At 38.8% G+C, this 72,089-nt stretch overlaps 1 long non-coding RNA gene and 1 other non-coding gene across 4 annotated transcripts; one reads left to right on the top strand and one right to left on the bottom strand.

The window, feature by feature from the left end:
- Positions 1-51,733: 51,733 nt before the first annotated feature.
- LOC132650573 (uncharacterized) lies at positions 51,734-66,609 on the top strand. Of its 3 annotated transcripts, XR_009588870.1 has the most exons (5): positions 51,734-51,748; positions 52,272-52,445; positions 59,817-60,273; positions 61,217-61,310; positions 64,895-66,609. It is a non-coding gene; the product is annotated as an uncharacterized LOC132650573 (long non-coding RNA). The 3 variants fall into 3 exon arrangements; XR_009588869.1 differs by lacking the exon at positions 51,734-51,748 and having other exon boundaries at positions 51,973-52,445; positions 64,989-66,609; XR_009588868.1 differs by lacking the exon at positions 51,734-51,748 and having other exon boundaries at positions 51,973-52,445.
- A 4,092-nt stretch (positions 66,610-70,701) lies between these two features.
- On the bottom strand, positions 70,702-70,813 carry LOC132650574 (U6 spliceosomal RNA). Its single transcript, XR_009588871.1, has one exon. It is a non-coding gene; the product is annotated as a U6 spliceosomal RNA (small nuclear RNA).
- Between the last annotated feature and the right edge of the window lie 1,276 nt (positions 70,814-72,089).

Below are 72,089 nucleotides of genomic sequence, written 5' to 3'. Positions count from 1 at the left end.
ATTAACACAATCTTTGGGTTCAGAGTGTGAGAAAATATTCTGCAGTCTTTTACAAGCTATGTCCCATGCCAAGTAATCTCATTAAGAAAAACAGCATCTTGTATATTTTCAGGTGAAAAATACAACGGGGGAAAAAAAGGAATAAAATGTCTTCTATGAAGTCAACACAAACTATCACACAATGGGTTAAATTCAGGAGGCATCTAATAGAACAATCCTGTACAAAGGGAGCACAGGGCATCTCAATAAATTTATTGACCAAGCCTATAGTGGCCTTGGGACTGTCTACTATAGCTCTATGTCTTGGGAAGAATGGGGTTGCCAGGTTCTAAAGCAATGCCTTCCCAAAGGCCTTGGACCCAGACCATTACCAGTTCTCACAAGTAATACTTTCTTTAGAGAAGTACCTCTGTTTTGCTCTCTATACATTGGGGCTAATGGAAAGCTCCCAAGTCCCTAGGCTGTTACTGGCTCTATCAAGCTTGTTGTTGGGTTTGGGAAGGAGCTATGCAATTTTCCATTCATAAGAACCTGTGGGAAATTCTTGCTTGATCAGGCTAACCCTCAACAGAACAGAGTTATTTTTTTCTTTTTCAAAGAATTGTCTCCCTGTGTATTCTTGTCCATGGGGCAGAATTATGTTTTTCTCAAGTAGAAAACTGGACCTTTATGGCACACCAGGCCTTAATGTTGGTTGTGACCCTGTAATGGCCCCTTGAGCAGATTGTTAGAGGCAAATCTTTTGATATGAAGATGGACCTCATGGCTGGTTTTAAATCAGTTTCCCTTTTGCTTTAGTTTAGAGCCATGTTTCTATATAATCCTGGTGAGGAAATGTGTATCCTAGAATCTTAATCACTAACAACCCTGGTAGCATACTACTTATCTGTGAAGTGTTTTACAGGCAGTCTTCCCTCAGCTAAATTCTAACTGATGCCACTAGTTTTTCAGCAAAGGTAAATCCTTTACATCATCAGTTCTACTCATCTATATTACAGCTTAATACTGGAGTGCTCTCTGACACAGGACATACCATTTACAACCCCAACAAAATCCAAATGGATCTTTTAAAATTGAGAGAACCAGACCTGACACCCCCAAAGGTCACCAGGAACTATGCCTAAAAAGGTCATCAGTCACCTAAAGATCGCAAGACTAGTGACTCCACCCCAAGGTCACCAGGAACTAGGCCATGGGTCAGCAATTCCAGAAACAAGGTCATGAGATTCCCTACCCAAGGAACAACCTGAGGATAACCACACGAATGGGAAGGTATCTTATCTCAGGGTAGGGCATTTGTGCTGAGCATCCCACTAACCTTGTAGTAGAACCATTCCATGGCACAGAAATTACCCAACATTCCTGAGGCCTATAGATAGCTCACTTCAAAGGGGTGCATCTGCAAAGGGAGTTTAGCACCCAGTTTTCTGTGATCTCTTGATCTCAGAGGGGATGAATGTGACCCTATCTGTAAAGGATGGTAGAGAAACAATTTTTCTGTGATCTCTGGATCTTTGGATAAGTACAAGGCAGCACAGATTTCCTAATGTCCAACTTTCAGATTTTCTACTGCATAAGTGGTGGGATCTGTTGTCTGCCTCTCTTTGTTTTTCTGCTGTGCAAGCAGTGGGATATGGATGTTTGTGTATTTTTGTTTGACTGTCTTGTCTGTTGTTGCCTGTTTTTTGTTACTGGGACTGATGAAGACATGGTACAGAATCCTTCTAACCCCCAAGACTTGATTCTTTCCCATTTCAGTGAGGCTTGAGCCATGCTCCACAGGCTGTGTTGACAGTGGCAAGGAAGTGCTAAAGAATAGATACAGTATGGGGAGCCCCAGGCTTGGCACCTTTGCAACTGTTCGCTGGTCTTTGGTCTGGAATAGCTTAGCTGCTGCTCTGGCCTCTGGTCTGGTAAAGATCAACAGGTATGTTGTTGCTCCAGTCTCTGGTCTGGTGGAACGATAGGCCGCCGTTCGAATCTCTGGTGTAGTTGGGTGGAGACTGATTTTGGGGTAGGCCACCACTAATGGAACAGGATAAAGGGCCCATAGAGAGACAGGCCACTCTTCTGAGTTTTGGTATTTTCTTCTTCTTCCATTCTCTTTGTGCGCATTGTACCAAGTACATTTTTTTTCTTGTGTTGTTCTTTTGTGGTTTTATTTGCTTGTGATGATCTCAGTGGGCCGATGACCAAACAGCTGCGCTCCATGGTGACTTTGCCTGCCCCATGCTCCCAGTGCTACAAGCTGGGGCACCTCTGGTCGGCAGTAGGAGCACACATTTCCATATGGTTGGCTGCAAATGCTCAGTTGCAGAGGGGTCTGTGTGCAGAAAATCCTGCTGGGCTGGAATTCATTGCCTCCTGCTTCCTCTCTGAGGAAAGTTGGTGACCTGAGCTTAGCTCTGGCTTGGAACAATGATTGCCAAATATGCTCTTAGCTGAAATGTATTGTGGTTATTACTATTATTATTTGGTTAGGGTCCCCTGTAGCCCAGCCTGGCCTGAAACTAGACAGCTATACGATGACCATGAATTTCTGATCCTTCTGCTCTACCTCTTATCAACTGAGCTACATCCCTAATCCCTCAAACTTCTTTTTGAGCCATAGGTGACTTCAACTAAGAAGTGGACTGAATCCAAAAGGAGAAGTCTTGGTTCCCCTGATCTCCTGGGCCTGTGTCAGTATACTGGCACTGTGCCAAGAATACCCATCTGAGCACCTTGGCACATGACTTAATAGCCTGGCTGCACTTATGAGATTGTTGCTTGAGAACCAAGCCAATTTTTTTAGATGAGGTCTCAGTCTGGCAACTAGAAGAATTTTGTTAGAAAATCTTAGAAAGCACATGTATGATTGTGGTTTGCATGGGTGGGGAACCTCTGTCAGTGTGCTTCCCAAAGTGCTAAAGGACATAAGCTAATGTAGGAGGGAGGGATAGATGAGGAATTCACCATGTCTAGGTGTCTACCCCTCCCCCCCAAGAGAAATCACCAGTTGAAGAAAAAAATTAGCTAGAATGCATTTTCTGTTCAAGGTCTAGAAGTGAGGCAGCAGGGGGCTTTTGGGCAAGCTTTCACAGAACTGCATCCATTCAAGTGCAATGTTTGTAAATTCCCACTGAGCAAGGAAGGAAGTGAAAGGGAAGGGAAGGGGGGGAGAGAAGGAACATGTTCAAACTCTCCCTGGCAAGAAAACAGAAAGGAAAAAAATTCCTGCTTAATGATGTTCTACCTTTTGTCTGTGTGTCCAAGAATTCTTAAGTCATGTTTAAGTGTGCATCCTTTCATCTTATTTACACACACACACACACACACACACATGTATATGCTCTAAAAGCTTGCTGAATAATGGTGTTTCAATGTCTTCCTCACATTTCAAATGAATTATTTTTGGGCCCTAAATCTAAACCTAATTCTTATCAATATTTAGAGGTTTTGCTTATTTTGAATGTGTGGTTTTCTTTTCTTAGTTAACAGTGTGTACACAGTCCCTTACACCAGGGTCATCATGCTTGGATCTCTAGAAAAGTAATGAAAAACAACAAACAGTACTAATAATGTTAGTGACTAAAATGAAAGTTACTGAGTGCGTTGTACAATGACCTCAGATGCTCTTTTCAGACAGGACATTTTATGATGAATATTTTTTTTTTCATGAGGAATAAAATGCCTGTTAAGCTTAGGGCTTTTTTGCAACATTCTCTTGAAAACAAGGTTTAAGATGCATCCTGAAATCATAACATCAAGTGATGTACAGAGAGGACATAATCACCTTTGCAGATATGATCTCCTAGGGATAAGTATGGCAGGATGCAAAGCCCAGGACATTTTCTGAGGATCTGACCTGTCATAAAACCTAATGAAAACATAGATTGTTCCCAGAAAATGAACATGTGTATAAAATCAACTACGTGTAAAGCAAGTACAGAGTGAGTGTCAGAAGAGGGACCAGGTTAAAAACTAATACCAAATAAGTAGCACTATTGCTGTATCTGTAATTTCTATCTTTTTTAGAAGGCAGAGACAGGAAGACCGATAACTCCTGTATTTAAGGCAGAGCGTCTATATGAACAAAAAGCAATGCTTTGCTTCTCCTGTTCCTTTTCTTTCTCTCCCTATTCCTCTTCCTTCTTTACCTTGTATATGTGAATCAAATGTTCTATCTCTGAGCAGTATTCCTAGCTTCTGTACAACAAAGGCAGATACAGGTAGTCTTTGTATATGATAAAGCCAGATGCTAAACCTCACTAAAGCAAGCTTTAAAGAAGTAACTTGTTATAGGATAAATGAAAGAGAACACAGAGAAGGCAACAGGCATAGAAGAGGCTATCTTATTAACATCAGTAACAGAAAAATATAAAAAGACTTCAGGAGAAGTTTATTACAGGCAACACAATGGCTGGCATTAACAAATAAAATGTTATATGCTCCCATCCTCTAGGTGGGAATTCTGTATTAATGTCAGATTATGAAGACTTTGTTCAAGGCATTTACTCTTTAGAAGGATATTTGTCCTTCCCCAGATAGTTACTGTTTGTGAATTAGGTACCCAATGCTATGCTAAGTCCTGAACACACAAAAATGATTCATACAAACATTATTCTTTCTCTATAAGCCTAGATTCTGGTGGGGTAATCCACCATAAACAAACGCATAGACCATGCATAGAAATGTATACATCGCTATAAATTACACTGTGAAGACTAAAGAAAAGCAAGAGGGACCTAACATCCCAGACAGGATAAAGAACATATGTATTCAAAGGGCCTGAATCGAGAACATTTTAATTCAATAGGGGAAATGAAAGAAGGTGAATTTGTTTGGAATATACTAGGCAAGAAAAAAGGAATAATAATAATAATTATTATTATAATAAAGATTAAAGAGGAAGCCAGAGGGCCTGAAAAGATGGCTTAGTGATGAAAAATATTTTTGTGGGGCTGGAGAGATGGCTCAGAGGTTAAAAGCACTAGCTGTTCTTCCATAGGTCATGAGTTCAATTCCCAACAACCACATGGTGGCTCACAACAATCTATAATGAAATCTGGTGCCCTCTTATGGTGTCCAGGTATACATGCAAACACAATATTGTATTTGTAATAAATAATAAAACTTAAAACAAAATATTCTCTGCTTTTTTTGCAGACTTCTTAGCATGTCCATGGTGGTTGACAATTTCTGTAGCTCCTGTTTCAGGGAATTTGATGCCATATGACCAACTGGGATATAAAGCAGGCACAGGTGGTACACTTATATACATGCAAGTAAAATACTCTCATCACTCATCTACAGAAAAGATAAAAATAGCCCCCTCAAAAAAAATAAAAGGTCATTGGGCATAGTGGCACACACTGGATCTCTGTGAGTTCAAGGCCATCCTGGTCTACAGACCTACTCCAGTCCAGGCAAAGCTACACAGGAAATGCTGTCTTGAAAAGCAAAACAAACAACAACAAAACAATACAAAAACAAACAAATGAAAAGGATCATAAAGCAAGTGTGGTGACACATGCCTGTAAATGGAGCATCAGGAAAGTCAGGAATGAAGGTCAACCTGGACTATAAGAAACTCTGTCTCAAAAACAAAACAGCAGCAGCAGCAATAAAACTGCACAAGAATCTGAGTGTCTGGGATGCTTTGGGACATTAAAATTTTTTAATCTTAATTCTTGGCTATATAGGAAGCTATTGAGGAGTGTAGCTGTTTGAATAAAAATGACCCCTCTAGACTCATATGTTTGAAAATCTGGTCCCCAGGTGGAGTAACTGGTTTGGAAAAAATAGGAAGTGTGATCTTGTTGAAGAGGTGTGTCACTGTGGGTGGGCTTCGAGGTTTTTAATCTCACACCATTCTCAGTTAGCTCTTTGCCTCATACTTATAGATCAGTATGAAAGTTGTCAGCCACTGTTCTCTCTGGTTCTCTGCCTGCCATTCCTGTCTGCCACCATGGTCCCTTTCATGATGGTCATGGACTGACCTTCTGAAACTCTAGGTACCCAACCAAATGTTTCTTCTATAAGCAGCCTTGGTCATGATATCTTAGCACAGTGATAGAAAAGTAGCTAAGACAAGGGGTTTGAAAACAGGAGAGAAATGCTTGGAGGTACACTTATCTCAAAGATCCTTTTGTCCTGTAAAATTAATAGTAAAATTCAGGGCTCACAGCACCCCGACCCAGAATGCAGAACCTTCTCGGGTGGGGCGGGGGAAGGGCTTTCATGAGGACCAGCGCAGGCGCAGTGCGCGCCTCCATTGTCAAGCATGATGCAAGCGCCATTGCTAGGTCTACAGACGCTGAGCTCGTCCCGGGCCTGGTGGGCGACAGCGTCGAGGGCGGCGACGGGAACCCGCTTCCCGGTCGCGGTGGCAGCGGTCATGGCAGAGCTTCATTGTGGTAGGCTGAGACCAGGAGAAGCCAGGTAAGGGTGTGGGGCGGTTGATGCCTGGGCTCCGCCTCCACCCCTGGGCTCCGCCTCCGTCCTCTCCCGGGCTCAGCCTCCGCCCCCCGGGCTCCGCCTCCCTTCTTTCCCGGGCTCCGCCTCTGCCCCCGGGCTACGACCCCGGGCTGGGCTCCTCCCCCGCCTCTGCCTCTGGGCTCCGCCTCCGCCCCCAGCAGCCATCCAGTGGGCTAGGTGGCATAGTGGCTGGGAGTTGGGGAGGGGAGAGCGTTGGCTCCCAAGGTGGAGGAGCGGCAGGTCCACGGGTGTTGGCCATCGTGGAGCGGTTGTCCCTGGCTGGCTGTGGGCGTGTGTGAGGGACCCGCAGGATGGCAGTCGCGGGGTGAGGCTAGGGCTGTGCAGTTGGAAGCTGGCGGGCTGGGCAGGTCGGAGAGCCTGCCCAGGTTCTGCCAAGAGCTTCTGTGGAGGCTGCTGGTACCTGGGACCGCGCCCTCGGGCCACAGGAGTTGGGAGGGCGGGAGCACACTGTGTGGAGTTCCTAGGGCTACACTTGTGCCCTGCATCCTGAGGAAGAGTGATACTGGGGCCAGTCGTCCGGGAAAAGAAGTGCAGGGAGTCCAGTGTTGCCTCCTGCCTGGCCTGGGGCGGTGGGGTTGGGGAGTCTGGATATCCCAGTGGAATGAACACTTGCTGCTTGGAAAGGCCACAGGATCCTTGCACCTTGAAACATTTCTAGGACTATTGTTTCAGGACTTATGTGCCGGCATTACAGAATGAAGTGACTCTTCTTAAGTAAAGACAGCCAGCCTACCACTGCAGGTGCTCTCTCTCACTTAGCTTTCAAGTGATTTGATTGTTCTCTTTATTCCACCAGAGAATTCATCTTAAGGCACAGTTTGGTATATACATTGCTGTTTATACTTTGATGGACTTGCACAACCAGGAGTATACAGGATTCATGTGGGCTTATTTTCCTATTTGTATTTCTTTAGGTTGCTATGTATAGATAATCAGCATGTAAGAACAAGGTTACTGTAGAGCTGGGAAAGCTCTTTTATTTCAAGTGTATTCCAGTTTTACACTTGCAAGGAATTTTCGCTACCAGCCCAGCTGCCCCTTGTCTCAGGAGGTGCTTAGGTTGAATTTGCATGATTTTTTTAAAAATTTTATTTTATTTTTTTATCAGTTACATTTTATTAACTCTGTATCCCAGCGGTGTCCCGCTTCCTCTTTCCCTCCCAGTCCCTCCCTCCCTCCCTCATCTCCACCGTGCCCCTTTCCAAGTCCACTGATGGGGGGGGACCTCCTCCCCATTCATCTGATCCTGTTTTATCAGGTATCTTCAGGACTGGCTGCAAAGCCCTCCTCTGTGGCCTAACAGGACTGCTCCTCCCTTCGGGGGTGGGGAGGCCAAAAAGCCAGTCATTGAGTTCCTGTTAGAAATAATCCTTGTTCCCCTCACTTTGGGAAACCAATTGGTTACTGAGCTACCACAGGCTACATCTGAGTGGAGGTTCTAGGTTATATCCATACATGGTCCTTGGTTGAATGTCAGTCTCACAAAAGACCCTGTGCCCAGACATATTTGGTCCTTGTGGAGCTCCTATCCTTTCCCCATCAGACTAACTCCCCTTCTTTCTTATGATTCCCTGTACTCTGCCAAAGGTTTGGTCATGAGTCTTTGCTTTGAAAACACTGCTAGTTAGAGTCTTTCAGATGCGCTCAGTAGACTCCTGTCATACGTTCAATGCACATCCCATCTGTCTTTCTAAACGAGGATTGATCATCTTACCCCATGTCCGCTCAATTGATTATCTTTTTTAGGTGTATAGATTTCATTATGTTTATCATATCTTATAGGTCTATATAAGTGAGTATATCCCATGTTTGTCTTTCTCCTCCTGGGATATTTCACTCAGAATGATCTTTTCTAGATCCCACCATTTGCCTGCAAATTTCATGATTTCCTCCTTTTTGATTGCTGAGTAGTATTCCATTGTGTAAAAATACCACAATTTCTGTATCCATTCCTTTGTTTATGGACATCTGGGCTGTTTCCAGGTTCTGGCTATTACAAATAAAGCTGCTATAAACATGGTTGAGCAAGTATCCCTTTTGTGTACTTGAGCAAACTTTGGGTATATACCTAGCAGTGGTATAGCTGGGTCTTGAGGAAGCACTATTCCTAATTGTCTTAGAAAGCACCAGATAGCTTTCCAGAGTGGTTGTACCAGTTTACATTCCCACCAGTAGTGGAGGAGGGTTCCCATTTCTCCACAAGCTCTCCAGCATGTGTTGTCGCTTGAGTTTTTCATCTTGGCCATTCTGATGGGTGTAAGGTGATATCTCAGGGTTGTTTTGATTTGCATTTCCCTGATGGCTAATGAGGTTGAGAATTTCTTTAAGTGTTTCTCTGCCATTCGATATTCCTCTGTCGAGAATTCTCTGTTTAGCTCTGTTCCCCATTTTTTAATTGGATTACTTTGTTTGCTGCTTTTCAGCTTCTTTAGTTCTTTATATATACTGGATATTAGCCCTCTGTCAGATAAAGGGTTAGTGAAGATTCTTTCCCAATCTGTAGGCAGTCGTTTTGTTGTAATGACGGTGTCCTTTGCTTTACAGAAGCTCTTCAGTTTCATGAGGTCGCATTTATTGATTGTTGCTCTTAGAGCCTGTGCTGTTGGTGTTCTGTTCAGGAAGTTGTCTCCTGTGCCAATGAGTTCTAGGCTGTTCTCCACTTTTTCTTCTAACAGGTTTAGAGCATCTGGTTTTATGTTGAGGTCTTTGATCCACATGGACTTTAGTTTTGTGCAGGGTGATAGATATAGATCTATTTTCATTTTTCTGCATGTGGACATCCAGTTGGACCAGCACCATTTGTTGAAGATGCTGTCTTTTTTCCATTGAATGGTTTTGGCTTCTTTGTCAAAAATCGAGTATTCATAGGTGTGTGGGTTTATTTCTGGGTCTTCTATGCAGTTCCATTGATCCTCCTTTCTGTTTTTATGCCAATACCATGCAGTTTTTATTACTATTGCTCTGTAGTACAACTTGAGATCGGGGATGGAGATACCTCCAGATGATCTGTTGTTGTACAGGATTGTTTTGGAGATTCTGGATTTTTTGTTTCTCCATATGAAGCTGAGAATCTTTTTTTCAATGTCTGTAAAGAATTGAGTTGGTATTTTGATGGGAATTTCATTGAATCTGTAGATTGCTTTTGGCACTATGGCCATTTTCACAATGTTAATCCTACCAATCCATGAGTACAGGAGATCTTTCCATCTTCTGATATCTTCTTCAATTTCTTTCTTCAGAGACTTGAAGTTTTTCTCAAACAGGTATTTCATTTGCTTGGTTAGTGTCACCCCAAGGTATTTTATGTTATTAGTGGCTATTGTGAAGGGTGTTGTTTCCCTAATTTCTTTCTCAGTCTTTTTGTCTTTGGTATACAGTAGGGCTTTTGATGTTTTAGAGTTGATTTTGTATCCTGCCACATTGCTGAAGGTGTTTATCAGCTGGAGGAGTTCTCTAGTTGAATTTTTGGGGTTGCTGGCGGAATTCTCTAGTTGAATTTTTGGGGTCGCTCATATATACTATCATATCATCTGCGAATAGTGACACTTTGACCTCTTCTTTTCCTATTTGTATCCCCTTGATCTCCTTTAGTTGTCTTATTGCTCTGTCTAGTTCTTCAAGTACTATGTTGAAGAGGTATGGAGAGAGTGGGCAGCCCTGTCTTGTCCCTGATTTCAGTGGGATTGATTTAACTTTCTCTTGATTGATTTTGATGTTGGCTATAGCTTGCTGTATATTGTCTTTACTATGTTTAGATATGTGCCTTGTATCCCTGATCTCTCCAAGACTTTAAACATGAATGGGTGTTGGACTTTGTCAAATGCTTTTTCAACATCTAAGGAGATGATCATGTGGTTTTTCTCCTTCAGTTTGTTTATGTGGTGTATTACATTGATGGATTTCCATATGTTGAACCACCCTTACATGCCTGGAATGAAGCCTACTTGGTCATGATGGATGACATCTTTGATGTGTTCTTGGATTCTGTTTGTATTTTATTGAGTATTTTTGCATCAATGTTCATAAGAGAGATAGGTCTGAAGTTCTCTTTTTTGTTGTGTCTTTGTGTGGTTTAGGTATCAGGGTGACTGTCGCTTCATAGAATGAGTTTGGTAATGTACCTTTTGTTTCTATTTTGTGAAATAGTTTGAGGAGAATTGGCGTTAGCACTTCTTTGAAGGTCTGGTAGAATTCCGCACTGAAAGCATCTGGCCCAGGGTTTTATTTTCTGGAGGGGAGACTGTGAATGACTGCTTCAATTTCTTTGGGGGATATAGGACTATTCAGTCTTTCTACCTGATCTTGACTTAATGTTGGAAAATGGAATCTATCAAGAAAATTGTCCATTTCATTTAGGTTTTCAAATTTTGTGGCATATAGGCTTTTGTAGTATGACCTAATGATTGTTTGAATTTTCTCAGTGTCTGTAGTTATGTCACCCTTTTCATCTCTGATTTTGTTGATTTGGATAGATTCTCTCTGCTTTTTAGTTAGTTTGGCTAAGGGTTTGTCTATCTTGTTGATTTTCTCAAAGAACCAGCTTTTTGTTTCATTGATTCTTTGAATAGTTTTATTTGTTTCTAATTGATTGATTTCAGCCCTGAGTTTGATTATTTCCAGCCATCTGCTCCTCTTGGGTGTATCTGCTTCTTTTTTTTTTCTAGGGTTTTCAGTTGGGCCATTAAGTTGTTTGTGTGTGATGTTATGAATTTCTTCTTGCAGGCACTTAGTGCTATAAATTTTCCCCTAAGCACTGCTTTCAATGTGTCCCATAAATTTGGGTATGTTGTGCCTTCCTTTTCATTGAATTCTAGGAAGTCTTTAATTTCTTTCTTTATTTCTTCCTTAACCCAGCTTTCATTGAGTAACAAGTTGTTCAGTTTCCATGTGCGTGTCGGCTTTTTGTTATTTCTGTTGTTGTTGAGGTCCAGCTTTAGTCCATGGTGGTCAGATAGAATACAACGGATTATTTCAATCTTTTTGTATCTGTTGAGGCTTGCTTTATGACCAACTATATGGTCTATTTTGGAGAAGGTTCCATGCGGTGCTGAAAAGAAGGTGTACTCTTTTGAGTTTGGGTGAAACGGTCTGTAGACATCTATTAGGTCCATTTGATTTAGGGTCTCTGTAAGTGTTTTTATTTCCCTATTTGTTTTCTGTCTAATTGATCTGTCCCATGGTGAGAGTGGAGTGTTGAAGTCTCCCACTATTAGGGTATTAGAATCAATGTGTAATTTAAGCTTTAATATTGTTTCATTTACGAATGTAGGTGCTCTTGTATTTATGGCATAGATATTCAAAATTGTGATGTCCTTTTGGTGGATTTTTCCTTTGATGAGAATATAGTGGCCCTCCTTATCTTTTTTTATTAACTTGGGCTGAAAGTCTATTTTATTAGATATTAGGATGACTACTCCAGCTTGTTTTCTGGAACCATTTGCTTGAAAGACATTTTTCCAGCCCTTTACTCTAAGGTAGTGTTTATCTTTGATGCATAGGTGTGTTTCTTGGATGCAGCAGAATGTTGGATCTTGTTTCCACAACCATTCTGTTAGCCTGTGTCTTTTTATTGGTGAGTTGAGTCCATTGATATTGATAGATAATAGTGACCAATGCATGTTAATTCCTTTTGTAATGGAGTCGATGATCTAACCCTGTTTCATTGCTTGTTTTCTTTTCATTTTTGTTGGGACATTATCTGTATGCCCTGTTTTCTTGGGTGAATTTGTTTTCATTGGATTGGAGTTTTCCTTCTAGTATCTTCTGTAGGGATGGTTTGCTGTGTAGATATTGTGTAAATTTAGTTTTGTCATGGAATATTTTGTTTTCTCCATCTATGTTGATTGAAAGCTTTGCAGGGTATAGTAGTCTGGGTTGATATTTGTGATCTCTTAGAGCCTCCATGATACTTGCCCAGGCCCTTCTGGCTTTCATAGTTTCTGATGAGAAGTCCAGCGTGATTCTGATAGGTCTACCTTCATATGTTACTTGGCCTTTTTCCCTTGCTGCTTTTAATATCTTTTCTTTGTTCTGTAGATTTAGTGTTTTGACTATGATGTGACATGATGTGTTTCTTTTCTGGTCTAGTCTATTTGGAGTTCTGTAGGCCTCTTGTATATTTATGGACATCTCTTTCTTTAAGTTGGGAAAATTTTCTTCTATGATTTTCCTGAAAATATTTTCTGGACCTTGGAGTCGGGAGTCTTCTTTTTCGTGAATTCCTATTATTCTTAGATTTTGTCTTTTCATAGCATCCTTGATTTCTTGGATATTTTGTGATTGGAACTTTTCTGATTTTACTTTTTCTTTGAGAGAAGTATCCATTTCTGCAAGTGTGTCTTCAGCTCCAGAGATTCTCTCTTCCATCTCTTGTATTCTGTTGGTGATGCTTACTTTTGTGGTTCCTGAATCAGGATAGGAATAGGCTTTAGGACCTGTGAATATGAATTCAGTTTTGAACCTGGCAGCAGAAGTCCTGAGATGGCTGGATTCAGAACAACAACCAAAAAGAAAAATACTTCATCTCTATACTTTTTTCTAGTTTAGTGTAACACTATTTATCGTAATTACTGCTGATAAAATGTCATGGTATTATTATATATTATTGTTATAATATATACAATATAATGCAACTCAAATTTTGATATCTAACTTAGGTAAAATTCATTCATGAAAACGCAGGCATGAAATTTCAAAAGAGCTAAACCTGCAAGAGGCTTTGAAGGAAGAAAAGTGAAAAAAAGGTGTAATGTTAATTCTTATATATAAGCAAATGAAATAATTAATTGATGTCTCCTATGTATAATCTTACAAAATTTTGGTTAATGGAATTTAAAAAATATATACAGATTAATTATACACAAACAAATCTATCTACCTATCTATCTATCATCTGTCTGTCTATCTACCTATCATCTATCTATCTATCTATCTATCTATCTATAAATATAACTATATAGTGAAATTTCTATATAGGCACAAGCTTAATTTCTCTATATTCAGTGAGTTAAGTAAGTGTTGTATTCAGCAATGGAGACTTGCAGTGAATTTATGGAGGCAAATTATAATATTGACAAAAGTGTGCATTGTTTGGGGATTCCAATGAGACTCCTTTGGCCACCACCTCAAGTAGATATAACCCAGTCTTCATTTGATGACAAGTGACATCCTGTTGGGACTCTCATATTATTTCATTTGGATCACCTTCAGCTATGTATATATTGCAGCAAGCTTCTACTGTGTTAGTTTGCTACAGTGACATTCAACTGACATTTAATTTTGGCTGTCTCTCTTCATAGTACTTTCCTTAATGTCTTCTTTCTTCCCCACTTCCAACCAAGTCTTCTTTATGAGCCCTTCTTCAATCTATAAATAACTATTTTATTACCCTATCCTAGGGAGATCTATTTACTTCTTCTCAAACACTAGTCCCTTATTCTTTGTGTATCCTACATGGTTTTATGTACTGTAGGTTGCTTATTATTCCCTTTACAAGTAATAATATCATGTAAGTAGATGCATGCCATATTTGTATTTTTGAACTTGTGTTACTATATACTCAGACTGATTTTTTCTAGTTTACCTGTAGATATGCATTTCCATTGAAATTTCATGATTTACTTTTTTAAATGACTGAGTAATATTTTGTTGTGTAAATGTCCACATTTTCTTTATCTATTCTTCTGTTGATGGATGTCAGGGTTATATCCAATTTTGGGAAGTGTTGAGTAGAGCAGTCATAAACATCTTTGTAAAAATGGAAAGATGAAAACATTTTTTGGATATATGACCAAGAGTACTATAGTTAGTTCTTGAGGCAGAACAATTCCCTTCTTGCTGAGGAAGAGCCACAGAGATGTCCTTAGTGGCTAAACATGTTTGTACTCCTACTAGTAATGTCTGAACATTCTTAGCCCTATGACTCTCTTTAGACCATATCGCAAACCACACCACATCACAAATGGTTTTCATTTCCCTGATGACTATGGACCTTGCACATATCTTTAAATGTTTCTCAGCCATTTGAATTATTTTTTTTAAGAATTCTCTTCTGATATCTTGTTCTATTTCTTTCTTCAGAGACTGAAAGTTTTTGTTTTCCATGCAAGTCTTTGACTTGCCTGGTTAGTTACACCAAGGTATTTTATGTCCTTTGTGGCTATTGTGAAGGGTGTTGTTTCCCTAATTTCTTTCTCAGCCCTTTTGTCTTTTGTATACAGGAGTGCTGCTATTTTTTGTGAGTTGATTTTGTATCTAGCCACTTGGCTGAAGGAGTTTATCAGCTGTAGGAGTTCCCTGGTAGAATTTTTGGGGTCACTCATGTATACTATCATAACAACTGCAAATAGTGACCTGACATGAATTCATGGACTGGCCCTTTGATCACCTCCACCTGAGGGGATAGCAGCCTTACCAGTCAAGAGAGGAATACAAAGAAGCCAGTCTTGATGAGACCTGATAGTCTAGGGTCAAAGTGAAGGGGAGGGGGGTCCTACCCTATCATTGGACTGGGGGAGAGTCATAGGAGAATAAGAAGGAGGGGGTAGGATTGGGAGGGGTTGGAGGAGGAGTCTACAGCTGGGAACCAAAGTGAATAAACTGTAATTAATAAAAATAAAAAAATCTTTATTTAGAATTGTAGGTGTGTTTTATTTAGATTGTAAATTTTCTTAATATCTAAATTTTCTTTTGACTTATTTATGCATTTCAATATTAGCCTTTATTTGGGTGTGTAGATAGTAAAAGTATTTTAGTTTTCTGTACACTGCTACATTTTCAGAATGATGGCAGTCCTTTGTTATGCAGAAGATTTTCAGTTTTCTGCTGTATTTCTGAAGACTGTTTATCTTTATGCCTGGGCAAGGGCTAGGAAGCTCTCCACTGCTCATAGATAAGATTTATAGAGTAAAACTCTCCATCCCAAGAAAAACATTCAACATCAACATTCAGTGCAATCTTCATCAAAATTCCAAACAAAAGACAATTTTCAGCTTCAAATAAAAGCACAAATAAACTATGACAGCTAAAACAATCCTAAAAAGAATGGCTAGAGGGATCACCCATCCAAGATTGAATTGAACTAAAAACTATAGTAGAAACAGCATGGTATTGGAAGAGATACAAACACTTTGCTCAATTATGACATTGAAGACCCAGGTAGAAATTCACATACTTATGAACACCTGATATTTTTAAAATAAGAAATCTTGAAATAAACAGTGGAATAAAGACAGCATCTTCAACACATTGTTGTGGTCAAACTGGAAGTATGCATGTAAAATAATTCAAATAGATCCCTGCTTATCACTCTGCACAAAACTCACCGAAAATAGGTTGAAGACCTCAGTAAACTCAATAAACAGAGAATGGATGAGAAATTAAGAACAGCCTTGAACTCACTCCCTGAAAAAAAAAAAGACTTTCTAAGCACAATAGCATTTGTTATAGTCTTGAGAATGTTTTTTTTTTTTTCATGTTTTGGACTGTATTGGTGAGGCTTATCACTTGATTTTTTGCTTGACTTCTTCAGTTTTTTTTTATTTCTAGTTTTTACATAGCTTAATTAATTTATTTTTAATTTTTATCAGTTACACTTTATTCACTTTGTATCCCCCCATAAACCCCTCTCTCTCCCCCTCTTAATCCCACCTTCCCTTCCTCTTCTTCACTCATGTCCTTCCCAAAGTCCACTGATAGTGGAGGTCCCCCTCTCCTTCCTTCTGATCTTAGTCTATCAGATCTCATCAGGAGTGGCTGCATTGTCATCTTCTGTGGCCTCGTAAGGCTGCTCCCCCCTCAGGAAGAAGTGATCAAAGAGCAGGCCAATCAGTTTATGTCACAGGCAGTCCCTCTTCCCATTACTGTGTAACCCACTTGAACACTGAAGTGCCATGGGCTACATCTGTGCAGGGGTTCTAGGTTATCTTCATAACCTAAAACTCATACTCCTTGGTTGGAGTATGAATCTCTGGAAAGACCCCTGTGTTCAAATTTTCTGGTTTTGTTGCTTTCCTTGAGGTTTTCCTGTCAACAACAAGAGAAACACCACTGGGGCAGGGAAGAAACAAAGAAAGAAATTAAATAATTTCTAGTTTTTAATGAAAATGATGGCACAACATACCCAAAATTATGAAGCACAATGAAAGCAGTGCTAAGAGAAAAGCTCACAGCATTTTTAAAAAATGAAGTGCCTTCATAAAGAAATTGGAGAGGTCCCATAATAGTAATTTAGCAGCACACGTGAAAGCTCTAACAGATAGAGGTAAATACACCAACATGGAGTAGATGACAGGAAATATTTAAACTTGGGGCTGAAATCAATATATTGGAAACGAGATTGATACAAAGAATCAATGAAACAAAAAACTGGTTCTTTGAGAAACTCAACAATATAAACAAACCCTTAGAAACACTAAATGAAAGGCAGAGGGAGATTATTTAGATCAACAACAGAAACAAAAAGGGTGACATAACTACAGACAATGTGGAATTAAAAAAGAAATTATTAGGTCTTACTTCAAAAGCCTGTATTCCACAAAATTCAAAAATCTAAAGTAAACAAATGATTTTCTAGATAGATTTCACCTACCGAAGATAAATCAAGATCCGAAAAAAGTTTAAACAGTCCAATAACCACTAAGAAAATAGAAGGAATCATCAAAAATCTTCCAACATAAATAAATAGATAGATGATAGATAGATAGATGATAGATAGATAGATAGATAGATAGATAAGTAAATAAATAAATAAATAAATAAATAAATAAATAAATAAATGAAGACTGCTCTGGTCTGGATGGTTTTAGTACAGAGTTCTGCCAGACATTCAAAGAAGAGCTAATGTGAACATTCTTCAAACTTTTCCACAAAATAGAAACAAAAGGAACATTGCCAAATTCATTCTATGAGGCCACAGTCACCCTGACACCTAAACCACACAAAGAAAGAGAATTCCAGACCAATTTCATGCATGAACTTTGATGCAATAAAATAAAACTGAATCCAAGAACACATCATATACATCATTCCAGAGATGCAGGGATGGATCAACATACAAAACATCATCAATGTAATCCACCATTTTAACAAAATCAAAGTAAAATATCACATGATCATCTCATTAGATGCAGAAAATGTCTTTGACCAAATACAACCACCCCATCATAATGAAAATCTTAGAGAGATCAAGGATACAAAGGCAATACTCAAACATAATTAAGGCTATATACATCAAGCTTATTGCAAGCATCAAACTAAATGAAGAAAATTTCAAAGCAATTCCACTAAAATCTGGGACAGGAGTAGGATGGCCACTCTCTCCATACCTCTTCAATATAGTACTTTAAGTTCTAGCTAGAGCAATAAGACAACAAAGGGAGATAAAGTGTATATAAATCAGCAAGGAAAAAGCCAAACTACTGCTATTGGGAGATGAAATGGTAGTGTATGTAAGTGACCAAAAACAGTCCACCAGAGAACTCCCTGAGCTGATAAACAGTTTCAGCAAAGTAGTTGGACACAGGAGTAATTTTTAAAAATCAATAGCCCTCCTGTACAAAAGAGACAAATGTGCTGAGAAAGAAATTAAGGAAACTACACCATTCATAATAGCCACAAATTCTATAATGTATCTTGATGAGACTCTAACTAAACAAGTGAAAGACCTGTATGAAAAGAACTTTGTATCTGAAGAAAGAAACTGAAGAAGATATCAGAAAAGAGAAAGATCTCCCATGCTCCTGGATCTGTAGGATTAACACAGTAAGAATGGCCACCTCACCAAAGGCAATCACCATCAACATCTCATCACAGATCTGTACAGACCTTGAAAGAACAATTCTAAATTTCATATAAAAAAAAAACTAGAATAGGTTAAACAATACTACACAGTAAAAGATCCTCTGGAGTTATCTCCATCCCTGATTTCAAGCTCTACTACAGAGCAATAGTAATAAAAACTTCATGGTACTGGCATAGAGATAGACTGGTCGATCAACTGAATTGAATCAAAGACCCAAAAATAAACCCACATACCTTTGGTCAACTGATTTTTGACAAAGAAGCCAAAACCGCACAATTAAAAAAAAATACAGCACACAGTTCTGGTTTACCAGTAAGAAAGTACACTGTATGTTTAGGGTAGATCTAGTGATTCCTTGTGTGGAGCCATAGAATGGCTGCTTGACTCCTGCCTGCTTGGAATCTATCATGCACATTGTGCCTTGCATGGTACAGTGAGTTTCCATCCCTGGACCGTAGGTGCTGTTTTGAGCTTTGTAGAGGATTGTTCAACTGTTTAGATTTGGCAGGTATCGGCATGAGACCTTGCCTCCCACTTACCTGAGAACTGTCCTCTCGCTTTTTAAAACTTCCTTGACAATATCCTGCTTTGCAATTTTCACTGAAACTAGTTCCTCCCCCTGAGTTGCCTATTCTTACTCTTTATAAGCTGTAACTTAAAGTACAATAAACTGAGACTTGATCAGAAAAAAAAATACAGCATCTTCAACAAACGATGCTGGTCTCACTGTATCTCTGAATGTAGAAAAATGCAAATAGATCATATTTATCTACCTGCAAAAAACTCAACCCAAGTAGATCAAAGGCCTCAATATAACAGCAGATACACTAAATGTGTTAGAAGAGAAAGTGGGGAAGAGTCTTGAATTCATTGGCACAGGAGAAAACTTCCTGACAAAATAACAATTGCTCAAGCCCTAAGATCAACAATTATTAACTTATTAAATTATTAAATGGGACCTCATGAAACTGAAGGAGGTCAGCTAAAAAAGACCAAGGACAAGGAATAAGTCAAAATATTGCTATTTGGGGATTCATAAAAAGTTCATGATATTGGTACTATCATGAAGCAGAATATGCCAGGCTACCCATATCATGGGAAAGCAGTCTGATGAATTAAATGTACAATTAGTAAATAATAGCACAAGCTGAAATGTTGATTGTCTTCCTCCCCAGAGATCAGCAGGAGTAGTACATCAGTACTAACCCTAACCCTAACCCTGGTCCAAGTCAAGAGTACCCAAACCCTGAAAGAAACCACTGCCTGCCCAAGTCAGTGACTTTCCTATCTTTTGAGGATCCCCTGGGTTTGGCTCATTTATTTATTTATATATTATTTCTATATTAAATTTATAAATAAATCATTTTTCTTTCACTTTCCTCCCTTCAAAGCCTCCTGGAAACACTTTTTAGTATTTAAAAAATTCATGCCCAATTTTTCATAAACCATTTATACATAAGTAACATTTCAAAAATTTTGTTTGTATTATACTGTATATATTGTATTATAGTAACAGTAATGTATAATATTACCATGAGATTATATCAAGCATATTTATGATAAACTCTATTAAAGAACAGCAGAAAAATTATAGAAGTAAAGTATTATTCCTTTTAGTTGTTACGAGATGGTTGCTGTCTCAGAAATATCTTCCTTCTTGCTGGCAGGGTGAAAATTGAGTTCATGTTCCCAGGCGCCAGAACCAACTCCTACCCTTCTTCTTCAGATGTTTCATGTTTGTCTGTTGACAGGTAAAGAATGTAAAGAGGGAATCTGCTGATCATCTAAACTGATACACACAGGTTGTAAATGTGTTCCCTGTCAGGACTTAAATTGATTATGAGCAGCTTTTCCAATCTTTTGTTCCTTTAAGGCCAGGAGGGGATGTGACTGCAAAAGTTGAGTCAAGAACTCAGAAACCATGTGTCCTGGATAGGGCTCAGTCACCAATGTTTACTTACTTGATCAAAGCTCTCTGTCAAGGTATGATTGGAAAATGCCACAGCCTTCCCTGCTCCCCATTGATTTGTGTTTCCATCCTATAAAAATGCTGTACAATTTCACTTTCGTGTCACAGTTCAGCTCCAAAGTTTGTTCTGAGTCCCTAATTGTTCAGTAGTGGCCTAAATGAAGTAAGATTTTTTTTTATCTGCTTAAATATTTACTATGAGGACTGTTCAGAGAATCAGTCAGTTCCCAAATCTGTGCCTTTGTCCAGGCCTGTTCAGGTTTTGGTGCATAATTCAAATAAAGATCATGCTTTCCTGGACTTTTGTGACTTTTTGGATTATTTTGGTATTTTAAAACATAACATTGGATTTATTAAAAAATGTAATTGTGGAGTGGCTGGTACACGAGTGTGCTATTAGCAGAACACAGATTGTGAGATTAATGCTTGAGTATCTTAATAGTATGAATGGGTGACATAGGAAATGATCATGTGTACTTGACTGTAATATCTTTACTCTTTAAAAAAAACTTTATAATTATTGGTGAAAAGAGAAGACAACAGATAAGGGAGTCAAGATAGATACAAGATTATTGTGTTTTGAATGGCAGACACAAAAGACTGACATCACCAGATGCCAATCTTGAAATGTTTTAAGTGCAGTTTTGTGGAATATATTTATTTTTTAAAAATCACCCGTCTAAACTACCTTCACAACAGCAATTCAAAACAAACAAGCTAGTTTTAGATGACTTACAATTATGTTTCAGACTATGAGACTCTCCAAAGTTACTGTGGACCATGATGAAATCATGCAGGTTGGGGAAGAAAGAAAGAACCAAACATGTTTTTCACCCACATTGAGGATGCAGGTGCAGAGCCCCAGGGCTATGGGATCCCCAGAACACAGGTAGGAGAGGAAACTACAATAATGAAAAGCCATGGAATTTAGAGTGACTCTGGTTAGAGTTAGAGAAATAGTTCAGCAGCACGACCCATACTCTATTGACTGGACTTTGCTTCAGTTTGTGAGCGGGTTTGTCATGAGAACCATTGGTTGTGCACAGACTAAGAACCTGAAGTAACAGTAGGAAGCAGCTGTAGCATACAAAGGCTTCTAAGACAAGGTTGAGGTCTGAGCCTGCTGCATGACATAAGCCAACAATCTTCTTGAATCACAGAAGCAAGGCATTGTCTCTGTGTTGTGAAGACACTGACATGTCCTTTCCTTTGCTTTGTCTCTTCGTACTCTTGCAATCTTCATTTACATCAATGGAGGTGATGCACCACAGCTGTTTTGAGTGCTGGCAGCAGCCCAACACCTACATGAAGGCAGACATAATCCTAGGTGCATTTATCCCCATATACAGAACACTAGAAGCACCCTTCACGAATATTTTTGACAGTGACCCAAGGACACTATGGGAACTCTTTCTGTGAGTACTTGTGTGAATGTGGTATGCGTGTTCTGGCTAAAAGATAGTACCTCTTCTTCTGTGCACATGTAATTTCTTTGAGAATATTGAAGTATATACAGAGAAATGTAACAGTTTCAACCTGTCCTCCCTCATTACACATCTACAAACATTTCCACTTCTCTTCCTTATATGTCCAATGAGGAAGAAATCAGAGAGAGAAACCACCAACTTTTGTGTCTAGTGCATTGTGGAATTCCATGCTCAGGTTCATATATTTTTGACACATTGCCTCTAATCTGTCCAGAAAATATTCCACTTTGCTCACCTTTATTTGGGCATCTAAAAGTCTTTTGTTTGAATGTTTCCCCAGATTTGGAGATTTTCAACTAAAATGAACTTGAGTATCCCCATGTCCTTAGCACAAATCTGAGTCTCTCATGTTCTACATGATTCAGTCTCTTTAAAGTGTCTCAGAGTTTGGACACTGTGGTCACAGTTATGGCTTATTTATTTCTCACTGATACTTTAATGAAGTGCTATGAAAGTCATGTCCTTCATGCCTGATATTCTGATGTCTACTTAGTTCTGTTGGAAAGACAGTGACTTGTGGTGTGATTGGAGTCATAGTGGTTTTCATTTCCAATGTTAGCATTTGTCCTTCTCCTCTTCTAGAATCTGAATTTTGTCTTAGGATTTATCTTTTTTGGTACTGAGTATTTTATTTGTATTCCTTTTTTTTTTTTTGATCCCTCATCCAAGGTCTCCTGTGTACTGTTTATTCTTGTCTCAATGCCAAGTCAAGTTCCATGTTTGATCCCATCTTCCTTTGGGTTATTCACCTCTTTACTTTCTGAACTATTCACTGACCACTTTATCGCTTTGAGTATATTTGTGTTCATTTGTTGATTGTGTATGATATTGTAGAGGAGTCATTCAGCTTTTCCATATTTTCTGTTTTTCCATTCATGCAATATTTGGCATATTTGTTCACTTGAGTAACAATTCTGGCTTAAGATGATACTTTACTTGCAAGTATCTTCTGAAAGGCTCATTCTATGCACCTCCTTGTGAGCAGGAAAGAAGCCTATAAGCCTGTGGTCCTTGTAGCTGTATTGTTATGAAGTATATGAAGAGAAAAATCCCAGGATGCCTGATTTATTTTGCAAGTTAAGTACTCTTAGGAATGCTTTCACAAGAGGGAGAAACTATAGTTCATTAGCCCTCTACAGCAGGAGGTAAAAGTGTACCAAGACCAGAGAAAGAAAAGAACCCCTTCTCAGAGATAGGCAGGAGACAGAAAGAATGAATTATTGTCAGAAGTCTTAATCTAGAATCTGTTTGACTTGTGTTAGGGGGATAAAGTCTCAATTCCTTGGAGCTTATAACATATTTTTAAAACTTTACTAAAGAAGATGAACACTTCAAATATTTTAATATGAACATGATACAGAATACACACTGTAATCCTCATTGTAAGAAAAGCAAATGTCTATAAACAGCTGGGTTAGATTCATGCTTTACAGCTATACCTAAATCTTGGAGATCAAAAATGGATGGGTATAATGACAGATAAGATTTCTGCACAATAAGAAGCACTGTGTCTTTAGAACAATGATAGGACATTAAAAAACTAGATTCTATAACTATGAGTACAGAAGCCACATCATTCATCAGGTGGTTTCCATAGGATATCAGAACTCCACTGATTAATATTTTAAAACTCTGACATTTTGAAATCATTAAGTCTCATTTTCTCATACCTTAAACCACTGTCTCAGATATTTACAACTTGCATTTAGATATCATAATTCACTGTCTTAAACAATTTATATCAAGTTTAAAGCCTCTGTTTCCCTCTCCAGCCATTTACAAGGAGACTCTGTTACTTAAGCAGTGCTTAAAAAGCAAGTTGTTTTAATTAAAAATTCTAACAAATAAATTGATAGATATTAATAACATGATAGCTTTAGTTTGAATTTCATATATATTTATTTTTGTGTGATTATGTTGTTCAGTGTGATGCCTGTCAGCAAGGCAAACCTGTCTGGCATAATGCCTCCTTCAGCAGGTGACCTACTAGCTATAGAAAGAACAAGGCTTGATTGTCACATATAATATGGACTGACCACACATTTGCAGGCTCAGTTTGAAGATCTGCCTAGGGTTTCCTGGTTGCTGTTCAACTTCTGTAATGACAATTTGCTGTCAACACCACCAGAAATCTGAGAGGTTTAAATTAACCTATCTTGGGCAGGCACATTAGGGTATTCAACTCAACAGTGTCCAGTCAGGGATATAATGATGGGTGAAATATATGTCAATTCTTGCTTTAATTGTCAGCATTACTACAGTTCAAATATGATCAAGACAAAGGCCATTTCTGCCCATAGTATTTGTGAATTGCCTTAGCTTCTGGCTGGAAGTGTATATTTTTTGTTTACCAGAGGGAAACTTTCTCTTTAGGTTTCTTAAATCCAAATTTAGAAGAGCTCTCTGAAGGGTTTGGCGAACGACATCTAATTTATTAACCATATTTTATATTAAATAAACTTCACTGAGATTTAGTTACTTGTGTAAGGTTTGTCCTTGATTAGACACACAGACACTTTTCTCTCTGTGTAGGCATTATGTTTGTACTGTGCATGATGACAGGTCTACCCCTGAACATGTTAAAGTATTTGGACATTTGTAAGGTATCTGACCATTATCCGGAATATTAATTATCTTTTACAGTTTTCAACAAGTTCACAGCTTTTAAGATTAGACTTTTGCACTTTTACCCATGGTAAGTTTGAGCCTTAACATTTTGATTTGAAGATTTAGGTGAAGATCTTTTACAACAAAAAAGAACCTTAAAACATAAATAGAGTTCACAGAAAGACTAGGAATGTCATTTTCTAGATCCATTTGTAGTGTATCTTACAGAATATTAGTTTCTTATATGACTCAGTTTATCCAAATTGTTAAACATTAACATATTAAGCAAAGACAGAGAGGTTATATTTACATCTTCATGTAAAATTCTGGTATCCTGGATAGACCTTAGGAATTTATAGACCTTTGTTGCAGAAAATTAAAAAAAAAATGATTGTTGGGCTCTATACTATTTATTATTATTTGCCAGAACACTACCACTGTGGTATTATTTAGCCCCTTATCACAAATAAGACACCTATACTGGTTAGATTTTATAATTGTCTTATTTATTTTGGGCCAGATAGATATTTCACATATGCTGGCTCAATAACCTCACCATTCATCTCCCAGCCCCCATCCAATGCCTTCCAATTTAATCCTCCTCATCTGGTCCACCTTCCATCTATAATCCCATGGTACATACTAGCATTCTACATATGAGCCTTTTCATGTCATTATTAGAGTCATTTCTCAGCCCACATGGTATTTTCTCCACAATAACCCATCATGGAATCCTTCTTCCTCCTCACTTCCAGACCATCTCTCTCATGATTCTCCTTTCCCAGAAGCCCCAGAATCTTTGTCAGACCTAACCCATTCTGCCATGCCCAGAATAGGACATTTAATCGAACAATCAGGTATGACTTGGGCAGGTTTTCAAAACTAAGATAGGTGTAACAGATCTTGAGTGCCAATAACACACATCAGAACAACCTCCAATAGACCTGATTTATAAAACATAACTTAGTTATTTAACATTCGTTGTTCCTTACCTAGGCTTTCCAACAAGCCTCATTTTGAACACAGTTAGTAGAGATATATGTGTGTTTTTAGACACTTATAAACTTAGACATACATTTCTAAGTCAGTCTCTGTTAACTTGAATAGATATTTATGACATTAGGAATTTATTAACTGTTGTCAAACATTTGATGTTAGTAAGTTCTATTTTCTAGAAACAGAAATTGTATTCCCATAACATATACACTATGTTCTGACACGTTTATTTTTCTAAATATGAACTGAATGCACATAATACACAAGTATGCTGTAGTTTTTTTAGCTATTAATCTTTTTTCTTACAATTTTTAACCTGACATTTTGTTGATGATTTTACAGAGTTTTAAACTGCACCCAAGAATTTACAAATCCTGAATTATAGAATGTATACAAAATATTCTTAGAAATCTTGAAATAAATTTTATATATAAGCTACAAGTTTTTCTCCATTAATTTATATATTTATTAATTTTACATTCTGATAGAAGCCCTCCCATTATCCTCAAGTACCTCCTCTCACACGCTCTTTCCCCCATTTTCCCTTCTCCTCTTCACAGCAGGGGAAGGTTCCACATGGGTATCAACCAGCCCTGGCACGTTAAGTCTCTACAAGACCAGGATCATCTTCTCCCACTGAGGGCAGACAAAGCATCTCAGCTAAGGGACTAGGATCCAAAGTCACATCTCAGGTAGCCAAAGGTTAAAATCATCAATGAAGTTTTTATAGCCAGTCTTTGCAAACATAGCTCTTTCCAGGAGTTATCATTCATACATGTACACATTCGCACAGTTGAATATTTGGTATTGAGTAATTCCTGGGAAAGACTAATCCTCCCTCTGTCAATGGTTGCTAATTTCATGGTTTAGAACAATAGATTCTCTTTACAGCATCTAGCCATAGACCTCAATTTAATATATTGCAACCACATGGAATTTCTACTTGGTGGTGGCTGGAATGAAGGCAGAATCTTTCCTTCAGTAGAAACCAGTGGACTTCATGCTAATGATTTCTGTTACTCTGCCTCTATTAGTGCCAGGCAGCCTCTCACCTACCTGGAGTTTGGAAAGAAGGATCTGAAGACCCATCCCCAAACATGGAAGTCTATGAGTGAGACAGTTCAGCCCAACTACCTGCACCAAAATTACATTTCCTCCTATAATGAGTAATTTTTTACTGCCTGATAGGACTTGTGTTTTCCTCCTTTTTTTATGCTAGTTTAACTTCTTTTCCTTCACTGCCTTACCTTACCCAGGAAACTCAAATTAACTATTTAGTCTGAAAACTTATAGAAGCACTTTTCTATAAGTTATTACTTTTTACATTTTTATAAAAAATTTTTGTATTTTTATTTTGTGTTTATGAGTGTTTTGCCTACTTGTTTTTTTGTGTACCACAGGTATGCTTGGTGTGTGCAGAGGGGAGAGGAGGACCCCTAGAACTGGTGTTAAATGGTATGGTAATCCAAAAAGTGGCTACTATGACTGAATCAGAGTCCTCCACAAGTGTATCAAGTACTCATAACATCTCAGTCATTTCTGAAGTCATTCCCCAAACACTATTTTACACAGGTGTATTTATTTTTATTTCATGTACTTGAGTGCTTGCCTTCTTGTGTGAATACAACATGTGTGCCTGGTGGTCTTAAATTCCAAAAGGGATCTCATGTCCTAGAGCTACAGATGGTTCCAGGACATCCTGTGGGCACTGAGACTGATGCTCTTCTTTGTACAAAAGGGGTCAGTGTGCCTAGATGCCTGGACGTCTATCCATCCTTCAGTGCAACACTTTAACACTAAGAGTGCATACAAAGTTGTTACAATTTTTGTAAGTGAGTACGAAAATGAATAATTGCAAAACAAAAGAATATGAAGCTCTTATTCACATTCCTAGTGAACACCTTAGTGACTCTTCCGTATCCCAATGCTTCCATAAAGGAAAACATCATAAGCACCTATATAGTCAGCAGTCACAGGACATAAAAATTGACACTTTATCCACAAAATCTACAGCAAGGAAACCATTATTAGTTATAGTTCAATTTCTGAGAGTTTAGGAGCCATTCCATGGTGTTCCTGATTCATCAGGGGCTTATTCACAAAAGCTGTACATGTCACAGTAAAAGTCAAGGTTTAACACTTCTAGGTTCCTGAATTTGATAAAGAGTTTCTGAAAAAAAATGGACTGACTACACTCATCATTCTGTTCTTCTGTTTAGACCAAAATGGAGAAACTATCTATATTTGCTGACCTTATACTTTGCCATTGGTCAGATCAATAAGGACACACAACTGCTTCCCAATGTGACCTTGGGTTTTCATGTCTACAATGCCTTTAATTCTAAGAAAAGAACCTTAGAGGGCCTTTTGATGTTGATGTCTGGAATAAGAGAGTATGTTCCTAACTACAAATGCAAAACACAACACAAAGCTCTAGAAATCATTTCAGGAACCAAGTCAGAATTTTCTGCTGCAATTGGAACACTTTCAGAGCTCTACAAAGTCCCACAAGTAAGTTAGGGAAGTATTTTTTTGTGCACAATCACAAGTCAAACCTGACAAAACAACACAAACAAAAGAAAACAGAGAAGTGTTTTATGTTTAGGATAGGCAGATTTAAAAGAGAAGTGAATATATTACTTTCATATGGCAATGGTTAACAGTAGAAAGAGTGTGGTAAAAATCATGCTCAGTACATTCTGAAAATTTCTAAGCAGATCACTTAGTGGAAACCATGACTCTATTGTCAAACACTGGAAGATGTACTGTGGATACTCAGGCTGCATTTTGTCATAAGTCAAATTGTACAACAAAGATACCTAAGTACCAAAGAAAGCATATAACCATCTCAGAATTCCTGCAGTTGTCAATACTGATGTATGAAAAAAAGAAAGTCTGGGACATGTAACTAAATTTAGAACAATCTTCAAGGTCATCACTGATGAAAATCTGATGTTAAATCAAGGAATTAACGATCTCATGCAGGAAAGTAGATCTCAGAATAGCACTCACAGAGACCAAACACTTAAATAGATTGCCACAATTGACTCTTTCCAGGATACACTGAATAAAGGCATCCATCAGCAGGCATTACTACATGCAAAGAAAATACTCTGTGAGCACAAGGGTCAGGAATAATCAAGATTATAAAACCCATAGTGTAACTCTGATTGTTATCACTCAGTTAAATAATTTGTAAATGTATTTTATCCAAATGTTAAAAAAAATGAAACACACAATAGTTTACATCTGTTTCAGAGTTTTGTCTCAGTCAAATCTATCATTAGACAGGGATGATGCAATAACCCCTGGCAATGTGATTTCAGATCTTCACAACCTGCACCATTTTAACTTAGGTAAATGAATCTCTAAAAACTTTGTTAGTCTCTTTCTGTATTTGCTTTCCTAAAGCTGATGGTTCTGAGAAATATGGTGTTATGTGACCAGAAAGTACATGGTAATGTTTTCTGCAGTCTTTCACTACATCAGATACTCTGTTTCATTGTATTGCAACAAGGGAGATCTATCAGGTCTTTCAAAGACAGTGAACAGAATATTGTTTACTTCAGATATCTGAGTAATGTTGGAGATCATAGTATTAGGAAAAAAAGACATATTCCATCATGTGATCAGATAGACAAGCTAATCTCAGAGAAGACATCCTCTTCACCAATAAGCAGTTCTTTGATTCTCATATGCAAAGTACGAACTCACTTCCTCCCTCCAGGTGATGATGATTCCAAATACATAAAACTTATAATCACCTTTTTTTTCCCTTTGCTTCTTCAGGTCACATATGGTCCCTTTGATTCCATGCTAAGTGACAAAGATACATTCCCAACCCTTTATCAGATGTCTCCTAAAGACAGAGCTCTAACCCAAGGGTTGATCTCTTTATTGCTCCACTTTGGCTGGAAGTGGCTGGGGGTCATTGTGTCTGATGATGGGAGAGGAAGGGAGTTTCTCTCAGACCTGACAGTAAAGATTGGATCAGAAGATATCTGTGTGGCTTTTACAGAAAAACTGTCTGATAACTCAAAATATAGAATAATATATGATTATGGATTGCTGAACTTGTACCAACATATACAAGTAAATGTGATTTTATTCTATGGTAATATGGATGACTTGGTGATCTCTCTCCCATACATTAAAAAATTTTTAAGAAGAAAGGTGTGGATCATGGCAAAGCAACACCTGACATATTTAGAATCTACATTCAATGACAGGAATTTTTGGATATATGCTTTCAGAGGAAGCTTCTCGTTTTCAAAGAGGAGAAGTATCCCTGGCTTCAAGCACTTTCTTGAGGCACTTACACCCTCCCAGTACCCAGGAGATTCTTACTTCTCTAAATTCTGGGTTGACAATTTTGATTGTTCACCTCTTGGTTTTCTATGTGAAAAATTTAAACCCTGTCCAGCAAATATTTTCCTAAAGACTGGGGATGAAATAAATGATGTGATGACTACTTCTGAGCCCAGCTATTCTATATGGAATGCAGTATATGCAGTGGCCCATGCCCTCCATAAAATGCTGTTGACCAAAACTGAAATGGGACCTATGGATGACAGAAACAAGGGTGAGATTCTACCATGGCAGGTAAGCCTCATTCATAAGCAAGGGAATCACCAGGATCACATATTATTGGTAAGCAATTTATTGTGGTTAACCAAGAAAGCATTTTCTTCTTATAATTAAAAGAATATTTTAAAATGCAAAAGGGTTTGTCATAGTATATCTATATATGTCTACAATTATCTGACATGATTTTGGAACTGAAAGCACAGATTTGAAGACATTAAATTAGAATGTGTTTAAACAAATGTTTCCTAACCTAACATGAAATTCTGAATATAAATATGTGATTAATGTCAAAATATAGCAAGTTCAATAATCAAAATTTATATTTTCTTGGAATATACCCATTGAAATAAGCTTTAGATATAATGACCATATCCAAAGCTGCTATTTCACGTAAAATTCAATCTATATTTAATGACAGAAGACCATAAAATTAATAGCCTGTGCAAGTGACATAAGTAACTGAAAAGTAATGGCTTTTATAATTTCTTCATTCTTAATTACTTAAAATGAAGGAAAAACCAAGACTGTGTTTCTATTATTAAATGTTAGAACACAGTGCTCATAAGCTTAGGCACTATCTCTGTGTATTAGTGGTAGATGGATGTGTTTGGGTTTTAAACCGACAAGATATAAACATGGGATTCATTTATATACATGAGCCTTGATGGTCACATTCAAATAGGGTGCCATGAAGAAGTTTGTTGGACAAGTCAATTGGACTTTAAATCCATTCAAAAATAAATAAAATGAATTCTGAACATAGAGTGCACTGTGTAATTTAGAGTATCATGTAAAACAATAATATTTGGCATAAACACTGACACAGTTTGTGAATATAGCTTTCTAGAGATGTGATATTATCTAAGTTAGTATGTCCTGTGTACAAATAACTTAGCACCTAAGCAACCTTTATAACACACATTGTTAATTAGGTAACACAATATCATGTCTCAGTAGCTGAACTGTTTACCCATTGTATTAAGTTAGATATGTAATTGAATCATACTGGAGGATGACTCAGTGTTACATGTACTTGCTGCACATGCAGAGGACCCAAGTGTCATTGTTAGCACATACATGGCTACTCACAACTTACTAAGGTACAACTGCTCAACTTACTAAGGGACCCACATGAAGATCCAACATCCCATCATTTACATATATGTACTGCACCTAGTTTCATTCCAAGTATAAAGCCCCGGTGGATGTAGGTCACTTTACTCTGTATTCTTGCAGCATTCTAGTCCACTTGGGTTCCTTCTATCCTTCCCAACCACTCTTACATGAGACTCTTCAAGCTCTGTGAGATGCTGGACTGTGAGTCTCAGCATGTGATTCGATTAACTGCTAAGGGTGAGGAGGCTCTTAGAGAAATGTTAAGTTAGGCTCCTGTCCCTAAACATAGCACATATCATTAATGTTGTCAAGGATTGGCTATCTCCCATGGGGTGGGTGTCACATTGGGGCAGGTATTAATTTTTCATTCCATCAGACCTACTGTATCTTTGTCTTTGTCCATCGTGGAGTTAAGATAAATTTTGTTTGGGAGGTTTTTAGGTAAATTGGTATTTCCTTCCCACCACTATAGGTCCTTCCTGGCTAGAAGGGGGCTTTCTACACTCTCAACTCCCACACTGATGGAAGGCTCAGCTAGAGACATCCCCATATCCTCCCTGTAGCATGTAGCCTGACCCATCTCAACAGTTTGTCTCAATGATTTCCCCAACCTTCTTTCACCCTTTGTCTCCAGGCCCTTAAACCTTGCCTCCCAATTCTCCTCATATCTGCTTTCCCTCATCTCACTCCACACAACCTCTCCTGTCCAATTCCCTCTATATTTCCTCTTTCACTGTCCATTTAATTTCCCCATCTGAGTGAGATTTAAGAAGGTCCTACCTTGAGCCCTTCTTGTTACTTAGTTTCTTTAGGTCCATGATTAGTAGTGTGGTTATTATATGGCTAATATCCACTTATAAGGGAATACATAGCATATGTGTCTTTCTGGCCATGGGTTACCTCACTCAGGATGATCATTCCTATTTCCACCCAATTGCCTACAAATTTCATGATTTGTTTGATTTTAATAGCTGAGTAGTGTAAATGTACCATATTTTCTTTACCCATTCTTTGGTAGAGGAACACCTATTTGTTCTCAGATTCTTTCTATTACAAATAAAGCTTAATGTATACAGTTGAGCAAATGTCCATTTATGGTGAAGTATCTTTGTTATATGTCCAGGAAGATTATAGATGGTTCTTGAGGTAGAACTGTTCCCAATTTTCTGAGAAAGCACCAGATTGATTTGCAAAATAGTGGTCCAAATTTGTACTCCCATGAAAAATAGAGGAGGGTTATTTTTCTCCACGTCCTTGTCAGCATGTGTTGTCACAGCACCACACTCCCTCCTTCATCTCCTCTTATGTCCCTCCTCAAGCCCACTGATGGGGGGTCATTTTTCCCTTCCCTTTGTCCCTAGCATATCAGGTCTCATCGAGACTGACTGCATTGTCTTCCTCTGTGGCCTGAAGTTCTTTTATTGCACAGAAATGCTGGGTTATTATTATTTTTTTTATTTTCAATATAATATTGTGAATTGTTCTTTCAAGGTCTGTGATGAATTGTGTTGTTTTTTGGATAGGAATTATATTAAATATATAGATTGCTTTTGCTAATATGGTCATTTTTGCTATGTTAATTTTACCGAGCCATGAGCATGGGAGCTCTTTCCATCTTTTGATATCTTTTCAGTTTCTTTTTTCAGAGACTTGAAGTTCCTGTAACAGAAGTCTTTCTCTTGCTTGGGGAGAGTTCCACCAAGATATTATTTCTGGCTGTTCTGAAGGATGCTATTTCCCCAATTTTCTTATCAGCCAATTTCTCATTTGTATTCAGGCCACTACTGATCTTTTGAGTTAATTTTAAAGCAACCACTTTTCTGAAGTGGTTTATCAGCTGTATAAGTTTTCTGGTAGAACTTTTGGGGTCACTTATATATAATAGTACATCATCTGTAAATAGGGATGTTTTTACTTCTTCCTTTCCAATTTGGACCCCCTGATCTCTTTTAGTTATATTACTGTTCTAGCTATAACTTCAAGTACTACATTGAAGATACATAGAGAGAGTGGGCAGCCTTGTCTTGTCCCTGATTTTAGTATAATTGCTTTGAATTTTTCCCCATTTAATTTGATTTTGGCTATCTGCTTGCTGTATATTACCTTTATTATGTCTATGTATGGGCCTTGTAACCCTGATCTTTACAGAACTTTTATCATGAAGTGGTGCTTGATTTTATCAAAGGCATTTTTTTGCATCTAATGAGATAAACATGTTTATTTTTTTTCTTCCAGTGAATTACAGAGATGGATTTAAATGTGTTGAATCATCCCCACATTCCTGTGATGATGTTTACTTGATCATGGTGGATGATGTATTTGATGTGATCCTGGTTTGGTTTTCTAGTATTTTATTGAGTACTTTTCCATATAAGTCTGTAAGGGAAATGGCTCTGAAATTTTCTTTTTTGTTGGGTCTTTGTGTGGTTTAAGGTATTAGAGTAACTGTAGCCTCATAGAATGAATTTGGCAATATTCCTTCTGTTATATTTTGTGGAATAGTTTCAGGAGTGTTGGAATGAGGTCCTCTTTGGAAGTCTGGTAGAATTCCATGCTACAACCATCTGGCTCTGGGATTTTTTGGTTGGGAGACCTCTAATGACAGCTTCTATTTTCTTAGAGGTTATAGGACTGTTTAAACTGCTTACCTTATCTTAATTTAATGTTGGCAAGTGACATATATCAGGAAAATCTTCCATTTCCTTTTGATTTTCCAAACTTGTAGAATACAGTCTTTTGAAATAAGACCTAATGCTTCTTTGGAGTTACACTCCCTTTTCATAACTGATTTTGTTTATTGGGATACTATCTCTCTCCCTTTTTGTTAGCTTCTCTAGAGCTTTGTCTATCTTGTTGATGTTCAAAACAACAGCTCTTGGTTTCACTGATTCTTTGTATTGTTCCCATTTTTTTTTCTTTGACACTAACTTCAGCTATGAGTTTGATTATTTCCTCCTGTCTACTCCTCTTAGATGTTTACTTCAGTCTGTTCTAGAGCTTTTACATGTACTTTTAAATTGCTGCTATGAGAATTCCGTAATTCTTTTTAGAAAGGCACTTAATGCTATGAACCTTCCTTCTCCTTAGCACTGCTTTCATTGTGTCCCAGAAGTTTAGGTATGTTGTCTCTTCATTTTCACTGAATTCTAGAAGATCTATATTTTCTTTCTTTATTTCTTCCCTGACCCAATGATTACTGAGTCATTCAGTTTCCATTAGTTTTATAGGTTTTCTATTGTTTCCATTGTTATTGAACTCTAGCTTTAATCCATGGTGGTCTGATAAGATACAAGGTGTTATTACAAATTTCTTATACTTGTTGAGGCTTGCTTTCTGACCAAGTTAATGGGCAATCTTGAAGAAGTTTCTGTGATGTGCTGAGAAGATGGTATATCCTTTTTTGTCTGGGTGAAAATTCTGTAGATATCTGTTGAATCCATTTGATTTGATCATTAGTTAGTTTGATTGTTTCTCTATCTAGTTTCTGTTTTCATGATTTGTCCTTTGGTTAGTGCGGTGTTTTGGAGTCTCCCACTATTACTGTGGACATATAAGTGTATTATTTAAGCTTTAGTAATGCTTCTTCTACAAATGTAGGTGCCTTTGTGTTTGAAGCAAAATATTCAGAATTGAAACATCATCTTGGTGGATTTTTGATATGATATGTATCATTTTACTATGATATGCATCCTTTCCCATATCTTTTGAGTAAATTCAGTTAAAAGTTTATTTTTATTAGATATCAGGATGGCTTCTTTCAATTTGCTTCTTGGGTCCATTTCCTTGAAAAAGCTATTTCCAGCCCTTCACTCTGAGGTAATGTCCTCTTTTTTTGTTAAGATGTGTTTCTTGTTTGCAGCAGTCCTACTTATGCATCTATTCTGTTAGTCTGTGTTTTTTTTTTTTTTTGAGGAATTGAATCCATTAATGTTGAGTGATATTAATAACTAATGTTTGCTAGTGCTGGTAATTTTGATTTTTATGGTTGTAGTGAGTTTCTGTGTTTCTCTCCTTTTGGTTTTGCAGCAATGGTGTTTTTTTATATCTTATTTGTTTTCTTGGGTGTGGTTAACTTTATTTGCTTGGAGTTTTCCTTCTAGTGTACATTAAAGCTGAGAAGCATAGACATTGGTGTTTTGGGGTCCACAGCACAGCCTCTTACTTGCTGTGGAGTCACTAGAGTCCTAGCACTCAGAAACCATGTGGACTGGGCACCACCATTTTGAATCCTCTTCAAATATCCATCTTTTAAATGGAAATATTTTTTTCTGGTGCTGGAGAAAGACACAGGACCTTTTTCCAACTAAGGACACGTTACACACTACACTATCTTCTCTCTCATAAATGATATTTCTACTTGTGTTTAGTAACTCTAGCATTACTTCAAAGGGAAATAATTTTAATCTTGCTATACAACTGGGGAGACTCCTAAACAAACTAAGCACCTTTAAAAAGAAACCCATATCAGAGAGAGGGAAAATGAATTTCTCTTAAAGGTCAACCAGTAATCTGTGTGGGCCACTCATATAAAATTTTGTCTCTCTTCAGCTGCATCCATTTTTGAGGAAAATTAAAGTGACAAATGCTGCTGGAGATGAAATAAGCTTTGATGAGAACAAGAATGTCATGGAAACATATGATATACAAAACTTTATTGCATATAGTAAGCAAAATTCATTAATACTTAAAGTGGGAGAATTTGTCTTCAAGAGTCCACAAGACCAAGGCTTTTTCATCAATGAAGTTCTGATTCAATGGCCAAACAATTTTAATCAGGTTGGAAAAATTTTCAGCATTTAATATAAAGGGAATTATTTGTAAAGAATTATAAACTTGATTGTGTAATATATATTGTGAAATTTCTTTTATTATTATTTTTTTTATCAGTTACATTTTATTAACTCTGTATCCCAGCCGTGTCCCAATCCCTCATTCCCTCCCAGTCCCTCCCTCCCTCCCTCATCTCCACCGTGCCCCTTTCCAAGTCCACTGATAGGGGGGACCTCCTCCACATTCATCTGATCCTGTTTTATCAGGTATCTTCAGGACTGGCTGCAAAGCCCTCCTCTGTGGCCTAACAGGACTGCTCCTCCCTTCGGGGGTGGGGAGACCAAAGAGCCAGTCATTGAGTTCCTGTTGTGAAATTTCAAGCTCTTATCTCTGTTGTGACTGTGAGTTTGTTTGTGGGTATTCATGCATATGAACACATGTGCTGGTTAAGGCCACAGTTAACTGTGATTATCTTCCTCAGTTGCTGTCCACTTTCTTTTTAAATAGGATATCTTTCTGAAACCCTTACTTTCTGATTTTGCTCTGCTCAGTGGACAGTATTACCTATGTACTCTCTCTGTCTTCATGATCATAAAGCTTGGATTACAGGCATGTTTTTTGCACCCAAACTTTCTTTTCATCCCTTCATCATGATTAAATTAAGACTTTCATGCTTATGTGGCAAGAGCATTACATACTTAGTAATCCCTTTATTTCTGTATGATGACTTTAAATCTGAAATAAACCAGTATTTCAAATATATATAATGTCTACATACACAAATAAGTACACCTACAGACGCACACATAATGTCATCTAATTCCTTAGCTAGAATTAGATGAATTGAACCTGAATGCTTGTGTTCATTGATGATGCAATGAATGAATGAATGAGTGTTCATGGTTATATATAGGCATGTTTGTGGGTGTTACCACATGTAAACACACACACATGATAACACACACATGGATACAAACTTATCTATATAGTCACATATGTTAATTATACAGGCAAGCTGAAGCTCAATGCATCCTTCCATTCACACAACTCCAACACAAGCATATCAATAGTTTTACAAGATTTTGAGGTAGCATAAACAAGAAATAATTATGGATTTTGATAAAAGACATTTCTGGAACCAATGTATATGAGCTGCCCAATATGTATGTTTGGAACTGAACTCATATTTCTATGCAAGAGCGATATGCACTCTTAACTGCTGAGCCAGTTATCTACAAGCATAATACTGTTAATATAGACATATTTATGAGACAGAAACTGAATCCAAATCAAGGCAGATGAGATGTCTAAGGAAAGATAGAAATATTTCCTGTCCTACACAATTTCTAAAATATAATGAACTAAAACTGTATTAGTTTAGTAGTTATTGTGATTAACTAAGAATGCAATTGGTAAAAATCCTATGTGATGATGTCTCTAACGTTTGAAAGGAAAGGTACAGTATAATTCCTACCACTGGGAGTCATGGGTAAACATCACAGAAATATATTATAATTCACCAATGGCCAAACAATCTTTCATGAGAAAATTGAGCTTCCTTTTTCAGCTGAATCAGAGTGTGTGGGTTTTAATATATGACTGGAAATGTAAAGGTAGAAACAGATGAGGCGAGAGTGTTGGGTTTTCTGTCTGACAATCCAACCCTTCCATAATTCATACAATAAATGAGTTCTGAGTTGCTGCCTCAGAGGAGAGAATATGTGGATGCCTTATACATTTCACATAGGTGAGGCAGAAGTGAGTCACAGTTTGATCACCATAAATGGTTGTTGAACACTTAATAATAGGAAGTGAGCTAACTTCAAATCTCCATTCTACACTCACATATGATAACCTCGGAGTTCCCCTTAAATACATATAATTTAATTTGTATCACAGTCATAAACCCTCCCTCATTCCCTCTCAATCCCACTGTCCCTCCCTCATCTCCTCTTTGCCCCTTTCCAAGTCCACTGATAGGAGAAGTCCTCTTCCACTTCCATCTGACCTTAGCTTTTCAGGTATCTTCAGGACTGGCTGCAGTGTCCTCGTCTGTCACCTACCAAGGCTGCTCCTCCCTCAGAGGGAAGGGGGAGGTCAAAAAGCCAGTCATTGAGTTCATGTCAGAGATAGTCACTGTTCCCTTTGCTAGGGTAACCCACTTGGATACTGAGCTTGTGATTAATATAAAAAAATAAAAAATTATAAAAAACTTAAACACACACAAAAAATACATACACTTTACATAGAGTATGTACATTTAAGTTGTTTAGCCTAAAGTATTTTAAATTAATGTTCAATATTATGACCAGTTTTTCTGTGTTGCCTTCAGACTCCTCAATCTGTATGTACACAGAGCTGTGGTCCAGGATTCTGGAAAGTTCTACAAGAAGAAAGACCCGTTTGCTGTTTTTCTTGTGTATTTTGTCTGGAGTGGCACATTTCCAACCAGACAGGTAGAAAAATAACACCTATCCTCAACTGCTTGGGAATGTAGAAGGGGAAAGTTACAAACTGACTATGGTGTCATAATGCAATGCTGTTCTCCATGTCTCTTTCCCTCATCCCTGAATCCATTAGTAATCACTGCTGATGCCACAAAATGTGTGAAGATTTGAGTGGCAATTCTCTTGCTATTGTGTCATATGAAAACTACTAAAAAAAAACCCTGCCTTTTGGTGCATGACATGGCTATCTCCATGGTATAGGTTCCCCATTAATTGCGAGATCTCCACTGGTCCAGAATTGATTTTTATTTCTGCAATAAACAAACCTAATGATTTTTGCCTGAAGATAACTCCAGGAAAAGTACATGTGTGATTATTTCTTGAATGCATGAGAAATTGAACTGCATTTACAACACTTACATTTGTCATCTTCAGTATCAACAATAGTAGAAAAAGAAAGTTGATGTAAATAAAAATATGGTTGCCTGTTTAGGGTTATGGTCAAATGTGTGTTAACATAGACAAGTAACTTCATATGGCATGTGCATGTTTTATTTTTAATACAAACAAACACACACACAACTAAACATATAATAAACAAGAGGCCATGAATTTGAGAGAGAATAGATATAAAGTGGCTCAAGAAGATGTTCTTGGCAAAGAACAAGAAGAGGTATAGTGAGATAATTATGTTCTTTTTAAAATGAAAATTTTCATAAGAAAGTAAAAAGTCAAAATGAAAATACATTAATATAACGATGAGAATCTACTATTTTTTTATCATATTCAAAAAGGCCAACCGTTAGACAACTGGATAACAAACAAAACATTTTATGATTTATTGAAAACACTAAAATGTTGAAAGATTAAATATTCGTTATATTCTGAGATCTAGTGCTACCATAGGTTAAATTCCTTGCAGTGTGATATATGACTTCACATACTATGTTGAAGAGATATCAAGAGAGCAGGCAGTCGTGCCTCGTGCCTGATTTCAGTGGGATAGATTTAAGTTCCTCTCTGTTTAGTTTGATGTTGGCTATAGGCTTGCTGCATATTGTTTTTACTATGTTTAGGTATGTGCCTTCTATTCTTGATCTCTCCTAAATTTTTAACATTAATGGGTGTTGGATTTTGTCAGATGTTTTTTGGCATGTAGGGAAATGATCATGTCTTTTTTTTTTCTCTTCAGTTTGTTTATGTGGTGGATTACATTGATAGATTTCTGTAGACTGAACCACCCCAGCATGTCTGGGATGAAGCCTATTTGGTTATGGTGGATAATATTTTTGTTGTATTCTTGGATTCAGTTTTCAAGAATTTTACTGAGTAGTTTTGCACCAATGATCATAAGCAATACTGGTCTGAAGTTCATTTCTTTGTAGGATCTTTGTGTGGTTTAGGTATCAACGTGACTGTGGCCTCATACAATGAGGTTGGTGATGTTCCTTCTGTTTCTATTTTGTGGAATACTTTGAAGAATATTGGTATTTCCTCTTCTTTGAATGTCTGGTAGAATTCTTTGCCGAAACCATCTGGACCTGGGCTTTTTTGATGGGGATTTTTTTATTACAGCGTCTATTATCTTAGGAGAGATAGGACTATTTAATTTATTTACCTGATCTTGATTTAACTTTGGCAAGTGGACTCTATTAAGAAAATTGTGTATTCCATATAGATTTAAAATTTTTGTGACATATAGACTTTTGAGGTAAGACTTTTCTTTTAATTTTCTTGGTGTGTGTCCTTACATACATGTTTCATTTTTTATGTTGTTCATTTCGATAGTGTCTTTCTACCTTTTAGTTACTTTAGCTAAGAGATTGTCTATTTTGTTGATTTTCTCTAAGAACCTGCTCATGGTTTTGTTGATTCTTTGAATCATTTTGTTTTTAGTATATTGATTTCAGCACTGAGGTTGATTATTTAAAGCCATCTACTCTTCTTGGGTGTGCCTGTATCTTTTGTATTTTTTCTGGATCTTTCAGGTGTGTCATTAAATTGCATGTATGAGATGTCTCAAGTTCCTTTATGAAGAACTATGAACTTTCCTCTTAGCACAGCATTCATTTTGTCATAGGAGTTTCGGTATGTTGCACCTTCATTTTCAATTAATTCTTGAACATCTTTAATTTCTTTCTTTATTTCTTCCACGACACACCTGTCATTGAGTAGAGAGTTGTTCAGGTTTGATATATGTGCAGGTGTTTTGCTCTTTTTGTCATAGCTGAGGTCCAGCTCTAGAACATGGTAGTGTGATTGGATTCAAGGGTTATGTCAGTCTTCTTGTATCTTTTGAGATTTGCTTTGTTCCTGACTTTGTGGTCAGTTTTGGAGAAGGATCCGTGATGTGCAGAGAAGAAAGCATATTTGTTTGTGTCTAGGTGAAAATTTCTGTAGAAATCCCTTAGATCCATTTGATTCATGACCTCTGTAATCTTCACTATCACTATTTAGCTTCTGTTTCAATGATATGTCAATTGGTGAGAGTGTGGTGGTGAAGTCTCCCACTATCACTAAGTTGGGACTGATGTGTGATTTCAGCTTGAATGTTTCTTTTACAGTGCAGGTGCCCTTGTATATGGGGCATAGTTTTTCAAGATATTGATGTCCTAACGGTGGATTTTTCTTCGATGAATTTGAAGTATCCTTCCCAATCTTTTTTAATTAATATTTTTTAAAAATCTATTTGATTAGATATTAGGATGCTACTGCCACTTGCTCCTTCAGCCTATTTGATTGGAAAATCTTTTTCTAGCACTTTACTTCAAGTTAGTGTCTATCTTTATGGCTGAAGTGTTTCATGTTTGCAGCAGAATGTTGAATCCTGTTTCTGTAACCATTCTGTTAGAATATGTCTTTTTCTTGTAGTGTTTAGTCTATTGATGTTGGTAGATATTAAAATCCAATGAATGTTAGTTCTTGTTATTGTGGAATTGGTGCTGATGGTATGTTTGTGTACTTGTGTTTTCTTGATTTTTTTGTTGTGATGTCATCTATATCCTGTGCTTCTTGGGTTTAGATTATCTCATTGGTTGGTGTTTTCTTTCTAGTAGCTTCTCTAGGTCTGGATGCTGCAAAGATATTGTTTAAATTTAGTTTTGTCATGGAACATCTTGTTTACTCCATTTGTGTTGACTGTAACTTTTGCTGGGTCACTTTTGCTGGCATCTGTGGTCTCCTAGTGTCTGCATGACATCCACTGAGGCCCTTCTGGCTTTCATAGTCTCTTTTGGGAAGTCTGGTGTGATTCTGATCGGTCTGCCTTTATATCTTATTTGGCCTTTTTCCTTGCTGCTTTTATTTTTTTTCATTGGGTAGATTTAGTGTTTTGATTATTATGTTGCACAAGTATTTTCTTGTTTGGTCTAGAATATGTGGTGTTCTGTAAGCTGCTCTTATGTTTAAAGCTATCTCTTTCTTAAGGTTGGTGAAACTTCTATGATTTTATTGAAAATAGCTTCTGGACCTTGGAGCCTGGAATCATCTGTTTATTTTATTGCTATTATTCTTAGGTTTCATCTTTTCACGGTGTCCTGGATGTCTTGAATGTTTTGCATCAGAAACTATACTTTTTCTTTCCTTTGAGAGATTTACCAATTACTTCAACTACATCTTCAACGCCTGAGATTCTTTCCCCAATTTCTTGTATTCTGTTGGTGATGCTTATCTCTATGGTACTCGATCACTTTTCTAAGTGTTCCATCCCCAGTTTTCTTTGTTTGTGGTTTCTTAATTAATTCTAATTTTCTAAGGTCATGGATAATTGTATTTCCTTCACCTGTTTGATTGTGGTTTCCTGTCTATGATGGCCTCTCTTTTGTTGTATTTGCCTGTATTTCTTTGAGAGATTAGTTGTTTTCCTCTTCATATGCCACAAATATTTGAATAAGCATAGATTTAAGGTCATTTTCTTGTGTTACAGCTACATTAGTATATACATTGTTTTTTTTTGGGGGGGGTTGGTGGAGCCATGGTGTCCTGATTTTTGTTGACTGTTATTTTATGCTAGACTTTTGCCATGTGGTTTTCTGTAGCCTTAGCTGTTTGTTCCTGGAACCTGCACCAAAGACTGGACCAGCCTGTCTTTGGAGTCTAGTGTAGTGTTCAGGAAGATGAGGAATGTGCAGTGGCTCAAGAATGGGTGCTGGCAATTCAGATGCCAGTGTCTTGAAGGGCAGTGAACAGGCCATGTAGTGAGCAAAAAAAAAAACAGATGGGGGCATGTGAATTGAAGGTCAGGGAGTGTGCATGCATGGGAGCCCCGATGTTTGGGGTGCAGGTACTGCTACTGGTCATGAACACTGAGCATATGCAGATGCCCCAAAGGGCTCCAGGCCAAGGTGACAACAGTGGGGGCTAATCAGAAGAAAGCTGGGCTGCAGCTTATAGGCCTGCCTAAAACTGTGTTCCTTGTATGCAGATTCCTCTCTGCTCTGCCATATTGGATCTGGGATCCCTGTGTTTCTCTTGTTTTCCTGAGGTCCACAGGTTGACCAAAGGAACTGTGACTTGGTGGATGGGATGCTGTTCCAGTAATCCTGATGTTGACCTCAGGGGAGCAGGAGGAATCTGAGGTCTGGTTGCTACAGCTGAGAGACCCTGGGAGTCCAAACTCACTGGAGTATGTAGAAGGGCTGACTGCACCATAGTTTGCTACCCCTGGACCTGCTCGATGGTCTTTGGGACTCCGATCCTCTACCCTTCAGTTATGGTGCATTCTGGTCTCCAACATATTGGAGTCTCCTTTTGTAATCTTTCAGCCTTCCTTAATTTCTTTTTTGGTAAGATGCTTTTGTGAGCGTTGAATTTCCTCATGAGTCTGTTTAGGTCTATTTAGGCTGTTGAATAAAAGTTGAATTCATGTTTGAATCATGGTTGCTTGGGCATAAAACTTACCCATTTCATGTGCATTTTAAGCATTCTGATATATATATATATTATATATATAATATATATATATATATATATATTTAAATGTTCCCGTAGAATATTCTGAATTTCTTTGGATTCTGTAGTAATGTTTTTCCGTCACTTCTGATTCTACTAATTTGAGTCCTCTATTTCTTTCTTTGATTTATTTGAGACAAGAGTCTGTCAATTTTGTTTATCTTCAGAATGAACCAACTCTTCCTTTAGTTAACACTTGCATTTTCTTTGTTTCTGTTTCATTCATTTCTATTACAATCTTACTATTTCTTTTTAATGGATTATTAATTAATTTGTTTATGTACTACTGCAGCATCTAATCACACTTTTCCTCCTAGTCCCTCTCTGTCACCTCACCTGCCAACCCATGTGCCCTTCCTCTCTTTCTTTTCAGAAAAAAAGAAGCCTCCCTTGGATATAAAACCAGCCTTGCCATATAAATTTGCAATAAGACTATGCACAACTTCTGCTATTGAGACTACACAAGGCAGTCTAATTATCAAAAAGGAATCCAATGGCAGGCAAAAGAGTCAGAGAGAGCTTTGATCTTGCTGATAGGTGCCCCCCTATGAAGACCAATCTGCACAATGGTTACACATGTGCTCTTAGAAGTCCCACATGAGGACCAAGTTGCACAACTACTACATATGTGCAGAGAGCACATATCTGTCCCATGAATGCTTTCTTGTTGGCAATTCATTCTCTGTGAGCCTGTACCAGGAACCTTTCTGTGAGGCCATCCTCAGCATGAAAAAGAGAGTTGGAGTATGTTTGCAAGCAGGGTTCTCCACAGCATATATGCTATATGAGGGGTCAGTAAGGGAAGGGAGTGAGTCAGGTTCAGTGGTCAAGGGAATCTCAATTGACATTTAAAATTCAGACATTTCTGTAGCTCTGATTTACTATCAAAAAGGTCCTTCTGTATTTATACAAGTTTCACAGTTCAAACACAGACTAATGATTATACAAGTGGTACAGAGTAGGTGTTTGATTTTTTTCATTACTTATCCAGGGTTACAAGTTCAGCAACAATTAAAAAATACAAACAGAAAAGATAGTATTATAAGCCCATGACTCTACTTTAAGAAATCAAAAAAAAAGGTCTCCTGCAAAGAAAACATATTTAATGTATGACAGTTTGCTTTTAGACTGGCATTGTTTGTAGTATGAGTGCAGTCCAGAAAAACAGAAAATACTTTAACAGGTCTTTGTATGAATAGCAAATACTAATAAATAACTCCTTTTACTATATGCATCATCATCATGCTATTAAGTAGAAAAAGTTTATTTTAGTCAATCTGTCCTATTTACTGAGTTTTATTCCATCAGGAGTGTATCCTCTATGACCTCCTATTTTTAAACTATATTTTCAGGGAGCTCTAAACCTAAAATGAAAGGAAGTCTTAAATCTATAACTGAATCTCCTGGCCTCTCAGGGTTTGCATAATGCCTTGTTTACTCTGCACCAAAATACTGTTTAGGGGAAGATACCCCAAGAAAACTTCTGAAATAATGGCGTCATATCTAATATGCTTATCTGTGCTTAATGATGTCCCAGGCAGAAAGAAAATTTACAAACAGTGTACACATAAAGTTAAGTTTTGGATTTTCATAAAAAGACTCAGACATAAATTTTTGTAGAAAAAAACAAATGGAATCATAGCGCAGAAAACCACTAGTAAGGAAACACACAGAAAAAATATCTAAAAAGTTAGAATAACAGTGATTTTAACAATCTGCTCAGCTTTGCTGGAATTACATCAAGCAAAGTAAATGACTGTCACCAACTCCAGTGAATCTTACTGTGCCATTTTCCCCTTTATGATGTAATGATTTAAAGATTTATAGACCTCTGTGACATATAGGGCTTTTTTTAGTCTTTTGGAGATGACCAGAAAAACAAGTGTGGAAATTAGAACAATTCCTAGGATTACTCTGGAATTATAATGAAAAGACAAAGAGTTCTGTACTGAGTTAAAGAATGCCAAAGAATTTAGAAATGTATCTGCAACTTCTACAGCTGAGATAGGTACAGGTTGATCTGAGCTTAGAGCTGCAATTTGTTGATGCAAGTTTTGTATGCTTACCACCAAATCAGAATTGTTTCATAGGCCATGGATGTGGGATCTAACTTCTTCACATGGTACCTTGGAAAAAATATGTAGAAGCAGGGTAATAAATATCTACTGAAACTGTGAGTAGCAAGAAAAATGAGAAGAACTCATGATGGTGTAATCAGGGAAGTGCATTTGGATACACTGATGTGATCAAAATACTATACTTAGTAATTTAAATAGCGGCTGAAGGATTACTTGACAGTTTTACTTTCTCTGAATATGAGTAATATAGATTTCACTTTAATTGCCTTAGACAAATAGTAATAAATTCTTTAAACAAAACTTATTATTAAGTATCAAGAAAAACAATAGATTGGGATTCATAAAGAGTTCATGATTTTGGCACTATCATGAAGCCGAATATGCCAGGCTATACAAATCATTGAAAAGAACTCTTATGAATTAAATGTGCAATGTGTAAATACATGTATAAACTGAAATGTTGATTCACTTACTCCGCACAGATCAGCAAGAGTGTAGTGCTTGCCTAAGTCAAGACTACCCAAACCCTGAGAGAAACCAGTGTTTACCCAAGGCAGTGACATTCCTATCCTTTGAGGATCCTCTGGGCATGGCTCTGGCCTGCACAGCTCTGTTCTTCTCTGTAAGCACAGTTATAGTTTTGGGGATCTTCCTTAAACACCGAGAATCAGCCATTGTTAAGGCCAATAACAAGACTCTCAGCTATATCCTGCTCATCTCCATCCTCTTCTGCTTCCTCTGCTCCTTTTTCTTCATTGGACGCCCAAACACTGTCTCCTGCATACTGCAACAAATAACATTTGCACTTGTATTCACGTTGGCTATTTCCACTGTTTTGGCAAAAACTATAACTGTAATTCTGGCCTTTAGGATCGTGAAACCTGGGAGAACAATGAGAAGGTTGTTTGTCTCAGGCATCTATAATGCTGTCATCCCCATCTGTGTCCTGATTCAACTTATTCTCTCTGGAGTCTGGCTGGGAACCTCTCCTCCCTATATTGACACAGATATACACTCTGAACATGCTCATGTCATCATTTTATGCAACAAGGGCTCAGCTACTGCTTTCTACTGTGTGCTGGCATACTTAGGAACCCTGGCCCTAGGGAGCTTCACTGTGGCTTTCCTAGTGAGGAACCTGCCTGACACATTCAATGAGGCCAAGTTCCTGACATTCAGCATGCTGGTGTTCCTTAGTGTCTGGGTCACTTTCATCCCTGTCTACCAGAGCACCAAGGGCAAGGCCATGGTGGCTGTGGAGGTCTTCTCCATCCTGGCCTCCAGTGCAGGGCTGTTGGTGTGCATCTTTTTCCCAAAGTGCTACATTATTTTCCTAAGACCTAATAAAAACTCTTTGAGACATTTGAAAAACAAAAACTAGCAAATAAAAATTGATCATTTTGATGGATTAGTTCTCTAATGAAACCCATTAGCATACTAAAATTAAATCATTTACCTACTTTAAAGTAACTTTTTCTGAAATGTGTATTTAAAGAAAAATAAGAGCCCCTCACTTTGTCTCTCAATCACAGACATTCATTTCAGAATAAAAACTGCTGTTAAAAACATATTTTAGTAAGTTATGCATGTTACTTATTAATGTGTGGACAGTATACATATTCGAAATGTAATTATATGATAGTAATTGATATAAATAGTACATGAACTAAATACTTGTTCTCTTTGTTATTTTTGGGAGTTTAAGAAGATTTGGGTGGTATATGAGATTCTTCTACAGAACAGGCATGAAAATCAATCTCTGTAAAGGGGTGGGATGTCTATTAAACAGCTTGAACCATCCCAGAAATCAGAGTAGAGAATTTTCTAAACAGAAATATGAATCTGATGCCTGACCCTGCTCTCTTTTCCTTGACATACATAAAAATGACTCGACATCCCACTCTACAAATACTTGCTCAGTCGCCTTCATTGTGGAAGACCTCCACAGCCACCATGGCCTTGCCCTTGGTGCTCTGCTATTCTGTTCACAATAGGTAGGATATGGAAACTCATAAGTATGTTTAACATGATAAATATCATACATATAAATAGATGTAAGTAAGAAAAATATAATTTAGGTAACTCATATCCAGAAGACAAATATCTTTCATTCTCTACTCTTGGGCATCTAGCTCCAAATGTTGGTTTGTGAGTATTCATCATGGAATGACTGTAGAAACAAGAAAGCATGGTAGGGAGGGACACAATACAATGGCAGGTACAATTGATCTGATTGGGATAAACCAGGGAGGTACTCTAATTATGAAGGAGGATAAATATAAAAGAAGTAAGTTGATGAAATAACAGTAAATTTTTGAGAGAGTTTTCGGCAATCATATTGTGAATTATCTACATAAAATCCCTATAATACATGTAAGTCTATTCATGAATATAAACATGTTGCAATCTAAATGTTTTTAATAATGCATACAGATAAGTATAGTTCACCACTGACCTAATTTTATGCTACTGCTATATCTAACCTGGAAACTACAGTCCATTTCCAGCCTGAACAGATGTTTTTTGTTCGGTCTGAAATACCTGAAAATAACAGGATACAATGGAACTAGGAAAATGAAGAGGTGCCATGCTAATTCCTGAAAGTTTAATTTCCACCAAATGTCAGATTCTTGGAGCATAACTTTATAGTTATTCTCAAGTGCCTGCTTTTTCAACAATATATAAGATATTGAAGACATGGCATGCGTGCTTGTGGGTGCTCACATTCCCCTTAACATTCACCACAGTCCACCTAAAGAGGAAAGTACACACCAACTCACCCATACACCCTTCACTCTCCAATGGTAACCTGGGTACAAGTTTTGCTGGTGTGCTTGTGGCACAAATTTCATGCAAGTGACCAATTAATATCTGGTTGAGTTTCAGGAATCTCACTCCATGAAAAGGAACCTTGATCCAACATGGCTTGGGTGGCCAGGAGCCTGAGTCTACACAGGCCAGGGACATCAGAGAAATGTAAATGCTATAGTTGTGCTAAAGGAGCAGCCATACTCACAGATCGGTGCCTTGCTCGGCCATCATAGAAAACTTCCTGCAGCAGATGGGAACAAATACAGAGACCCAAAACCAATTGATTCACAGTGAGAGGCCTTAGACCATTCCACCCTAAATGAGATGTCTCCAGCAATTCCTTCTCAAGGGCTCAAGGAACTCTGTTTGCAGAGTGTAAGCACCAGAGGGGATGAAGGACACGAGGGTAACAAGGTTTTTTAAACACAACGGGACCAACATACATATGAATGCACCCTGACTCACAAGCTAGCTTTCTATCACATTCCCCTGTTGGGGCTACCTTGCCGTGCCACAGGGGAAGAGGATGCACTGAGTCCTGATGCGACTTGATATGGTGGCATGGGTGGGTGGACACAGGGGAGGGGTGATCCCCTTCTCTGAGGAGCCAGGTGAGGGGTGATAGGGGAAACAGGGAGTGTAGAACCAGGAGGAGAGAAGGGAGGGGTCTATGACAGGGATGTACAATAAATCAGTAAAAATTTAAAAAAATAAAATAATAATAAATGATGGGGCTGGAGAGACATCACATAGCTTAAGAGTGCAGGCTTCTCTTCCAAAGGTCCTGAGTTTGATTTTCAGCACCCATGTGGTGGCTCACAAACATCTATAGTGAGATCTGGCACCCTTTTCTGGTATGCAGGCAGAATACTCTACAAATAATAAATTTTCAAAGAAAAAAATAATACACTATGGATCATCAATAAAGTTCCCCTCCCTCCAAAAAGAACACTCACTACCTCTTTAAATTATACTAATAATAAATTTTAAAGTTAGTTTTCTCCAAGGGGCCACAAACCAGACTAACCAGTTAGCCCCCTGAGCAGCAACAGATGGCAACAGAAAAAATCAAGGGCATATTTGTGGATTGTCAAGGCTACATGACAGAGTGACACATTTTAATATTTTATTAAAAGTGGGAGATATGTCATGCATATAAAGTTTGGAAATGTAAAAATGTGATAATTCCCCCCCCCACGCAAACAGATAAATGTATCATTTGCTTCATTGTTCTCACTTTAGCAGCCCAACCCTGGAACCCTAGCATTCAGAAGGCTGAGACAGGAGGATCACAAGTTCAAGGCTGGCTTAAAAGCTGCTGTTTACTCATCCATCCAGTTTGATCAGCTAAGGCAGCTTACAGCTTCCTAGTGGTCATAGGTAAGAAATAGTTATCATCCTGAAAACACAATGATAAATTTAATTCACCACATGGTGACGTGAGCTCTTGAGATGAACTCAGCAGTATTTGTTCAAACTTATGTGTGACCATAGTAAAGAATCATTAAGACATTTCTTAATGTCTTACACATTCATTTATGTTTAAGAAAATTTATGGAACATGAGCTAAAACAAAGTAGGACCAGGGTTGGGCTCATATGACAAGAACATTGGTTGTTCTTCCAAAGGTCCTGAGTTCAATTCCCAGCAACCACATGGTGGCTCACAACCATCTATAGTGAGATCTGGTGCCCTCTGGTGGCTTGCAGGTGTACATGTAGGCTGAACACTGTATAATGAATGAATGAATGAATGAATAAATAAATAAATAAATAAATAAATGGGTGGATAAATAAATAAATAAATCGGAAGAAAGGACGGAAGGAATGAAGAATGAATGAAATAATGATGGGACCACCAACAAATTAATACCATAAATTCCTTCTTAAAAATGTGTCTGGCAATGTGATCCTCCTGCCTCTGCCTACTGACTGCTTACCCTACAGGTATGTTCGCTCATACACCTAGCCTAGAAATTTCAGTTCAGATAACATAGTCTGAAGAAGAAGCCCACTTTTTTGTCAAATATCACCAAATAATATTGAAATATTGATGAGAAACAGCAATTGAAGCAGTTGAGGCAGGAACAAGCAGAATGCTGGAACATGCAAGATGCTGGAATAGACATGTTAAGGTCTCAGCATGCTGGAAAGAGGATTCTGTCAGGTTTGATCCAGCATCTCCAGTGCCCAGTCCTTTTGTTCTGAACACATATAATTTCTCACAAACATCATACAGTTCTAAAATTATGAATGTATGAAATGTGCAGGATGAAACTAGACTGTAAGCCAATTTTATTTACGCAAATTTAAATAATGGCATAATGAAATTTTTGAAGATATTATAGCCAAGGATTTATTGGCCATGTATGATTGATGTTTTGACTGGAGACATTATTTTTTATGTCTCAGTCAGGGTGAGAGTTGTTTCCATGTAAAGGGATCAGCAATATAAGTTACCATTATTATTGAACATACAATCATTATCACGTTGAAGTAAAAACAAGGTTGGATAAATCAAAGTATCTTTTTTGGAGTCTTGGGTAAGTGTTGCATTAGGCCAAGCTTCTACCTATCTCCTGAGAGGTCTCCCATTAGAGAGACAAGCTGGTTGCCTTGAGCAACAGAAAAGGCATGTTTTAGGTAAACTTTATATAAACTCCTTTTTAGTTTAGAGTTTAAGCAGACCCTAGGCATCTTGTACCTGTTTGAAGGTTTAGGCCTAGATTTTTATATACGTTGTAGCTATTTTTCCTGTCCCCCTTTTTATATAGAATGGGGAGTTATGCCTTAATAGCCAAACTTTATTTAAACTCCCTCTTACCTTTAGCATTTAAGCATACCCTAGGCATCTTGTACTTTGCTTTTACATTGGTTGTGGCTATTTTTTGGCTTGCCTTTTTTTTTTTTTACACGGGATGGGCCTTTGTATCCAAACTTTATATAAACTCCCTTTCACCTTTAGCATTTAAGGATATGCTAGGCATCTTGTACCTGGATTTTTGCATTTGTTTGGGCTACCTTTGGCCTGCCCCTTTTTGATAAGGAAGGAAGGAAGGAGGGAGGAAGGAAGGAAGGAAGGAAGGAAGGAAGGAAGGAGGGAGGGAGGGAGGGAGGGAGGGAAGGAAGGAAGGAAGGAGGGAGGGAAGGAAGGGAGGAGGGAGGGAATGAAGAAGAAGAGGAGTGAGGGAGGAAGGGAGGAAGGAAAGAAGAAGGAAGGGAAGGAAAGTGGGAATGAGGGAGGGAAAGAAGAAGGAAGGGAAAGGGAAGGGAGAGAAAGAAGTTGGGGAGGAAGGAGGGAGAGAAGGAAGGAAAGAAAGAGAGAAAGAATTCCCAGGCTGCCGCATTGCTTGTGAGTTATTTCGAGACAGGGTCTCTCCGTGTGGCCCGGCCAAGTCCCGGATTCGCTCTGTGAACCATCGTTCTGGCTTCCCAGAGCTCCAGAACGCTGCAGGAACCGAATCACTGCCCTCCTCTCCCCTCCCCTCTCCTCCCTCCCCTAGCCGGCAGCCCCCACCGGGTTTGGACTCACTTGGAGGTGTAGACGCATTCGAAGGCCAGCGTCCCGGTCCTCTGGAAGCTCCTGCCTTTGTGGGTCTTACTCTCGTGTTCCACCTTGTGGGTGAAGAACGCTGTGAGGGGGGCAGGGAGGTGAGGAGAGGGTCACAGTCAGACACTCCGGGGTGGAGGTGAGGACGGGGGCTCGGACCTTTCAACTGTCTCCCCAAGACTTTAAGATGCTTCCTGGATTCTGGAGGCCGAGGAGGAGGAGGAGGAGGAGAAAGAGTAGGAGGAGGAAGAAGGAGAATGAAGAGGAAGGAGGAGAAAGAGGAGGAGGAGGAGAAGGAAAAGGATGAATAGAAGGAGGAGAAGGATGAGAAGGAGGAAGAGGAGGAGAAAGAGGAGGAGGAGATGGAGAAGGAAAAGGAGGAAGAGAAGGAGGAGGGGGAGAAGGAGAAGGAGGAGGAGAAAGAGGAGAAGGAGGAGGAGAATGAAGGAGTGAATGAATGAATGAATGAATTAATGAATGAGTGCACAGAGGGCTGAAGGATTTGCACACAGGGTCAAGTCCATCGGTCATGTGGACGGAGCCCAGAGGGAAGGAGCTGATAACACATCATTATAACACATCATTATAACATACTAATAACATGTTTGCCATCCTCCCCGGCAGCGTCATGTGACCCAGGTCATAGGACAAGGACCCCCGTGTGACCCCTCAGGCAGGTTATCCAGAGGGATAGCACTTACCATCAGACCAACCTCCAGGAGGTGACATCTGAGGAGCTGGGAGGGACTGGCCTGGAAGGACATTCTTTGAGCTCCACAGCTCATTCCAGCACATCGGGTAATGTATTTAAATACATTCAAATTTATTTAAATATATGTGTATTTAAATATAATCAAACACATTCAAATATATTTAAATGAGCTTAAATGCTTGAGGTTCATGGACAATGAGAGACAGAGACAGAGAGACAGTGAGAGACAGAGACAAACAGAGAGAGACAGAGACACAGAGACAGAGACAGGGACAGAGACAGAGAGAGAGACTGACAGAGACCGAAACAGAGAGACAGAGACACAGAGACAGAGACAGAGATAGAGAGAGACAGAGACAGACAGAGAGACAGACACACAGAGAGACAGAGACAGAGATAGAGACACAGAGAGTCAGAGACAGACACATACAGAGACAGAGATGGAGACATGCAGAAAGAGAGAGACAGAGACACACACAGAGACACAGATGGAGACAGACAGAGAAAGAGACACAGACACAGATACACAGAGAGAGACAGACACAGAGATACAGAGATAGAGAGACTGAGAGAGATAGAGAGACAGGGACAGAGAGAGACAGAGACAGGGACAGAGAGAGACACAGAGAGAGAAAGACAGAGAGACAGAGAGACAGAGACAGAGACATAGACACAGAGAGACAGAGACAGACATACAGAGAGACAGAGTCAGGGACAGACAGACACAGAGAGACAGAGACAGAGAGAGACAGAGACACACACAGAGACAGAGATGGAGATATACAGAGAGAGACAGAGACAGAGAGACAGAGATACAGAGAGAGACAGAGACAGAGAGAGACAGAGACAGAGACAGAGATACAGAGACAGAGATACAGAGAGAGGCAGAGAGACAGGGACAGAGGCAGAGAGACAGGGACAGAGACAGAGAAAGACAGAGAGACTGAGAGAGACAGAGACAGAGAGACAGAGACAGAGACACAGAGAGACAGAGTCAGAGAGAAAGAGACAGAGAGACAGAGTCAGAGAGAAAGAGACAGAGATACAGAGAGAGGCAGAGAGGGAGACAGAGACAGAGAGACAGAGACATAGAGAGACACAGAGAGAGAGACAGAGACAGAGAGAGACACAGAGAGAGACACAGAGATACAGAGAGAGGCAGAGAGAGAGACAGAGACAGAGAGAGAGACAGAGACAAAGAGAGACACAGAGAGAGAGAGAGCCAAAGAGACAGAGATACAGAGAGACAGAGAGACAGGGACAGAGAGAGAGACAGAGACAGAGAGATTGAGACAGAGAGATACAGAGAAAGAGACAGAAACAGAGAGACACAGAGAGAGAGATAGAGACAGAGAAACAGAGACAAGGACAGACAGACACAGAGAGACAGACACAGAGAGAGACAAAGACGGAGGCAGAGACAGAGATAGAGAGAGACAGAGACAGACAGACAGAAAGACAGATACACAGAGAGACAGAGACAGAGATAGAGACAGAGACAGAGACACAGAGAGACAGAGACACAGACAGAGAGACAGAGAAAGACACAGAGAGAGTCAGAGACAGACAGAGACACCGAGAGATAGAGACACACACAGAGACAGAGATGGAGACATTCAGAAAGACAGACAGAGACACACACAGAGACACAGATGGAGACAAAGAGACAGAGACACAGACACAGATACATAGAGAGAGAGAGAGACAGAGACAGAGACAGAGAGACAGAGACAGAGACTGAGAGAGATAGAGAGACAGGGACAGAGAGAGACAGAGACAGGGACAGAGACACAGAGAGACACAGAAACAGAAAGACAGAGAGACAGAGACAGAGACAGACAGAGACATAGAGAGACACAGAGAGACAGAGACAGACATACAGAGAGACAGAGACAGGGACAGAGACAGACACAGAGAGATAGAGATAGAGAGAGACAGAGACAGACACAGAGAGACAGAGATAGAGAGAGACAGAGAGAGACAGAGACACACACAGAGACAGAGATGGAGATATACAGAGAGACAGAGACACAGAGAGACAGAGACAGAGAAACAGAGACAGAAAGAAAGAGACAGAGATACAGAGACAGAGATACAGAGAGAGGCAGAGACAGGGACAGAGACAGAGAAAGACAGAGACAGAGAGAGACAGGGACAGAGACATAGACAGAGATACTGAGAGACAGAGACAGAGACACAGAGAGACAGAGACAGACACATAGTCAGAGAGACAGAGTCAGAGAGAAAGAGACAGAGAGACAGACACAGAGAGAGACAGAGACAGAGAGGCATAGATAGGGATAGAGAGAGACAAAGACATTGACACAGAGAGACAGAGATAGAGACAGACTGAGACCGAAAGAGACAGAGAGATACAGAGACAAATACAGAGACAGGGATGGAGACCGACAGAGAGACAGAGACAGAGAGAGACACACACAGAGAGAGACAGAGAGACAGAGACAGAGATACAGAGAGAGACAGAGAGAGACAGAGACAGAGAGAGACACAGAGAGAGACAGACAGAGCCAAAGAGACAGATACAGAGAGAGACAGAGACAGGGACAGAGAGACAGAGACAGAGAGACTGAGACAGAGCTATATAAAGACAGAGAAAGAGACAGAGACAGAGAGACACACAGAGAGAGATAGAGACAGAGAAACAGAGACAAGGACAGACAGACACAGAGAGACAGACACAGAGACAGATACAGAGAGAGACAGAGAGAGCATGGTTGGAGGTGTGAGCATGCAGGGAGGTGTGATCATGCAGGGAGGTGTGAGCGTGCTTGTAGGTGTGAGTGTGGTAGGAGGTGTGAGCCTGCAGGGAAGTGTGAGGAACATGCAGGGAACTGTGAGGAGCATGCAGGGAGGTGTGAGCGTGCAGGGAAGTGTGAGCATGGTAGGAGGTATGTGCATGTGCGTGGTAAGAGGTGTGATCCTGGTATGAGTTGTGAGCGTGCAGGTAGGTGTGAGTGTGGTAAAAGGTGAGTGTGGTAGGAGGTGTGGGCGTGCAGGGAGGTGTGAGTGTGCAAGGAGGTGTGAGTGTGCAGGTAGGTGTGAGCATGCAGGTAGGTGTGAACGGTCCAGGAGTTATCATTTACCTCACCTTAAGGAAAGAATCAGCTATTCCACCCATAGCTATTGGACCCAATCCTGTCCTCACCCCTCCCGCACAGATAGAACCCAAGAAAAATGATTTTCCTGCACGGACAGAGCCTAAGCAAAATGTCCCTGCCTCCCCGACTCCTTCCTTTGCTGATAAGCCTATCCCCTCCTTGATTGAAGATGGGATTGATACACGCCATATTAATTTAGACCTTGTTAATCATACCTTTTTAGCCCTGAATCATACACACCCTGAACTTACTGAGTCCTGTTGGCTTTGGTATGATTCTGCCCCACCCTTTTATGAAGGCATTGCTGTCACTGAGGAAATCTTCTACTCCTCTGACCATTCTAAATGCAGATGGTCACAACAGGCTGAGGCTAGATTGACGGTGACTTCTGTTTCTGGCCTTGAGTTATGCATAGGCAACAGTATTCTTCAGAAACACAGACATCTTTGTAATGTAACCATTACACCATCAAACCACTTTCCCAATTATATCCTCCCAGGCAACGATAGCTGGTAGATTTGCAGTAATGTATATATACCCTGCATATATACCCCTCACCTCAAAAGCAATTTTACTACCTTCTGTGTCCTTGTCCAATTAATTCTCCGCCTGATTTATTATTCTGGGGAAGATTTTGCCCGGTTTTGGGACCCCATTAATGACCATGCATTGCTTAGAACAAAAAGAGAGGCCATAACAGCTATTACACTAATTGTCCTCCTCGGCCTCGGAGCTGTGGGTGCTGGGACGGGTATAATCTCTCTCCTTCTCTCCAACAAGCATTACTCTGACCTTTGCTGGACAATTGACAAGGATGTTGAGAGACTGGAGATTGGCATCACCAACTTGGAGAAATCCCTCGTCTCACTGTCTGAAGTTGTCCTACAAAATAGAAGAGGGCTAGACTTGCTTTTCCTTCAGAAAGGGGGACTCTGTGCTTCACTGAAGGAAGAGTGCTGCTTTTATGCAGATTATACTGGGATTGTAAGGGACAGCATGGATAAGATTAGGGAAGGCCTAGAAGAGAGAAAGAGACAGAGAGAACAAGAGGAGAGTTGGTTTTATAATTGGTTTTCAACCTCTCCCTGGCTCACCACCTTCCTTCCTTCAATTGTGGGACCCATGGTGGGTTTCCTTCTCCTCATATCTTTTGACCCATGGGCCATTAAAAGACTTACTAGCTTTGTAAAACAACAAATTGACTCCTTGGCATCTAAACCTATACAAGTTCATTATCACAGACTTGATTTGGCTGACAGAGGCTTAGCTGAGCCCAAGGAAGATTGCTGACAGTCTATCACATGGGTCTTGACTACTTGCATTTGGCTCTCATGAGAACAGCATACTCAGATAAATGCTTGCCTGATGTAGCCTGGGTACCTATAAGGGGTGCAAGACAAAGTACTGCAGGGGGAGGGCCCAATTGCCCCCTTCTGAGTCCCCTGAGAAGCAAACCTGATTGCATAGAGGTTGGTGTCTGATTACCCCTAACCACAACCTGCTGGGGATGCCCTCAGGTGTTGATGGGGTCTTCCTCTCCTCCCCAAAGAGACACCCGAAAAGGCTGCAAAATGCCTTGGGAGGATCAGGTCACTACTTCCCCCCTCTGGTTAATGCCCACCATCTGCAAAAGACCTCATGTTCAAAACCTACCTGCTAGCCTCTTAAATTGTTTAAGAAGGGAGGAGATGCTGGGAGCCAAAGCTATTTACTGAAGCCAAAGCCAATTAGTGAGCCAAAGCCATTTAGTGGAGCCAATGCCATTTAGTGGAAAAGTTACCAACAGCTGCACAAGGACCCTAGGTCATGGGTGATAGATTTATGTGAGAACACCTTGGAACATCCTTGAGATATCTTAAGGAAACATTCTTGAGGTATCTTGCAGGAGGTATCTCAAACCATAAAGCACTCTTGCTATCTTCTGCAGCAGTAAATTAGCCTTCCCCTTTTCCTGCCTTCTCCCTAAAGAGTTGTGTAAAATTTTCAAATAAACAAGGCTTTGATCAGACAAACAGACTTAGCCTCATTCTTTGTGTCTTTTTGTCTTACTTCATTCTTTCCAACACCCCCCCCCCATTTAGGAACCTGTTGAAGTCCCACGGGTTGGGACACTAAAGAGAAAGATTTTTATCATATGTAAACCAATCATCATCTTCATTGTTATATAGTTGAGAAATTAAACTCTCATGCCCTTTAAAAATTCTTATTACAAATTATTTTAACCATTGTATTTCCAGACTTGAAGCAACCATATATCTATTATTAGTAAAATGGTTTTTAAAAGAAGCACCATATTTGATAACCATATACATCCTTACTCTTATGCCTGAACCTCAAATACTATGCAACAATATGAAATATTAAACTAATTTTCAGTTATATTTATTAGAAAAAATAAATATGCTGAATATTCCATATATTCCGGAATATATATCTTAAAAACAAAATGAGCAAAGAAACCAAACAAGACAACAAAAAAAAGAAGAATTGGAAAATACTATAGTGCCATTAAAACAGTGCTCAAATTGGGGTGTCAGTTGGTGTTTTTGTTGAAGAATAATATAAAGGATCCTTATAGTAGTGGGAATGTCTTACTGTTCACTGTATAAAGACTTATATCCTGGTTCTTTGGTTGGAAAAGGCTGATGCTCATGAGATAATTTGCTGTAAGTTTAGTCTCAAGTATTGCAGTGATGGTAGGTAGTGTCACTTTTTAAGAGACAAGGTCTGTATTGAAGATATTCTGTCATTGGAAGCGCTACCATTTAGAGAGATTGATGTTTTACTGAAATTATTTGTAATCTTTGCATCAAGAGAGGAAGAGAGTAAGGAAATGTCTTATTCACTGTCTGGATTCTTCTCACATGTGCTTTCTCCTAAATGTCATATCCATGAGGTTATTTGCTATGAAATGACCTCTGCTGGTTATCATGTCCCCAAAAATAAATGGATAAGACTAGGCTATTTGTCCTTACAAAACAGTAAGCAACATAATATTGTCATTGGATGTCTGTTTTTGATAGTACACTGTAGTTTGGAGGTGCACATTACTGCTGATTTTAATCAATATCTAAAAATCATATGTATCATATTATATAGCTATCATATATATGTAAATGCTATGTAAAAACGTAAATTTAATAAAACACTTTTAGTGCAAAAATTGTTCAAAAGAACTTGTTGAATTTAAAAGTGTTAAGGAAATGAAATGCATATGTCACTTTGTCAGTTATGGCTTGAGCCTTGGAATGGTGACATCACAGTGGTTTCTCCCCTGATTACTACAGAATGTTTACACTTCAGTGGTTCATCTACAAACTGCTGTAGCCATTTTGGTTAGTACCAGGAAAGAAAAGGATAATTTTGTGCCCAGTGAAAGTTCTCTATTCCAGGCTCAACTGTAAAGGTATTTAAAATGACTATTATGATTCCCATGGTAGACTAATGGTTTCAGGAAATGTTCTGTCTTTATTTCTCTAGAACATGTGGACTAATTCTTAATAGTTGCTTCATGAAAAGTTACTTCTGATAACAACAGTCAATACCATTTTCCCCAGGAAACAAAGTTATCATGTCAGAGAGGTATGCTCTGAACTGTTTAAGAGATTGATATGTGCATATCTTCAAAATTATCTGCCCAGGTTATGAGAGATTAATTTCTGTTTCATCTAGTTGTTTTACCCAGTATGCCAACAAAGATTTCCTGGAAACTGCTCAGATTTTAGGCCAAAACCCAATAACTTTCTGGTTTCAAACATATGTTTCTCAATATGAAGCATTGATAAAGCTAAAGAAGGTGAACAGTTGGTCCCTTTTAGAACATTTCATCACTCCAGAAAAAAAAAAAAAAAAAAAAACACCTTCTCTACAATATATTAGCAACTGAACAAAATGGTTTATAAGCTTCATAGTAGCTTTTTGTAAGTCTTCTGTTGTGACCCGTAGCTGTCAGGAGTCACTTGCAGCCATGAATCTCATTCCTAACATCCATAAATCATGACCCACACTAAACTGTGCCCACTGACTCGTCCATGAGACCTGACCCCACTTGACAAGTGTGTCTGAATGACTATGCTATTGCCTAGTGGTGACCACGTCCAGAGTAGCCTCACAGTCTGTCAAGGGGGATATACAAGAAGACCCTCACTGTGGTCTAGAGTGAAGAAGATGACCATGTGTGGGAGTTAATTTATTGTTAGGGGTCCAGGTCCAGGCAGACTCAGACAGACTGCCACATTTTCCTGAGTTAAGTTTTGATAAATGACAAAGTATCTGTCATGGGTAGACAAAGACATTCTGTAAAGATCTGTGGTTGACACTACTTTGGCTTTATTTCAGGTATTCTTGGATGAGGAGAGCCTTGGTGAAAAGGATTTCATATCAATAAATTTGGTTGAATTTTTATGGAAAGGAAGAGCATTTGGTCTCACTTACATGACACAGTTGTTTATTGATTGCTGCACAGAATATGAACTCAAAGGAGGTCAAAATAGGCTGTGAATAAACTTTTACAAACATTCAAGTTGGAGAGGATACCAAAGTCCAGATGAAACAAAGCTGAGCCATCTACTGGTTGGAGCCCTGCCCCACCCATCTTCCCATTATATAACATTGAAGGCTGTGCTCACTACAGCACAGTTGGGCAGAAAGGAAGCCCTGCAAAAGGTAGCATGCAAAGCAGGAGGGAGAGCACATAGGAGTAATTTGCTGACAGACAAGCAAAGATGGATCTGATTTCAGCTTTCTCCCCGGAAACCTGGGTCCTCCTGGCAATCAGTCTCATGCTCCTCTACTGGTGAGTAACCTCCAAAGTTCCTCCCCAGACCATGTCCTAGTGATTGGGGTAATACTCAGACCTATTTTGTATGGAAGGTCACAACTGGTTTTGGAAGCTGGGGCTGGAAAGACAATGACTCAGTGACTAAGAGTACTGGCTGTTGTTTTAGAGGACCCAGGTCTGAACATCAACAAGGAGCTGGCTGTCACCACTAACTGTAGTTCCAGGGTATCCAACACCCTCCACAGGCACCAGAATAAAAATTTAAAAAGTAATAGCAGAAGTTGAAATAAAGTCTTGTATAAACATTATAAAATTTTGTGTTTTTATTCATTTTGGTTAGGGGCATCACTATTACAGTGTGTGTGTGTGTATGTGTATGTGTGTGTGTGTGTGTGTGTACATGCGTAGTTCAGAGGACAACTTTGCAGAATCAGTTCCCTCGTATTGTGTGCGTCCTGGAGATCCAACTCAGATTATCAATACTGGCAGCCAGTGTCTCTCCCTGTGGTGTCATCTTGAAGGTCCCAAATGAAATGACAACGGAATTAATTTTGCATTTTAATTTTTTAGTGGTATGAGTAATGAAGCCAGAGCCTATATCTAGTAGGCAATACCTTTACTACTGAACAATAGCTCCAGTGATACTACATCTCAAAGTTCATACTGATGTTATGCAGATATTCTGGGTATCTCTACCCTTCTTCTATTACCTCTTGGTGAGGTTTACTGATAAGGTTTACACCTGATACGGCCTGATTGACTTTTGTGTGAACCCTAGATCCACCAGAACTCAGTAGGCACAGAAATGAACAGTGTGATGCCATGCACACAGGTTCCTTCACCATTTCCTAAACTCTCTGGAAACTGGAGGGGCAGCCATGTTGATTTGTTTTATTGTTTTGGTTATGGTCATGTTTCTCTTGTGTGTGGTTACAAGACTCTCTCTTTCTCCTTATAGGTTTGGGACTCGTACACATGGAGTTTTTAAGAAACAGGGAATTCCTGGGCCCACACCTCTGGCCTTTTTAGGAACTGTACTGAATTACTACAAGGTGGGTATTGATTGAGCTTTTCATATGGTTTCTCTTGATTGCCAATTATGGCTCATTCTAATAAGTGCTCTTTGAGAGAAAACTTTGAGACTTCAGGCCTTCATACTGTGTGTTCTCATAGTTCTAGAGAATTTCTGTGTGTCTCCTAGGGCTCTATTGCCAAATTAACAATGTGAGTGTGTGTGTGTGTGTGTGTGTGTGTGTGTGTGAGAGAGAGAGAGAGAGAGAGAGAGAGAGAGAGAGAGAGAGAGAGAGAGAGAGAATGGTTATTATACTGTGTGTGCAGGCATCTTAGTCCTAGGGACAGAACTCAGGTTATCAGGCTTGGTGTCAAGTACTTCTCATTTGGAGCCATCTCTCTGGCCCTATTTATTGAGACTCAACTTCACAGTAAGTGAAGTGTTTAGGCTTAGATTTTTCAACAAACCTACTTTATTTAAGGTTCTTCAACACTTCTGGCTCTCTTCCACCCACTGACCAGAGGTAGGAAAAGAAAAGAAGGTTATTAGTAATAAGGGGTTGTAGACATTTTAGAAGTATTTCCTTGGAACAAGTCCACTCTTCATTGACCTGAACCCAGCAGTCCAGTCCAAAGGCCAACACCAAACTACAACACAGATCAGCATGATTCAGAAGATCATAGCAAGTCAGTGAGAGCTGCAAGCCTCATTTGGATTTCCCCAGGAAGTTCTCTGGAATGTTTGTCTCTGGGAAGTCAAGTGTTGAAGACAGAAGACCAGCAAAGTGCTGTAGAGAATGTTATCTCACTGTCTGTGGGCTTTTATATATCTCCTCTCCTCAGAGTTCACACACAGGTGTTTTCAGGTGGACAGTCATGCCCCTTGCATGAGACAGTTTGTAGCAAGACATCACATGCCCTCTCACAAGACAGCCTGTAGCAAAACATCACATGACACATCTGAATTTTCAAAAAACCCTGAAACTTCTACATCAGAAATGCCAGGATCTCCAGCTCATTCAGTCTTGATATTCTGACTTTGTGAACAATCAAAGAAGAGTTTGTTTTTTACCCAGTGTAGATTCTGAGAAGGTACTATTGCACTTATTTGGAAAAAATCTTGAAGGGGTTTTCAACTTCTAGGACACAGAAGTATGCACTAGATTTAAAATCTCCTCTTTGTACCAGGCTTATGTTCAACAATTTTTTTTCTTTTGGTTGACTATTTCTGAAGCATCCACTTATAACAGGCCAATATACACACTTTTGGGGAATTTTTCATATACTGGAGTTTTCTGCATAGTCATTGAACCTCTGAACTTATTTCTATGGTTCTAGCCCCAGCATTTACTATTCATGGCATGCTTAGGATCTTCTTGAGAACCAAAGTAACTAGAATATTTTGCTTCACTATGGGTTCTGGGTAATGATAGCTTCATATAGTAAGAAGATTTCATTGTGTATCTGTGTTTGGCTGTGTGCAGGTTTGTGCATGTGAGTGTAGTTCTTACAGGAGACATAAAAGGGTGCTTTGTTCCCTGGAGCCAGAGTTAGAGATGCATGTAAGAATCTGGAAATCAGTACTGGGAACACAGACCCTCTGCAGTGCTTTTAACTGATGAGCCATATCTCCAGCTTCCAATGACAAAATTTTAGCTTCTGTTTTGTTTTTGCAGTCCTGAGAATGATATCCAGGATCTTAAGTGTGCTAGGCAACGTGCTCTGTCTCTGAAATATAACTACAGCTGCTTCTCTTTTTTAAAATTTTTTATTAATTACATTTTATTCATTTTGTATCCCCCCATAGGCCCCTCCCTCCTCCCTCCTGATCCCACCTTCCCTCCTCTTTCTGCATGCATGCCACTCCCCAAGTCCACTGATAGGGGAGGTTCTCCTCTCCTTTCTGATCTTAGTCTATCAGTTCACATCAGAAGTGGCTGCATTGTCCTCTACTGTGGCCTGGTAAGGCTGCTCCCCCCCAGGGGGAAGTGATCAAAGAGCAGGCCAGTCAGATTATGTCAGAGGCAGTCCCTCTTCCCATTACTATGTAACCCACTTGGACACTGAACTGCCATGGGCTACATCTGTGCAGGGGTTCTAGGTTATCTCCATGAATAGTCCTTGGTTGGAGTATGAGTCTCTGGGAAGTTCCCTGTGTTCAAATTTTCTTGCTTCTCTTTCTTTAATGGCAGAATCTTATGCATGAGTCTGAGTTGCGAATATCTGAGACAGGATGATGGCTGTCAGTCACCTCAAATATTTAACTATAAAGTGAAATCTTTTTCTCCTATTCCTTTTAAAGATTCATTAAAGGCAAAACCACTAGAGAAAGAATGATTAAACAAAATTACTGGGAAATTAATGAAAATTCAATGTTCCATGCAGACTTTTATTAATTTTTAATTTATTTTTAATTGCAGTTTATTCACTTTATATCCCAGCTGTAGCCCCCTCTCCCATTTCCTCCCAGTCCCACCCTCCCTCCCTCTTCTTCTCCTATGCCCCTATCCCAGTCCAATGATAGGGGAGGTCCTCCTCCCTTTCCATCTGACCCTATTCTATCAGGTCTCATCAGGACTGGCTTCATTGTCTTCTTCTGTGGCCTCATAAGCTGCCTCCCCCTCAGGAGGAAGTGATCAAAGAGCCAGCCCATGAGTTCATGTCAGAGACACTCTCTGTTTTTATTACTGGGGAACCCTCTAGGACACTGAGCTGCCATGGGCTACATCTGCACAAGGGTTCTAGGTTATGTCCATGCATGGTCCTTGTTTGGAGTACCAGTCTCACAAAAGACCCCAGATCTTTTGGTTCTGTTGCTCTCCTTGTGGAGCTCCTGGCTCCTCCATGTCTTTGTATCTCCCCGTTCTTTCATAAGATTCCCTGTGCTCTGCCCAAAATTTGGCTATGATTCTCAGCATATGCTTTGATACCCTGCTGGGTAGAGTATCTCAGAGGCCCTCTTTGGTAGGCTCCTGTCATATTCCCTGTTTCCCCATCTTCTGATGTCTGTCCCATTTGTCTTCTGAATGAAAATTGAGCATCATATACAGGGTCGTCCTCTTTGATTAGCTTCCTTAGTTGTACAGACTTTAGTATGATTATCCTACATTATATGTGTAATACGCATTTATAAGTGAGTATATACCATGTAGACTTTAATTCTAGGTGGATAATTTGTGACTTACCTGTTCCATGGTCATTGTCCCAGATAGATGTTCCTGAACTCACATCAAAAGGACATGAGGCAAAGCTTGTGTTGCTGTTGGCTCAGGTTTCTTCTTAAGGTTCTATGCTTATCTTGTACATTCTTTAAAAATTTTCATTATCGTTTTCATCATCATCACCATCAAATTTATGTCCATGTGTGTATTGTATGTATCTTGTGTCTGTGTAGGTAATTGTGTCTATGAGTGTGCATGCAGAGGCTACAGAAAGATGTGCTGCTCTATCACTGTGTTTTCCCACTGAGACATCTTGCTGGTGATACTTCAATCATCTCTGAAGAACTTTTCTCTGTCAGAGACAATAAACCTGATTTCATGGGATTTGAGGTTTTTGTGCTCTGGCTGCACAAGAGTCAGTGCATACAGGACAATAATGGATTTCATACTGTTTGTCTCTTCAGGGTATTTGGAAATATGATGTAGAATGCTATAAAAAGTATGAAAAAATATGGGGGTGAGTATTCTGGAAAGTTCCATCAAGTCAACTCTTTTTAGGAGAAGGTGCCCTACTTATGCAAGGACAATACCAGCCCAGAACTGTAGTAATGGACATCTCTTTTGTGAAGGTACTTTCACATGTCAGTCATTAAATGTCACTGCTTATAGTCCTAATTAACTTGAGAACATTGCACACTGTTTTTTAAAGGGTTTTGATGTTTTATCCAGTGTCCTAACCTCTTCTGAAACTTCATTACATTTTCTGAATGTAATGAATTTTCATTACATGAAATACATTCAGTGCTCTGAAAATTTGTAATACTATCTCCTTGCCACATCCACTCACTTCTCTTTAGAAGCCCATACTTTCACTTTATTGTTGACTTTACATGTGCAGAAGTTTTATTTTTTAATGCTAGAGCATAAATCATTTGCCAAGGCCTTAGCTGTGTCATCCTATTATTGCTTTCAAAGACCATGTTAGAGACTTTGTTGTGATTGTTTATATTTTACTTCAAACCAAGGGGGACACATGCCATCAGGCACATATGTAGGTCAGATAACAATTGTGGAAGTAAGTTTTGTACCTTCAGGTGATTTAACTCAGTCCATCTGACTTGGTACAAGTCCTTTTTATCTGCTGAACAATCTCATCAGCACCAGCTAGGATTTTTATGACTGTACATCATTGTGTCCTGTTGAATTAAACTGACTTTGGAGAGACAATGTATTTAAAAACCACAACTTTCTTCCTCGAATCTCTGGCATTAAGGTTCTTTCTATAAAGCAGCCAAGCGAGTAAAAGCAGTTGTTTTCTGTCATTGATGCTGGAAGTTTAGTGAGAGCCTTGGAGCAAATGTCATCATGCTGTGAGACACAAACATGTGGGAAGAGGCTCTGGCTCTACCTGCCTCTTCATCTCTTCTTATCCATTCTTAGGAACCACAGGTCTGAACACAGGGCTCTACTAAGTTGATATAGCCCATAAAGACCATATCATTCAATGCAAACTGCAGGCTTTTCTGTCTGTCCAATGGCCCTGTATGAACTTCTCCTTGCAATATTATTGCTTGCTGGCAATTGATAGTGATTTTTCATTTTTCTCTGACCTAATAACTTCTCTCTCTCTCTCTCCAGTGTCTGTTGAGGACTAGTCATGTGTTATGTATTCAAATGCTATTTCAGTGCCTTGAGATCTGGTTACTGCCATGCCATGGATATTGTTATGATGTTTAACTATCTCCTGTAACCATGGGATGTGAAGGAATATTTTTCAATTATCTATTACTAGATGATTAGTATACCTATACCCGGGCAGGGCAGAAGGAGGTAGATGGGACTATGGTTCTTGGGCTTTGGGCACAGAAGAATGGTGGGTAGAAAGACAGGTACTGGAAGAGGTAGAGGAAGAAAGCAGAGAGCTATCACAGCTTAGCTTGAAAGAAGCATATGTTGGTATGGATGGAGGAAATTATACATATGAGAGAATATGCAAGTGTTTATGGAATTATGGGTGGAAGGCAGCCTGGGTTGGGGCTTGGAAGTAAAGGTTGTTTAGAAGGTTACTATCTACTTTGCCCCAGGTGATATAAGGCTATTCTAAAATCTATCAGTTGTCTGTGTCTTTTATTGACTGTGATAGTGGGTTAATAAATATTTTTAGACTAACCACAACAAAGGTCTCTTCATGTAGCCCTGGCTATCCTGAAACTCACTATGTAGACTAGGCTTTCTTTGAGTTTGGAGATCAGTCAGAGTCTCCCTTCTAAGTGCTGAGATTAGAGACATGTGCCTATATTTGTATAGGGTGCCTAGTTATGCATGGTCTTTCATTGGTGCTTCAGTCTCCACAAGATGCTCTCGACTCTGTTTAGCTGGCTCTCTTGGTCTTCTTGTGGAGTTCCTGTCCACTCCAGATACTTCTATCTCTGCACACAAAGACCCCACTTTTCCACAAGACTCCCTATGCCTTACCCAGGGTTTGGCTGTGAGTCTCAGCATCTGTTTCTATCTGCTGCTGGATGGAGACTCTCAGAGACAGCTATGCTGGGCATTTATTTGTGATCACAGCAAAGTATCATTGATAGTGTCAGGCATTGGTTGTAGATTCCCTCAATCTCTGCTCTATCTTTATCCTTGCACATCTTGTAGATAGAGTAAATTTGGAGTCAATGTTTTTGTGGGTTACTTGGTGTTCCCCTTTCAACAAGGGGTCCTATCTAGTAAGAGGGTGTCCTCTTCAGTCTCCATAACCCCTGCTGCTAGGTGTCTCAGCCAGATCATCCCCATATTCTCCCAGAAGCCTCTAGGTTGTCATAGGTCTCCTGCTTGTCAAAGAGATGTCCCCACTCTGTTTATTTTCTCTCTGTCCTCCTGCTTCTGCTCTCCCAAGGTCTGATCTCCACTTTCATTTCTCTCTATGCTCCCTCTCCTACCTTGTTCCTTTTCTTTAACCACTTCTGATATCTCTTCTATTTCCTTCTGAGTGTGATTTAAGCACCCTTCTTTGGGTCCTCCCTGTTACTTATCTCCTTTGGGTCTGTGAATTGTGGTATGGTTATGCTGTACTATATGGTTAATATCCACTTATAATTGAGTACACACCATGAGTGTCTTTCTGCTTCTCAGTTACTTCACTCAGGGTGACCTTTTCTAGTTCTACATTTTGCCTGCAAATTCCATAATACTCTTGTTTTTAATAGCCAAACAGTATTCTATTGTGTAAATGTACCACAGTTTCTTTATCCATTCTTCACTTGAGAGATATCTGGGTTGTCTCCAGATTCTGGCTATTAAGAATAAATCTGCTATGATCATAGTTGAACAGATGTCCTGATTGAATGGTAGAGCATGTTTTGGGTATCTACCTAGGAGTGGTATACCTGGATCTTGAGATAGAGCTATTCATGATTTTTTGAGAAACCTCCAGATTACTTTAAAAAAGGAATGTACAAGTTTACACTCCCACCAGCAATGGAGGAATATTAATATTAATATTATTTTACTATCAATATTTTATCAATTATTTATTAATAACTATCTTCATTAACAACATACTAATAAATAATTAATTATTAGTATTATTTAGTCATTAATAATTATATTTATTGATATATTATTAATGGACAATAAAATAAATAATTAATTATTAAAAAATATTGATGAAAGTTATTAATAAAATAAATAATTATTAATAAGAATGTTAATATGCATTAATATGGTGCATATTTATATGTATTTATATTATATATTTATATATAAATATATGTTATGAATAAATAATAAAATAAATAATTAATTTTTAAAAATGTTGATAAGAGTTATTAGTAAAAATAAATAATTATTAATAAAAATGTTAATATGCATTAATATAAAAATATATTTATATTATACATTTATATTATATATTTATATATAATATAAATATATGTTATCCATAATTAATAAAATAAAAATTAATTATTAATAAGACCGCCAATGAAAAGAATTATTAATAAAAATAAATGATTATTTATTAATAATTATATTTATTAATAATGCATATTAATAAATAATTACTTATTTATTGCAAATTTGTTGATGTTAATTTAATAATAATTTTTTATTTTAAATTATTATTAATTAATATTTTATATTAATTTTTTCTTTTTTATTTTTTTCATTGTTTTTATTTTATTATTATTTTTTTTATCAGTTACATTTTATTAACTCTGTATCCAGGCCGTGTCCCGATCTCTCATTCCCTCCCAGTCCCTCCCTCCCTCCCTCATCTCCACCATGCCCCTTTCCAAGTCCACTGATAGGGGGGACCTCCTCCCCATTCATCTGATCCTGTTTTATCAGGTATCTTCAGGACTGGCTGCAAAGTCCTCCTTTGTGGCCTAACAGGACTGCTCCTCCCTTCGGGGGTGGGGAGACCAAAGAGCCAGTCATTGAGTTCCTGTTAGAAATAGTCCTTGTTCCCCTCACTTTTGGAAACCAATTGGTTACTGAGCTACCACAGGCTACATCTGAGTGGAGGTTCTAGGTTATATCCATACATGGTCCTTGGTTGAATGTCAGTCTCAGAAAAGACCCTGTGCCCAGATATATTTGGTCCTTGTGGAGCTCCTATCCTTTCCCCATCAGACTAACTCCCCTTTTTTTCTTATGATTCCGTGTACTCTGCCAAAGGTTTGGTCATGAGTCTTTGCTTTGAAAACACTGCTAGTTAGAGTCTTTCAGATGCGCTCAGTAGACTCCTGTCATATGTTCAATGCACATCCGATCTGTCTTTCTAAACGAGGATTGATCATCTTATGCCATGTCTGCTCTCTTGATTATCTTTTTTAGGTGTATAGATTTCATTATGTTTATCATATCTTATAGGTCTATATAAGTGAGTATATCCCATGTTTGTCTTTCTCCTTCTGGGATATTTCACTCAGAATGATCTTTTCTAGATCCCACCATTTGCCTGCAAATTTCATGATTTCCTCCTTTTTGATTGCTGAGTAGTATTCTATTGTGTAAAAATACCACAATTTCTGTACCCATTCCTCTATTGATGGGCATCTGGGTTGTTTCCAGGTTCTGGCTATTACAAATAAAGCTGCTATAAACATGGTTAAGCAAGTATCCCATTTGTGTACTTGAGTGAACTTTGGGTATATACCTAGGAGTGGTATAGCTGGGTCTGGAGGAAGCACTATTCCTAATTGTCTTAGAAAGCGCCAGATAGCTTTCCAGAGTGGTTGTACCAGTTTACATTCCCACCAGCAGTGGAGGAGGGTTCCCCTTTCTCCACAACCTCTCCAGCATGTGTTGTTGCTTGAGTTTTTCATCTTGGCCATTCTGATGGGTGTAAGGTGATATCTCAGGGTCGTTTTGATTTGCATTTCCCTGATGGCTAATGAGGATGAGCATTTCTTTAAGTGTTTTTCTGCCATTCGATATTCCTCTGTCGAGAATTCTCTGTTTAGCTCTGTTCCCCATTTTTTAATTGGATTACTTGGTTTGCTGCTTTTCAGCTTCTTTAGTTCTTTGTATATACTGGATATTAGTCCTCTGTCAGATAAAGGTTTAGTGAAGATTCTTTCCCAATCTGTAGGCAGTCGTTTTGTTTTGATGACGGTATCCTTTGCTTTACAGAAACTTTTCAGTTTCATGAGGTCCCATTTATTGATTGTTGCTCTTAGAGCCTGTGCTGTTGGTGTTCTGTTCAGGAAGTTGTCTCCTGTGCCAATGAGTTCTAGGCTGTTCCCCACTTTTTTTTCCAATTGATTTAGGGTATCTGGTTTTATGTTGAGGTCCTTGATCCACTTTGACTTTAGTTTTGTGCAGGGTGATAAATATGGATCTATTTTCATTTTTCTGCATGTAGACATCCAGTTGGTCCAGCACCATTTGTTGAAGATGCTGTCTTTTTTCCATTGAATGGAATTGGCTTCTTTGTCGAATATCGAGTATTCATAGGTGTGTGGATTTATTTCTGGGTCTTCTATGCGGTTCCATTGATCCTCCTTTCTGTTTCTATGCCAATACCATGCAGTTTTTATTACTGTTGCCCTGTAGTACAGCCTGAGATCAGGGATGGAGATACCTCCAGATGATCTGTTGTTGTACAGGATCGTTTTGGAGATTCTGGGTTTTTTGTTTCTCCATATGAAGCTGAGAATCTTTTTTTCAAGGTCTGTAAAGAATTGAGTTGGTATTTTGATGGAAATTGCATTGAATCTGTAGATTGCTTTTGGCAGTATGGCCATTTTCACAATGTTAATCCTACCAATCCATGAGCACGGGAGATCTTTCCATCTTCTGATATCTTCTTCGATTGCGCAGGGGCCATGCTAATCTTCTCTGTATCGTTCCAATTTTAGTATATGTGCTGCCGAAGCGAGCACATGTTTTTTGATTTTCAATGGAAACATCTCATGAGTGAATCTCTTTATTTGCAGTTTGAGAGATCTAATTTGGTCCTTGAGCTTTTATGTTGACTTTTTCTCCAGTGATTGGTTACTCACTTTGATGACATTTTTGGCTGTAGATTTAACCTGGATTCTCTCACAACTCAGTACCCTGGTTATTTTCTTTCTCATTTATTGACTACTTTGCATAGTTTATTACTGTCAGCACTATGACAATACTTCTCCCATAATTCTTCAGCCTCCAACACAAACCTCCTTGAGAGTCTCACCAGTTGCCTGCACCACACAGCCCTTGGTCTGCACTCTTCGCCCTTTTGCCTAAAGCTGCTATGCATGACTAATTGTTGCTTCCTTCAGTGAAATCATTTAAGAGATAGACTCCATTCTTTCATAGTTTTGGCAATGCTGGTGTGGATAGATAAAAATTGAGAATCTAAGAGATTTAGAAGTTGTGCAGTTGCTCTGAGATGATACAGTACAAGCAAAGAGCATCAGTGAAGTTTTAGGTGTCATGGTGGCTTTCTTATGCTTTTAGGCTATGATGAATCTGTATAAAAATAGGACAGAATTTAAAATCATTTACAAAGAATACATCATCAAAAGATTATTAGTTTAGATTAAGAATCCTCAAGTTTGGTAAATGAAATCTATCAAGAAAACTGTCCATTTCATTTAGATTTTGAAATTAGTGTTGTGTAGGCTTCTGAAGTAAGACCTAATGATTCTTTGAATTTCCTCAGTGTCCCTTGTTATGTCCCCCTTTTCACTTCTGATTTTGCTGATTTGGATAGTTTCCCTCTGCCTTTTAGTTAGTTTGGTTAAGGGTTTGTCTATCTTGTTGATTTTCTCAAAGAACCACCTCTTGGTTTCATTGATTTTCTGAATTTTTTTCATATAATAAATAGTTTATTGCTACAAATATAGATAGCTGCATAAATATAAAGACCCAGATTGCATTATCAGTATTACAGAAAGATGAGGAACTCTGAGCCACTGTTAATATATTATGCTTTGGTATATATGTCTGTATCTACTGCCTATATACATCTGATTTTGTTTTTACTTATTACAGTTTATTCACTTTGTATCCCAGCTATGTCCCCCTCCCCCATCTCCTCCAAATACCACCTTCACTTCCTCTTCTACTCCCATGCCCCTCCCTCTGTCTACTGCTAGGGTTGGACCTCCAAGGCTTCCATCTGACTGAATCCTATCAGGTCTCATCAGGACTGGCTGCATTGTCTTACTTTGA

Source organism: Meriones unguiculatus, assembly GCF_030254825.1.
Source record: "Meriones unguiculatus strain TT.TT164.6M chromosome 13 unlocalized genomic scaffold, Bangor_MerUng_6.1 Chr13_unordered_Scaffold_115, whole genome shotgun sequence".
NCBI lineage: Eukaryota > Metazoa > Chordata > Mammalia > Rodentia > Muridae > Meriones > Meriones unguiculatus.
This window is presented reverse-complemented; position numbering and strand designations above follow the sequence as displayed.